Genomic DNA, 72,089 nt, shown 5'->3' on the forward strand with positions numbered 1-72,089 from the left:
GCCGTAGGCTTCATTTGTGTTTCCCTTTAAAAAATCACAAGAAGTGTTTGGCTACCTAACAAGGTGTTGTCTGCAGTAAAGTTAATAAAAGCAGGACTATCATTTACAATATGTAACAGAAGATGATAAATAAACATACTTGTAGATGCATAGTGTAGGATTTCTGGCACCATAGCTATCATATGCCCCTGGAGCTACTGATGTAATATTTTTGTGTATACAAGCTAATGCCAAAATGCAGGCTAAGTTTATAACTGCACTCTTAATATATCAGTTAACATGGGGTATTTGTTGGCAGAGAAAGACTGTGAAACATGCTAACAGGGTAATGATTGTACTGACACTAGTCCCTTTTCCTGTCTGTAAATTAGAGCCGTACAGACGCATTCCTAAAGCCAAACTGTTTATGTGACATAGTGGAATTGTCTGCCTCATTTTACAATAAGTTAAAAGTAGAAGCTTTCGGAGCACCCAGGCCCATTCATCACCTGACGAAGGGCCCTGGGTGCTCTGAAAGTTTGCAATTTTTACTTATTCAGTTAGCTAATAAAAGGTATCACCAAACTTTAAATTTTCTGCATGTTTTCAATGGCTAACACTGTACAACATCGTAAATCATTGCACAATACAGAGCCATCAAGTAGTTTCCAGACTAATACCACACTTCTCTTTTTTGTGGCGTAAAATGGTTCCATAAAATTTCATAAAATATTTTTGTGTAATGGCTTTGTGCACACAGAAAGCCATATCTTAAACTCAAATAATAATCAAAGTTTTTAAGACCAATGACATGATTTTTTGTTAGGCTCTGTACAATAATAATTACCTGTATATTGCTACGGCCTCTTTCACTAACAGCAATGTCTCCTTTACCATAACAGAATGAATGAAAAGGGTACAAGCGAGATGCATGCCTTTAAATAGCCACAGCGTATGCAAGAATTGATTACCTTAGGTTTGTACATTCAAAATCATATTTGTCAGATATATAGAAAATGTACCAAGTATAGAAGATATTTTTTCCTTAGTTTTTTTTTACAAATAATGAAAGCCAATAAGTGTTAAGTCCTGTAATTTATATATAAACAATACTCAATGCAATGTTAAAATACAACACACGTTCTAACTTGAAGCATGCAGTGAGAACATGTTACATGCATACATTACCTGTACAACTGCACAGCAGGGATCTTTTACAACACAGGACTATACTAAACAATTACGTTTTATGAAAAAGAAAACAAATATCCAAACAAATACACAAAAAAACAATGTAATCTCAAGGGGGGAAAAAAAGCACAGAAATATGTTTCTGCTGGTTGCAAAACACTGAAGATTAGTTTGAATGTCCAATAAAGTCTGCTTTATGAAATGTTTGAATTGCATTAACATGGCTGCTGAGTATGCTACATGTGTTGGAAAGTGTCATAACTTGGTTGATTCTTCTACATCCTCAAGCTAAAATACCTTTCTTTGAACAGTAATACTCAAACAATGGCCTTCAGTTTCAGTCCGCTTTTCTGAAGCCTAGAATATTTAATGATGTATACTAATTAAGAGCCATTAATCTTATTGCATAGTATTGTCCAGAATATCTTTACTTTGAGACATTGGCCGTTTCTTCCATTTCAAAAGGGTGGGTACCATCGTCATGTACTTTTATTTCATGAGTTTTCAGAAGATTCCTCACACATCCCTAGCCCCTGCATTTCAGCACATTATTAAATTGCTGTTCTCCTTATAGCGGGGGGCATGGAGGGAGATCTTCCAGATGCCCATCTGGAAGGTGGTCTTCTGTTAGCTGGTCGTGCAGGGCGTGAAAATCCTTTCCCATTTGAAGATGTCCCCAACAATGAAATCTAGGACATAAATAAACGTGATTACAACTGAGCAGTGACCAGCACCGTCATAAAAATGTTTGATTACACTAAATTAAAGTTAATGAAAATTAAAGATAATGAAGTGCTTGTTTACAGGGGATTTAAATGGAAAAGTTCATCAAATTAAACATATGTTAAATATGGGTGTATATTGCACCTTTAAAGCTTAAAGGAGGACTAAACCCTAAAAATGAATATGACTAAAATGCCATTTTTATATGCAGAATTTATTGCACCATCATAACGTTTCAGCTTCTGAATAGCAGCAATGATCCAGGAATTCAAACTTGTCACAGGGGATCACCAACTTGGAAAATGTCTGTGACACTCACATGCTCAGTGGGCTCTGAGAAGCTGTTGAGTAGTTAAGATTTGTGGACGTCGCAAATTATCAAACAGAAAATGAGGTTTGTCTGTAATATAAGTTGATGCTACAGGGCTAATTATTAAAATTCTGATGCTAGTTGCACTGGTTTCTGTGCTGCCATGTAGTAATTATCTGTATTAAGTATTAATCACCCTTATAGTGTGACATTTCTATTCTGCATATACAGTATATTTTGAGCCAGTCCCTAAAATCAGTAACTGAATCGCAGAAAAAAAGACGGGGAGCCACTGGGGCATCTTCAGAGGCACAGATCTTTACTGCTAAAGGGCTGTGGTTGCATTGGGCTGGTAAAGAAGCCCAACGCATAATGTATAACAGTTTTAGCTACTTCTTTAGTTAAGCTTTAGTTCTACTTTAAGGACACTGGATGTGTTGTATAAGTTATCTGTAATGTCACAGCCTATACATGGCAGATCTGCCCCTACAGATGTAGTGATTAGCCTTTGGTTAACAGTAAAAAAATCTCTATAAAACTGCTAATAAGAGGGCTTGCTGTTGCTAACATATTTTTCGGTACAACACAGACGCATTTACATATGGAGTCAGAGAATTTAGCTGGTTTTAACCTTACTACAACTGCTGGGGTCACATTGTGCTGCAGTCACATCAGATATCTGACCAGACTTAAAAATTCCATTTGCTGATACTGTACTTCATCTTAGCATTTGGATGAGGCATCATTGGATATAGAAGTGGAATGGGACTTAACATACTCTATTCTGTTCAGATTCACTTGTTTTGGCCATCAGCAAAATCCATGCTGTTTGGACATCTGTGTCTATTTGACACTTTGGCCAATTAATTTGGCTATGCACAAAGTCCTATGGAATTCAAACACCCTCTAATGAAGTGCAAAGGTCAAATCTCTGTAGCTCTAAGAACTGTGACTTAGCAGCTTTTAGCTACAGGGGTCACATTCCGACTGCCTAAAGCATGCTTATATGTTATGCCTATTACCACATCAGCAGATCTGTGATGGGTGGACAGTAGCAATAGTAAGCTCCTCTAACAGCAACTACATTAGGAATTATAGAAAAACAAAGTGTTCATCAAGACACTGCAAAATCAAAAAATGCTTATTTGTGGCATTATAAAGTTGCAAACTTTCTAAGTGTGTCCATTTCAAAATTGTTCACATGTTTTCATAACCTTCATTATATATTTATCCAGTCAGTAGCGCAATTCATTACTGCACACTTACATGCCTTTGGAAAGTATCCTTAGACATTAGTTTGGAAATGTAATAAAAGGTGATAAGTTTGCCACTGGTCAAGTCACCTATAGTAACCAATTACCAGAAAGCATTAACTGGTCACCTGCTTAAAAGCAAACACCTTAATGGTTATTATAGCCAACTGCACCTGGGCAAGTATTATGCCTTTAATTACATATGGGTGTTGGAGTTAACAATGATAGTGAAACCATATGCTTATTATTTACTGTGTAAGTTCGCATTGATTCTTTAGATTTGAATACTGACATTTAACAGCATTAATGTGTAAAAATCATAATATAGTAAACGAAACTTGAATATGGGTAACTCATGAATAACAATATTTAATGGTCTATATTAAAGAACTGATGAAGTCAGTACCTAAAGAAGAAACTGTGTTGACAAACCAAACACCATTACTGTGAAAGTCATACATTTACCTCTGGTAGCTTAATGCATTCAGGGGTTTCCCGTAGATGCCGGTGAGTAGGCACGTCATTATTAAAGCTTGTGGTTACTTGGTCAATCTGGAGCATTTCTAAGCACCGAGTCAATTTTTCAGAGTTAGCATCTGTCAGAAGGAAATCTGAATTTGTCCTCTTCCTTAAAACATGTTTAGAATTATGATTTGGAGCCTTGTTCTCATAGCTCTTTAAAAGCTTTTCGACAACACCATAGTTGGACCTAGAATCTGCAGATCGCGGTCTCCCTGACAAGTTGCTTGGTGTCCAATTGTGCTCTAGCAGCATGTTTTGGTAGCTGCTTCTGCTGTGAGATCCATTTGCTTGCCACTTTTGGACTTTAGATTTTACACTCTGTATTGTACTGTTTTCATAGGATTCCACAGTCATTTCAGCCTCATTATCTGGTTCAGCATTGGTCTGAGCAGTGGCCAAACTGTCACCCAGCAAGTGAATGCAAGGCTCCTGCTTTGCAGGATGACACATGTCAAATAAGGGCTCATGAAAAACTTTGCTTCCTTTTTCTGTCTTAAAAACCATTCTGTTGAATTCATCAATCTTTGCTGCTAGCTTTCCATTCGTTGCCATTTCAGGTCTGAATTCGGAGGCATTAGGATAGTGTTCTGACATGATTTCATCAGAACAGAAGTTAGAGCAGGGCAACCTGGAAATTGACATGGTGGAATTCCATGCATCAGTTTCAAAAACTAAACTGTCATAATCTGCAATGTTGTCCAGGAAAGATTTTACTGGGTTTGATTTGTCAAGTGTTCCAATGTCATATAAACAGCTTACATGGCATAGTCCATTGTCATTTTTTCCCACAGCATCACTGTGGCTAGTCACCACATGATAACTGTTTACATTAGAGCACACAGAAGAACAGCCTTCATAAGTATCATATGACTCATTTGCAGAGGACAACTGACTTGCAATGTTGCTCGAGAAATATGAAGGTGGAAACGATGACTCGTGAGAAACCAAGGATGTGCCACCTATTTCTGATTGCTGACTGAGAGAATTCAATATCACAGGGTTGTTGACATAATTCTCGGTGGACCTCTCATTGGTTTTTGATACTTTAGAAGATGGCATGTTCTTGTCTATTTTGAAATCTTTAGCGCCGGCATCATAGTTCCCACAAGCAGCTAAATTGGTACCCATCCTGTTCCAAGGAAAATAAAGAACAGACGAAAATACATTTGTTAATGAATATGTTAATGAGACAAAGCTACTGTTCTTTAGTCTTTGTATTGCTCATCAACTAGGACCATGTTGGCACACCTATTCTATAGCATTTAAAAATAATGTATTGTTATATATTTATATAAAGGTGCTCCATAGTCTTAATTCAGGTGTCTATAATTATTTCCTAAAACCATTGGATGCATATTAGTTAGTGTATCCACCATCTATATTACGAATAAGTTGCCAGCATGGTGGCTCAGTGAGTATCACTTCTGCCTCATAGCACTGAGATACAGAGTTTGATTTCAGCTTGAGCACTATCTGCAGGGAGTTTGTATGTTCTCCTTTGTTTGCATGTTTCCTCCCACACTTCAGAAACACAAAGGTAGGTTAATTGGCTTCTCAAAAAACTGAGCTCCACAGGGGCAGGGAATGATGTACAATCTCTATACAGCTCTGTGGAAAATGTTGGTGCTACATAAATAACTGATAATACGTATGATACATAAAAAGGGAGCTATAAACTTTTTAGATTTAAGTCATCTTTTAAGAAAGGAATGCATGGGACATTAAATTGCTTTCTGTTCTTAATGCAGTTGTTATATGGATTCAGTAGAACACTGTGATCCATTTGCCATCAGCTGATGCTGAAACCTAATTAGTGTGGTTCCCGAGTATATAACCGGCATTTAATCCACCCACAAATCAGCTTTTGCATATCTAGCCTACAACACAGCCATGTTGTGTCTATTCTTGTTTATTGCTAAAGCAAAGAAAAATAAAAGTATAATGTTGACCTTATTTACTCTATGAAATCTATTAAAGGATGGATATTGATAATTTTTTTAAAGATATTTTTGTTTGAATTTAGTTATGAGAAAAACAAACTTTTAACTTGTTTTTTTTCTAAATACAGTGCAAAGGCTCTTTTTCTAAATGCTGACTGCAAATCAGGCCAAGTATTCTCTTTCTTAATGTAAAAATTAAGGGTAAGAAAATATTTGGTAACGTTCGGCCTCTTGGGAAAACTGGGGCTTGTGATTTATACCCAAGATCGTTTGTTAAATGCATCTCTTGAACATCTTGGAATCCTGTTGTTTCAAAGATAATAATGTTCTGTTTTCACTTGACCTTATCTGTATAAAAATAAAAAGTCTAACATCTGGCCATGAAGTTCTGTTGCCTGCTCAGATTTGTATGCAATGTCTCAAGCATTATTTTATACAGGAACTTTGCATTATTAAAAGTAATATGCAACAACCACAGGCCATGAATAATTACAGGTATGGGACCTGTTATCCAGAAACCCATTATCAAGAAAGCTCAGAATTATGGAAAGGCCTTCTCCCATAATCTACATTTTTCTCTGTAATAATAAAGCAGTATCTTGTACTTGTAAAAATATAATTACTCCTTACTGGAAGCAAAACCAGCCTATTGGGTTTATTTAATGTTTACATGATTTTCTGTTAGATTTAAGGTATGAAGATCCAAATTACAAAAAGATCCATTATCCGGAAACTCCCAGGTCCCGAGCATTCTGGATAAGAGGTCCCATACCTACACTCAGTTTAATTATAAAATAAAAAAGTCTACATAAAGGTCATTATCAATGGACAAGTGTAGATGCCTTTATACACTAATGTGAATGAATTTATACACTAATTAAATAGGTAAGAGGAAACTAGTTACTGGAGCTTCTTTCTATATTCACTCCAAAGCTGCGGTCATATTCCTTGCTGACTTCTGCAGAACTTGTTTGTTCAAAGTAGATACAGGGCAGGTAAGGTAAATTGAGCCCACCCTTTAAGCTCATATTGAATATCTGTACATTTTAGTAATACCTAAAATATATACTGAGAAATACTGCAAACCTGCTGCTACTTTTCAGGATGCACCCAGCACCCACAACTGTGAGAAATAAAATTGTTATCTGCTGTTAGCACGCTGTTCATAATTTAACCTGATACTGTTAAAGTTGAGGATTTTTGACCCTGATTAAAATTTAAAGATGAACTAATCTGGCTGAATGTAAGGGTCTTCCGTGAAAAGCCTGCAATGTAATTGGTGCATGCTGCAACCATTATTAGGTCTCAGGACAAGCCTGACTCACATAGTTATTTCATATCCTCCTGGCTAGAAGTTTCCCAGAAATGTATAATACATTTAAAATAAGAAGTAAAAATGGCTTATAGGGGTTTGCTATATTATTAAACAGTTACAAGCATATGGAGCATATTGTTCCTACCCCCAGACATTAGTATATACTGATTTACAGAAAAATGAATATCCATTGTACATAAAATGTCTTATAGCAGCCAGACCACAACAATCATTACACAGCATACCAACCATCGTTACCAGCATACTGTACACCCACCCAGAAACATGGTTTCAGACAGTGTAGTATGAGTTACTGTGAGCAGATTAAAAGGGACTAGTCCATCCATTGCCAGTTTGAGCTGAATATATCGCAAATCTCATAGTGTTGCTGGAACCAGAAATTTACATTGGATTTTACTTAGCATTCAGTGCAGTTCAGTAATAATTGACTGTAGTATGGCAGTAACACCTGTCTTCTTCCTTTTACTTCCATTATACTTGCACATCTGTCTTCTGGCTGATGCCAGATATCTGTAGTGTAAAGATTTCAATAAACCAAATAATCTGAGGCTTGTTGGTTCCATGACCCAGAACTGGATTGGATTGTATGCTTAGGGCCTCCTTAGCATATACATTTTGTATAATATATTGCCATAACAATTCATCTTAATGTAGTTCCAGGGGTATCCAGGGCAGAAAACAACCATTCATGCTAAATTATTTTTTTTTTTCACATAAGTCTGGACCCTCTATGAAACCCCTAGAAGTAGCTACATGGAAGTGCCCAATGAATTCCTTTATTATTTACGTAGTCATGCTCTCTTCAGTTCTGTTACTTAAGCTTGATAATAACAGTAGGTTCATAATTAGTGGTTGTCAAGACTTAAAGCAAAAATACCTCAATGAACAATTCAACACTTTGCCTTCAAAGATATCCTAAACACATGACTGGAACATGGCACAGAATGTGCTTTAGTTAATATTTTTATTAAGCACAGGCACATTAAGTAACGTGTCCAAGGTCACAGCAGCAATGCTACTGACTAGTGTATTATACACTTTGGTACTTCTTATAAAGGACATTTCATAGACAGTGTTTAAAAGATTAACTATGATGAATGATATATCAAATGACTTAAGGAGACTGGAGTAGGTAATTATTCAGGCAGAGGCCACACTGGTAGACCAGGCCATTTGATGAAGTATCAGAAGGCTTACAACATAATTGGTTGTAAACTATTATGGGTTTTGTGTGTCCATAAATGTTATTAAGACAGCAAATTGAACACCCATCAATTTCAACTGTACTAAAGGCATATTCTACAGTTTCTTCTAGGGCACAACATTTACACTCTGTGGCATAATGCGAGCCAACTTCATGCACTTTCACTGCCAACATTTTATACAACTTGTTTACCTTTTACAGTTGGATCTCCCACGAATTTCATCTTGAAATTTACACAGTTCCTCACTGACTCGGGCAATCTCTCTCAGGGCCTGCAGTGAAATAAGCATTCTCATTTAGCTTACTAGCATGAAGTATGCCATTGTTTGGTAAACTGATGACCACAAATTAACTTACATCATTTAGTGCATCGTTCTCCGGTTTGGACATTTTTGTAGAAAGGTACTTTTCAGGTTCCAGTTTCAGAACATTGTGCTGTGGATGTGAGGATTCTAGTGTGTGTGGTTTCTTCTCCTTTGGCTTTGGACTGTTTTTAGGAACTGCTATGCTACTAACATCCATCTTTTTATCTGTGCTTTGCAACATGTGTCTTGCCTTGTCACTGGAATTTCTAGGTTCAGAATTGTATATAGGCACTGATAACTGCAGGGATTTAGCAGTGAGACCTTCTTCATAACCATTCAGTTTATTTTCCCTCCTCAGTTTCACTTCCTGGTAAAGCTGAAAAGATAAAACATTCAGTGATTCTGCCAATTTATTTGTACGGAGTACATAATGCATAGTACAAAATATGCAGTTTGGATTTGGCCATTTGGCTTAAAGGGGATGTTCAACTTTAAAGGGGACCCATCACCCAAAAAATGTATTCCAAATACTATTTTATCATGTTAGTCAAAGAAAATTAACTTTAATTACACTGTATAAATTATCTGAATCTTGTTTCCATCAGTCTCATAATTATAGCAAGCAGGCAGGAGCCATTTTTTGGACACTGTTATTAAGGCAAGCCTTGCATCATTTCAGAATCTTGTTTTTGCACCAGAATGGGGGACCTAATGTCCATTCCCATGCACTGGCTACACAATTAAATGGTAAAGAGAACTGGGGGAATCTGGGGAGAGCAGTGACACCTATGAAGTGCTAAATGGAAAGTAAAAGTAATTGCTTGCTCCGCCTCTATGCCTAAGGCATATAGGAGGGGCAGGCAATATTTGATTGACAGCTGAGATTTTAAAATGAGTTTACAACAGCTATGAACGCTTTAATAAAAAAAAGAATTCGGATTTCATGTTTAATTTAAAAAGGACTTTTATTATACAGCTTTTTATGTCGGGGTGACAGGTCCACTTTAGAGGCACATTTATGGGAGTTTTTTAAAACTCCCATAAACCAACATAAATTCGAAATTTGATCAATCAAAAATTGAAATTTCACAGCTCGGGCATATTTAATCCACACGACAACTCAATTTGAATTTAATTTGAATTAGAAAAACTCGAATCTAATTTAAAAAACTCGATTCGAGTTTCTCAAATGTCCGGAAGGCTGCAAACATCACCAAATTGATCCCTGGACCTCTCATACAGCTATTTGCTAGGCTGCAAATAGTCGAATTTGAGTTCTTAAAGGGCCAAAGTATGATAAATCTCGAAATTCAAATTCAATTTAAAACTCAAGTTTGGATAATTCACAATTTGAATTTGAGAGTTTTGACCAAAAAAAAAATAGAAAATTCACTAAAGACTTAGGGGCAAATTCACTAAGGTGCGAAGTGCCGAACGCTAGCGTTAATTCGCTAGCGTTTGGCATTTTCGCTACTGCGCAAATTCACTAACGAACGCTGGCGTAGTTTAGCTAGTGTTACTTCGCAACCTTACGCCAGGTGAATCTTCGCTAGCGACAAAACTACGCAAATTCACTAACTTGCGCAGTGTACTGAACGCTACCTTTTACGCTAGACCTCCTTCGCCACCTCAGACCTGGCTAAGCGCAATAGAGTAGATAGGGATTGTTTAAAAAAAAGTCAATTTTTTTTCTAAGTCCCAAAAAACGCTGGCGTGTTTTCTACATGATGGCTGATAGGCTGAAAAAGATCGAAAAATTTTTGGGGCTCCCCTTCCTCCCCCCTACATTTCCTGACTCATGGCAACTTACCTAGACAGTGGGCACATGTGTAGGGCAAAATAAAATTTTTATTTGCTGATTTGAAGGTTTTCTAGGCATTTGTAGTGCAGATACGTGTTCCTCCATTGAAATTTGAATTTCGCGCCGTATGCAAATTAGCCTTCGCTAGCGCAACTTCGCTTTATATAGCGAATCAACGCTAGCGCAACTTCGCAACCTTACGCTACCCCTGTGCGCAACTTCGGATTTTAGTGAATTTGCGGAGCCCTGGCGAAACTACGCCTGGCGAACTTCGCATCTTAGTGAATTTGCCCCTTAAGCACTGTGCAATCCCAGTCTATAGTCAAATGCAATCAATACATTGGATGACTTGAAAGACCAAAAGGTTTTAAAAATGAATCTTAAAACACAAAAAAGGCCTTTTATTATTCATAAGGTTCTTTTTTTATTGCCAATATATCCTACAGAAAGCAAAGGTACCTCCTCAATCTTCTTCTGCATAATTTTCCACTGACTTTCCCATTCTTTCCTTTCACTATCAAATCGTTCCAATAATTCCATCTTTTCTACTTTCCAGTGTCTTTCATTATTCTCTAAAGGCCTCCTCAATTCCATAGCAGCAGTCTGAGTATCTTTTAGCGTGTGCTTCAGGTCCTTTCTTTCTGAAGATTTAGAAGTACGTGTCCTTGTTGCATTAGCCTGCAGATCTAAGCATCAGGGAATCGGATAAAAGCTCTGTAGTTCTCAAGCTTTAGAAGAAGAGAAGTAGAGAAGCTTAACTAAACAACTAACAGTTTTCCAAGCTACATGCTTTCTTATGAAACTTTACTTTTTAGAATTATGACATTTATATAATGTATATAATAAAAGATATATGCAACCCTAAAATGTCATTTACTGGACAGGAAAATAATGTTTTCACTGACCTCTGTGTGTAATGCAATAACATCTAACCTATAACACAGTAACATCGGACTAGTCTCTGGATCAACTTGTACTATGAGCTATCTTCCATTACCCTGTATTCCCTCACTTGCTAAAAAGCCATCCAACCCCTTCTTAATGTATCAGCCAGTACGACTGATTCAGGGAGAGAATGCCACATCTTCCAATGCAATGGACTATGTCACTGTTATGTGTCTGTGAAACATTTTCATATTATCTAGAAAATGTACCTATGCTATTAAATATTATTAGTATGCTACTTGCTTAAACAGTCTAAAACAGTAACTTCTTAATAGTAATATTAATGTCCTACTTAAATACATAAGTTTATGCATTTACATTTCTATATGGAACTCCTTATTAACATCTGATACAGTAAATTACTACAGACAGTAGAATATCCACTCTATTTCACTGGATAAATATATAATGTATTCATAATGTATTCCGTATATAAATTGTACACAGTGCATTCTGAAAAGCATATAAAAATGAAAAGATATATAGATATATATTATATAGTATATATCAGGCATAAGTTAATAGTCTACAATAAACACACCAAAAAGAAAAAGAAACCAGCATATGTTTGATAAAAATTGTTCTTTATATTTTCTGACAGCATTACCTCCATGAAAAAAAAAAAGTTTTGTGATAATTAATCCCTTTTACAGTTTCAAATTATTGACCCTTCTGCCTCTAATGTTTTGGTTCTAAGGAGTATAGAGTAAGATCCAGTGTGTGGTTCCTAATTTGCACAGCCCACTGTATATGTCCTGAGAATAGAAGCAGACTTGCAACACTGCTCATTTTCTTCAATTCATCATGAGCTTTGTGCAGATGTCTCCTCTGACATTATTTCTCCAGATAACATTACACATAGGAAAGCTCAATTCATCCCAACATGTCATATCCAGAAGCTGTCACCATATCTAGAGGCAATGCTGGCTTCTTGCCTCCAAATATATCTCCCCGCCATTTTATGGATGCCTTTGTATCCTATTTGAGTACAAATAGGATGTAGCCAGATGAAATAAAAACTATATCTAAATACCTGACACTTCTTTGACAAAGAAGGGCTCATTTAATTTTTGCTAGGCTCTAAAATGGGTGCATAACTTCATCCACTGGATGCCTACTTATACCAGTGAATAGCACCACTGAACCTATTGCTCCTTTTGTTGTGCATAAATGAAAAGGCACACACTTAGATTCAAGAAAGCTCTTTACCAGGTGTGAAGTAAATGGCACCCTTTAAACACTGTGACAAGTCATATTCTTCACTCTGTTCACACTGCCCACAATTGAAAAGTGTGTTACTTCACAACTACAGTACGTCTTGTCCACATGCTGCCACTTAAACGGTGCCCAAATGTGTCCAATGCACTAACTATAAATTCTGCCAAATCATTGTAATGTGGGTAAAGAATTTGGAGGATTGAGCTGAAATGCCGTACTTCCAAAATATTTATTTAAAGACTAATGGTTTCCCATGATGTGTTTTGTGTAATTATTTTTCCATATTAATGTTTATGTGTACTTAAATTAATAGAACAAACAATTCTTAGTTTGTATCTGTGTACATTTATTTTATGCATGTCCATTACTAGATGGGTGCCCACATGTCATCTGGAAGCATCAGAACAGTTTCAAATCCAGCCAATCTTAAGAAATCAGCAGGAAACATGCCCACACTGTTAAACCACTCGTAGTCCTTCTTTGGTTAAGCAGATCTTCGGTGCTTCAGGGTTCAAAAGCACCCTCATTTTTGCACTTTCTCAGTTGCCCTGCAGTCTACACTCTGAGGTGCAGCTCTGTGTGTTCCTGCATTCAAGCCTTGTATGAATATAGCCTGGCAGTATTGTAATCATGTCATTCAGATAGGCAAGCCGGGGAGTGACAGGGGCTGCAAAACACCTACCTTTTGTAAGCATTTAGTACAGGGCTGCCATTCACCCAACAGTGTTCTGCTTTGCACCCTGGACTGGATTTATAATGCATAGCAAGGTATAGAGTACAGACATTGCCACTAATGCAAGCTTCTTTGCACTTGCATAAATGGATATATGGTTCAGTGAATACTTCATAACAACCAGTATTTGGGAAAAGCTAAACATTTCAACACTGTAAAGCTAGTGGGCTAGAAAACTTGCTGCCACATTCTACCTTCCTTCACCTTGGCACGCTCAGCAGCATGAGCAACATGCATAGAACATTATGTTAATACTCACATACACACTAGGTACCTATTCTGTTCTATTCATTTCCCGTGCATCATTTATCACAAACAAAGGTCAGGATACATAAAAAGCAAAGTGTATTCCCTCTTCTTAATCTTGACCACTAAGGGAATTATGAGCCAGGAAAAATGTTCAGCTTAGGTGCCCAGAATGTGAATCGGATACATGTCTCTTGTTCCTTTTCACAGGGGAGGGTTAATGAAAAATGAGAAGAAAGCTGGTTGACTTTTCTTTGCCACCACAGATCTACAATTGTAATCAAATCAAAATGTATAACTGGGTGAAAATAAATGATTGGTGGTAAAATGTCCATGTAAGTAATGGAGAACACTCATGTTTGAAAGCAAACATAACCAACAGAAAGCCTAAAACGTAACCGATATACAGTACTGTTCTTTGCTGTCTATTCACAGGAAATGATAGGAACACACCATACATACTGTATAAATAAAGTATGTTTTACCTTTCTTTGGCATACACACAAACTACTACTACTGAGCAATTTGGCTGCAAGTGTCATCCTGGTCAGACTTATTGTTCTACAGGAGAGATCAGTTTTCTGTGAAGAAATGCATTCCCAACTGCCATGATGGTCACTGATAAAAATGTTTTTTTATATTTAACAGCTATGGTATTCTTTCATCAGCGTTAGAACTCATTCAAGGGCCCCACACATAGAACTATGGCCATTCAGTTCAAAGGCCATTGGCCAAATTGGGAAACCATATAACCTAGCAAATGTGCCCCGTATCCTGACAAAGAGAGGTGGAGACCCAAATGAAATGTTGAATTGGTTGTGACTTAATAAAAGGGATAAGCACCCACAACAATAATTGGTGTGTGCAGCTTCCATTTGTATTATTGATTTTCATTATTAAAAGTGCATCTGACCATTCTTAGCCAAGCTGAATAGGTGGCAGTTTATATCTGTAACGGCAAATCTTGCCACTTGGTAGATAGGGATGAATTTATTTGTTGATCACTATACGTAAAGTAAGTTCTGCCCATAAAAGAGCTAGACATTGTGATTGGCTAATGTATTTATAAAGAAATTGTTGGAGATGGGTTTCAGTTTACATTAGATGCATAAAATATGTATTTCAGAATATTGGTTTCAAAGGCTAGCACAGTAATACACTGAATGTTTCATATATGAATTGGGACAATACTCTATTTATAATACCTGGGAGATCACTTCTGTCCTCTTTGTTCAGTTCCCATCCAGGTCTATGATGAACCAGCAAGTCAGCCCGTTTTCTTTTATCTGCTTTCTGTGAATCACTTTTCAAAGAGCCTTGACATCAATCAAAATCCCTCTGGTTTCACCTGCCAACAATAAGCAAAGTACTGCTATTATTGAATATCATCATAAGGCAAAACTCAGTCTCACATTCCTAAGAAAAAAATAAAACTTTTAGTACATTAAGATTTGCAGAGTTCTTGGCATTTATGTAGAAAATGTACGCCAAGGCAGTATCAGAACAATGTGCCACTCTTTCTCTTTCCCCTCTAAATTCTTTTATTCAAATAAAAAAAGACATTGCATTGCCTCAAGTGTTTTAAATTAACTCAAGTGCAGAGTGAGAAATGCTTGTTGTCTCTAAAGACTGCTGTGGCAACAGGGTCGGATTAGGACCCAGTGGGGTGGGCCTAGTCTATAGCAACAAAGCCAACTTCTGGGCAGAGAATGTAATAGTTCTAGAATTCTAGCTTCAGATGGGGCCCCTTGGCCAGAAAACACACAGAAACATTACATATGATTACACTGTATAATAAATGTTTGAGTAGAAATGTCCAACCATTAGTCCTGCAAATTCCAGCACCCCAGCTACACTACAGATCCCATTATGCCATCAAGAGCCAAAAGGAGCCTGAACAGCTGGAAGTCCACATAAAATTTTCTTGATTTAGAATAATATACCAGCAGAAAAGCATCATAACACCAACACAATAGAATCTATGTTCCAGGGTTTCTCTTTGATCTATGCTGTACCATGTGTATGTATGAATACAAATAAACTGTAACACAAAGATAAATGTTCTTTTAGCATTTGCCTTAGAATTCTCTTTCCCCTCTATATGCACAGAGTGAAAAAAGCTTTGTACTCTATCTTCTGGCAATAACAAATGTAATTCTTTAGTTCTCAGAGGGTTAGATACTGTTCCAGAATTGCAGGGTGGAGCTCAACACTCACATCTGCCAATGATTCATTTGGTCATTTTTGGAAAGTAATTTCTACTTTCTATGCCAAATGGAAATAACTGTTCTAAGACCATTTGTCTGCCTGCAGTAAAATGTAACAGCATTCAATTTTTTTGTTTTGTGCTTAGTTAAGTAAAGAGCATCACCGATTATGAAAATTCCACTTTGTGTTTATTTACTTGCTTGCCTTTCTTTAGATGAACATTCTAACATGGTCCCTTGCAAATTCAACATGATGGCACAATGGAGTTAAGATAAGATGCCTCTTCCTAAGCCTTTAATACTGCCCATTGTTACCTACAGGAGCAGCCACCTGGGTAAACTTGCTATTGAATGCTGCAGTTATCGCTTATTGAAAAAACTGCTTACCAAAACTGCAGTAGCATCCATGTGGCAGCACTGAAAATAAACCACCAAATAAGTAGGTTGCAGGTGCAACATATCACTTTAATAGGACATCACAAAGTATTTTCAACCCTTGCACCTAGGGGCTCTCCAAGAGCTGTTCCATTGTAGTTTGCTCCAAAAATGACCATGCTGTATTACTGTCACAAAAGGTAACTTAGTTGTCCAGTACAGAACTCTTAACATCAACAACCATTGAGCTTAGTCTTTTTAAGCTTCCATTGATTTCCCTTGGATAATGATATATAAAGGCAATGTATATTATTTGCAAAGAATGTGTCTACTCAAAACATTAACAATACATGCTTAAGAGATACCATACTATTGCTTTGGAATGAGAATTCTTTATTATTCAGGGTGCTTATAAAAATAAATGCTGCAGAGTGAGGCAAAACAAACACCCTACCAGATGTACCAATGTAAAAGTCCCCAGTGGTTAGTCATGCTTTATAAGGAGAATCCTATTAAGCAAAACAGACACATGCTATGTTTTTTTTAGTTGTCAAGTACAGTTACATAACAGAGGTTTGACTTTAGTTTGGCAAAAGTAATGATTTTCCTTACTTTGTAACCACATTTTTGACTGTACATCCCTATATAATGCCATTGTTTTAACAAGTCATTTCATACCCTAAACCAAAAGTATGCCATTAATTTATTAGTATACTCTGTGCTCTATGACACTCATTGTTTTAGTATAATTGTTTATGCTCTGCTACAGGAGCGTGATTGTGTGCCAGACAGTCATTCTTTTTTTTTTTTTTTTTGCATTTGATGGGTGCTTAGAGATGTCTGGAACTGGGGATATATTGTACATTAAAACTACATGATGCTAGGCAGACTCCCAGCTCAAATTTTGTGTGCAGTACTTTTAGACTATAAGCTCTTTTGGGCAGGGCCCTCTCTCTACCCTCTTGTATCGTTTATTGTTTTTTTTGTTTTTTTTATGTGCCTGTGTACCACAGCCCTTACAAATTGTGTTCCACAATAAAACTATAGATGTTTACAACTATAACTCTGTCATTAGTCCTAAAATGAATGCAATTAACAAATATTGATTTATGCAAAGCTTTCTGTATCCTGCACTGTTAATATGGCTAGCTAATTAAAGAACTCTGCTTCAGATATCTTCAGGCACTTGTGAAATATGAATGCATGGCAATTAATTATCAAACACAAAATATGGAAGGATCCCTAATAGCTAATATTCTGTATATATATATATATATATATATATATATATATATATATATATATATATATATATATATATATATATATATATATATATATATATACATACAGTATATAATACAACTTTTCTTGGTCCAGTAATGTTGTTTATACCCTGTAGGGACGAAAACCTTTAATCCTTGGTGTCTTTCTAAAGAGTCTTATACCAGTCATGGCAGGAAAAACAATCTAAAATGTTTTTGCACCATCTGATATAATTCACTTCTGTGTGATAGCAATTGAATTGAGTCATGGTATAAACAACTTCCCTTATTCCTATGAAGAAAATCAACAAGAAGTCCTTTCATTTCTGTATTTAATAAGCCTTATATATTGAATGCATAACTTGTGCTATTTCACAAAGTCCCTGTTATTAGGTATTGCTATGACATCCCTTACAATCTGGGCACATGTAAAACACAGCATCAGGGCTGATTTAACTATACAAGTGACAGACAAATAAAAAAATAAGCCAACACAGTTTGTAGAATGTGTCTGCATATGAAATAAAACTACTGCAGTATGTGAGATGAGGTGGCAAGCCCTTGTTTTAAAGCATACACACAAACAAATTAACAGAAAAAGAGTGCAAATATAAATATAGTATATATTAATATATATATAATACATATAAATTATAAATCTACAAACGTATGTTTTTAGAGCATTATGATTTTAAAAAAACGTGAAGTTCAATAATTGCCATTAAAGCATACATGCAAAATGCAGTGCATTTACTTCTCTCATTTCCTTTGGAAAGAACGTCTTCCAGAACCTATTCAGTTACTCAGATGTCTTCTTTAGGTTCTATAAATTAAGCTTATTCCGGCTGCTCCATGTTGTCTATTCCAACTGCTTCAAAGGTTAATAATTCTGGCTCTTTGCCCTGTTGTTTACCTTACTTGCTGCCAGCAGATGGAACATTTACATGCTCCCTCCCTCTTGTTGCCTTTAAACCAGCTCTAAATGTAAACATCAATGGTGCCAGGTATCATTTCCTTTTGGATCATGGATCACTGTCATCAATACTCTTAAGGCATCTGCCTTTCCTTGTGCCCTTCATAAGGTCACCTGGACACCTCCTTCCGTCTTCACAACACAACATTTTGAGTTACTTTGGTGACAAATGTTTTTGCAAGGTACAGTATATGCCTTCAATCTTATATTACTTCTGTTGGCTGTGAATGCAACTGAGCCGTTTGAAGAACACTTCAGGAGACCTTATTTATTGTCTAAATCCAATCTGCCGTTTATGATGACATATCTTGTGCTCTTTTTACAATGTAGACTTTGTAGTTTGTAGTTCTATATATTACAATATAATATCACTGATGACACTATCTGTTCGTTTATTCAATGATAAGGAGGCAGGTAATCAAATGTATTCATGTTCACCATAAGTTTAATGTAAATATACATGTTGCACTGGTACAGTCAGATAGTGGTGTATTACTTGCAAAAACACTTGTCGTTAAACTTTAAAAAAAACAAAAAACTCTTGTCGCATAAGGCTTGTTTATAAATCACTGTCTTACACGCTCCAAGAACAGCTGAAATGCTTACAGGGATCACAGCCTGTGTCCTGCAAAGCACAAGATCACATCTCAGCCCTTACAAAGCCAAATACACAATGTTTAATTCAGCATTGTTCTTGCATTTTAGGCAGTATATTTTATAACATCTGTAAGTACTTACCTTTTGGGAATAGCCGACATCGCCAGTGATGCGTGTTGCATTTCTAATTTTCTCTGTAGCACATCAGGCAGCTGGGAAGGAGAGAAGCGACCTAGCAATGCAGACTGTGTAAAGCTCTTCCAACTAGAGAGGGAAAAAATCAAGGCAGGAGCTTAAGCAGATATGTCCAGGGAAAGCCGTTTGAAAAATGTGCAACATTCAAATGTTTAAAACTAGTCCAGATTAACATGACAGAGGAAGATGAGCCCCCGGTGACGTAAGCTTAGGAGTGGATGGTTTTGAAACGTTCAACTTCCAGCCCCCATCCCAGTAACTTTAGATGTGCTGGTATTCTGTGTAAACAATTTCATGTCCAAGACAATTTTAGCCTTTATAGTGTAGCTCAGTATTTCCTTAAACTAAAAGTGAGCCGACGTGAATTCACATTGGATTTACATCACATGCCAATTTTAGTCTCCAGTTATGTAAGACAAGCTTTGTTTATTCTTGCTCCTGTGAAATAAACCCACAAAGAATTAGGATTGCCAAAACAGTCCTTATACACAGTGAGATTTAGCCAAGCTAGCTGATACAGTAAAGGTTGTTTAATTAGTCTAGGCAAACATACTGCCTGACCAAGATGATAAAGTGGCTTTGTTTAATGCAACTGATGCTTTTGATACAGATTATAGGGGGAAAACCCCAGATCTGTCCCTGCTGTCAGCTGCCTGTAATCAAATCTTGGGCATTTTATGTAGGAGTTAAACAGCCTCTGTATTTTGGCTCCTGCAGGTCAGAAATTGCTCTGGGCCCACTCTGAGGTCTTCTGCCCACATTGTTTTAATCAGATGATCAGAAAGCAAGGCTGCCTGCCAACATTTAGTATTTCTCATCTTAAAGGAAGAAGACTGTATTTACACTGCTTACTGCTGTTACATGGAACTGGACACAGCACAATTAATTTCACTCATTCTTTCGTGCCCTCCTGCCCAACATTCAGTGAAATTGGTCATAATGGGTGGTTAGGGACAAGTGAAACTCACAAATTGAGAGTTGGGGACAGATTATGGTATGTACCACACTTTTTGTTACAAGGTCACCAATTTAGCATTATTTGAGCTCTCCACACATATTTCTGATACAGTGTCATTTTTGCCTAGAATACCTAACATTAGTTCAAAGTAAATATGAATGGGTTTAATTCTTCCCTCTCGTATAAGCTCTGTAAGCTAGGCTGCGGACCTTCCAAACTGTTCAAATGACTGTAGTTGTACTTGACACCTTTCTCAGCAGCTTCAGAGAAATACAAGCAACTTATGAGTCATTTGTAACAGCCCTGTGACAGACTTTAGTAAAGCTCAGAGAGCATGCACATCAGGGGCTGAAACTGCTGAGAAATGTATCACCTAATGTATCATATAACACATTAGAATGCAGGCTTGCAGAGCTACTGATGGGAACTATTACAAAAGGAAAAATCAAAATTTCCTTTTTCTAATTCTAGTAAAACAAAGAGTCATTTTGTTGCATTTACTATTTAAACAACTTTTTTTCCCCTTTAAAGGAGACATTTTGTGTAAAAAAAATAAGAACGTACCCGTGCGTTATATATAGAAGAATTGTGCTTAAAAAAGTTGTGTATCAGGATGATTTATTGAATATTTCAGTAAAAACCCTAATAATCCCTCCCTTCTCTTCCACTTCCTGCTCTCTGAATTCCCAGGCTGTGCAGGGGAGCCAGCGGCACTCCGCACACTGCACTGTAGGACAGGAACCAATCAGCAGCTAGCAGGACCTCATAGGGAACTGAAGCATGCCTTTGCTTGTGTGACTGCAGGGCTGTGATTGGCTGTCCCCCTCCAACTGTGCTTCTGGCAGGGACCGTTAGGACACACCCAACCCTCAATTGAAACAGGGACAGGGACCAGTGAACATCTATAGGGAGCTCTAATAAAGGGGCTATTTTTAAAGATAATATAAATTTTTAGCGCCATGTAAAAGCAACACCATATATTACTCATAATTGCCTACAAAATTAGGGGTTTTTCATTCATCCTTTATGTCTCCTTTAAGTTTCAAGGCCATATCAGCATAACCTACTATACAGGAAATCCTGTAATTACCATCTCACAGAAAATTAAGGGTACATGCAGCAGTGCTATGCATGCTTTGCATCTGTAATAAATCACCCCAGTATGCTACACAAAGAAGCATTTTTTTCTTGGTATGCCAGACTTCGTGCCTACAGGAGCAGCTGTACTGAAAGGATACTGTATACTTGGCAGAAACCTCTATAAAGCTGATGGGCGGAAAATGAAGCAGCTGTTGTTCTATACACTTCATGAGACTCAAATACTCAAAGCTGTTTGTGGGATTTATGCTAGGCACAAAAATATGTGCATTAAAACCATACACAAAACATCTGCACCTAGTTTTATATTGCACCAATCGAGTAGAAAATCAGGGAACTATACTTAAGCAACTTGAGCTATAAGTATTTAAAGGATATAAGTATAGAAGTCAGTATTTGGAATACTTAATGTTACTGACACTACGGGGCAGATTTACATAGGGTCGAATATCGAGGGTTAATTAACCCTCAATATTCGACCATCGAAGTTAAATCCTTCGACTTCGAATACCGAAGTCGAAGGATTTAGCCAGGCTGGAGGAGGTGGGCCAGGCTGGCTGGGCGCCCTAGGCAACCCAGCTGGCCAGCTCGCCCCCTCCTTCCCCTGCTCGTTCGCAGATGTGTGGTGATGCTAGCGCACACAGATGTGTGCTGACGCTGGCGAGTGCACGCGTGTGGCGACGCTGGTGCACGCATGCGCGCTGGTGTTGGTGTACGCATGCGTGACAACGCCGCATAAGTGTTGTTAGAGGAGCGCAGCCAGGTCTAGGGGAAGGCAGAAGAGGTAGCTGCCCAGCGCCCCTCGTTGCGACCTAGGCAGCTGCCTCTTCTGCCTACCCCTAGTTCCGGCCCTGGATTTAGCGCAAATAGTTAGAACGAAAGATCGAACGAAGGATTTTAATCCATCGATTGAATGATTTTTCTTAGACCCAAAAAAGCTACCAAAGCCTATGTGGACCTTCCCCATAGGGTAACATTGACTTCGGTAGCTTTTAAGTGGCGAACTAGGGGGTCAAACTTTTTTCTTAAAGAGACAGTACTTCGACTATCGAATGGTTCGAATCGAAGGTCGAAGGTTGAAGTAGCCCATTCGATGGTCGAAGTAGCCAAAAAAACCATTAGAAATTCGAAGTTTTTTTCCTCTATTCCTTCACTGGAGCTAAGTAAATGGGCCAGTAAAAATTTTCTTTTCAAAATATTAATCCAAATGTTACATATAGGTCACGTTGATCGTTTTTTGCTGATAGTTCGGCATTTATAATTAATTATTTCTTGAAGTTCCTAAACCTGACCTGACTGTCCCATCTCAGTCAGAGATTCTAATGCTAACCGACTACTGCTGAACAAATATGGCAGCCCCCTCATAGAGGAACATGGCGGTGTAAAAGCATCAAGCAAATACTTTTATGGCAAAATTATAAATAGCATTCAAAGACAATGTTATGATAGATATAAAAAAAGGTTATTTTCTGGTGTCAGTATCTCTTTAATGACAAAGTTTATGCAGTAAAGCATTAATGTTACACAGGGAGGCAGATTTATTAATCTTCTTTAGAAAATCATGAAAAAAAAAATCACAATTTTTCAGTTGCATCAATTTATGAAAAAAATATTGATTACAAATGAAAATTAAATTTTTCATTAATTTTTAGTGACTATAAAATCGCCACTGTCTTCAAAACCTCTAACATCTACTTGCTTTAATGCTGAAAATACAGCTCCTTTTGACTTTTACCCCTCCTTTTGACTTTCACAGCATCTGGGCAGGTTTTAGAAGTGGAGTTTTTCCTTCAAAATTTTAAATATAAATAAATATATCCTTCTAAACAATGTTTATTATCTTGTCATATCTTTCCCTCCAGTTAGTCTTATTTAATTTCTCCATCACAAGCAGCTAAACTGCAGCTCTTTTAGCTACTTCCTTGTCTAGCATGAAGCTCCGCCCCCCTGAGCTCTCCTCTCTCCTACTAGGAAGGCCTCAAAGAGGTGCCTACTGCGCATGTCTGATTGACTTTAATTGGAGCAGAGCCAGTGAGTATGCCCAGAAGGCACCTCTTAGTTTGCTTTTGAATCTGAGTGCTAAAAATCAAAAGAAAACTTTCTGAACAGTTAGTTTGCACAGCCTATATATATTTACCCAGTTTTATTTTTACACTGAACTGTTCCTTTAACTATTTTTGCTTTTCCTATGTTGAACAGATAAAATTGTCCAGAATCAGGTTTTCGGGATGGAAGAATTATATTCTCTTTGCCGAGTATGTAGCAATGAGCATGTAGCAGAAGGAACAGACTTAACATATTCCCTGGCACTAAAAACACCAGAGATGGCTACAGGATGGCATTTTGCCAACCCTTAATTTCTACAATCACAAGCATAATATTCTGCTTATGTAACAGCATTACCACCCAACTACAAGTAACAGATTCAGCAGACCATACATGGTATACAGAATTCCCAACAGATTATGTTTAGAAGGGGGGGGGCAATATTACTGTGCCCTGTATCTTGGCAAGGACTTCAGTGCAGATTCTGTTATTAAGTGATTCTTACTTTTGGGAGGCAGGACCTACTAAGATAAAGCCGTTTCTGGATGGGTGCGGCTGAAAGCAAACTGTCCAGTCATGGGGAATCTAGGGACATGCCTTGGCATGAATTCTTCTATCCATCTTTTCTTACAATTAAAGTGTTTCTCCTGCTGTGAGCCCTTGCAGTTTAATCCCAGCAACTGATTTTATCAACTAATGGCTTTTATGAAGGATAAAAATTGTTTGGAAAATCATCCTTTGTTTGTGCATATGAAGCTGGCTTTCATTTGAGTCTTATAGGTAGCAAGGTTTATCATTCACCATTCATATTATGGTATAAAGAGGAAGTATTAACCCATTTTATGCATGATTTCTGAGCCAATAATCCCCTTTTCCTTGCTGTGGGATGATTAGCTGTAATAACCACATGTTCACAGGGTGGATCATGTTTAAAATATGACCTAGAAATCCATAAAACTGACCAGATGGAGTGGGTGTGACAACCCAGCCTAAATATTCTTATAGAAAATGTATCTTCTACAATAAAATGCATGTAGAAGATTAAAGGGATCCTGTCATCGGAAAACATGTTTTTTTCAAAACGCACCAGGTAATAGTGCTACTCCAGCAGACTTCTGCACTGAAATCCATTTCTCAAACGAGCAAACAGATTTTTTCATATTCAATTTTGAAATCTGACATGGGGCTAGACATATTGTCAGTTTCCCAGCTGCCCCCAGTCATGTGACTTGTGCCTGCACTTTAGGAGAGAAAAGCTTTCTGGCAGGCTGCTGTTTTTCCTTCTCAATGTAACTGAAGGAGTCTCAGTGGGACATGGGTTGTTCTTAGATCTACCAGGGAGCTGTTATCTTGTGTTAGGGAGCTGCTATCTGGTTACCTTCCCATTGTTCTTTTGTTTGGCTGCTGGGGGGGGAAAGGGAGGGGGGCGATATCACTCCAACTTGCAGTACAGCAGTAAAGAGTAATTGAAGTTTATCAGAGCACAAGTCACATGACTTGGGGCAGCTGGGAAATTGACAATATGTCTAGCCCCATGTCAGATTTCAAAATTGAATATAAAAAAATCTGTTTGCTCTTTTGAGAAATGGATTTCAGTGCAGAATTCTGCTGTAGCAGCACTATTAACTGATTCATTTTGAAAAAATTTTTTTTTCCCATGACAGTATCCCTTTAAGCATGCTTTGCAACATCTGGGATCCATTCAACCAAAGTACAACCTGTGAAGGTAGAAGAAATAGTTTGTGGAATTATATCATTATTTCTCCAGTATAGATTCACTGGGGACAAGGCAAATTAACCTAAAAATAGTAAAATGTAAACAGTCCTCAGATTTATCTGTTTGCATTTTTAAAATATTCTGTATCGCATGACTATGCAGCTGTAATTAAGCAGATTTTTCCCCAGAGAAAATGCTTTGTTTATCAGCAAATTAATTTAAACAGTACCTATCTTTATACCTACACAGATGACAAGTAATTGGTTTATTTACTTTCCCAAGCGATTAAGTGCTTAAGCAATAGTGCTAAATTTGTGCAAGGTCACCCTACGTGCACCCATCCACCCCTTATCGATAAAGTTCTCACTAATGCTCTCAGCATTAGCAGTGACAGGTCTAGCAGTGGCCAGTCTCTGTGCTTTATGCTGCAATACAGAAAGAGCACAAGGCAATGTGCAGGTCAAGAACACAGAGGCCCAAACAATGTATATGGCATTGTACAGCAGCCCCTCAGTTTGGGCCTGGTAGTGTGCAATGTATTTATGTCTGCATCATGTGTGAAATATGTTGGTGCTATATAAATACATGTTAATAAGGACAGAAAGATATGAGAAGTGCGGGAATGGGACAAGGATAAGATAGGGAGAGAAGGGAGTATGTAATGAGAAGAGAAAAAGTATCAAATCGAACACAGAGAACAAAGAAATGTGACAAAGAATGGGTTTATGATCGGTGCTATTCTTGTGCATCCCAGGCTGTATTTTTGCAAGATTTCCAACCAGGAGGACCAATTCTTTAAAAGACATTTTTAAAGGGGAAATACAAGCTATTAATTAATGGGATTAATTTTGCCTATGATTCTATTGTTGTTTAGTATATTAGGGCTATATTCTTTCCAAAGACTCTTAGTATAAGCAGATTTATGTTTATCTACTGAGGTGAGGCAAAATACCATTTCTGTATATCAGTTCTCCCATGAGAACCAGTACAGTATAAGTGCTTCACTTTATCATGCAAGCATTTTTAAAATATCTGTCAAATATAAAAAGATTCATGTAATATTTTAAAACATGGGTCATACATACATACATACATTTTCCTTATACATCATCATTATACCGACTGTCTAATAGTAATGCTTTTGCAAACTCTACTTCTAGATTTGTCTACCTGTTTAAATGTTATTGTTTTTTTTCCCAACCATACTATACCGTTTCTTTTCTTCTTCTAGTGTACTAATATCAGTCAGGCATGATATAGTGACCAATTCTATATAAAACAATATCTGACTAAGGCATTCCTCTGTACTAAGCACAAATCAGCAACAAAGAGTCATTTTTATAGCCTTTAAAAGCACTATATGCAATATATAGATTATGTATTCTTTGTTGGTTCCTAGCTTTCTAGACCCTGTCATAAATTAGAATTAGAAGGAGGAAATAAGGAGAAATAAATCATCTGATTCACGTCAGATAGATTTTGTAGGTTAAGTGAATAAAACTATATGAAGAAGATTACATTTTGTGCATATATTAAATACTTCAGTCAATGCTGCTAACAATCTTTTATTGCCTTGACATTGTTATAGACAGAAGTAAGCTATCATCTTCTGTGTGCCCTTTTAATACTGTACTTATAGCAGTGCCTTATTAGGAGCTTGGAGATGTACATTTTCAATGGGCCTTTCACCAGAGACCACACCACTGCCAATTAAATATGTTTACTCTGTACAGTCAGCATCATAAAATATTACACAATAAAGTGACTCCCAGTGGCACGGCGGATAACCCAGCATTAGGTGGCACAGTGTATAACCCTGGATTAGGTGGTACAGTGTATAACCCAGCATTAGGAGGCACAGTGTATAACCCAGAATTAGGTGACACAATGTATAACCAAGATTAAGGTGGCACGGTGTATAACCCAGCTTTAGGTAACATAATGTATAACCCAGCAATAGGTGGCACGGTGTATAAAAAACATGAGGCGGCACAATGTATAACCCAGCATTAGTTGGCACAGTGTATAACCCAGCAATAGGTGGCACTGTGTATAAAAAGCATAAGGTGGCACAACATATAACCCAGCTTTAGGTGGCACAGTGTATAACCCAGCACTAGGTGGCCTGGTGCATATCCAGCATGAGGTGGCACAATGTATAACCCAGCATTAGGTGGCACAGTGTATAACCCAGCTTTAGATGGCACAGTGTACAACCCAGCATGAGGTGACACAGTTATCCCTTGTATTAGGTGACAGTGTATCCTACCAGCAGTGACAGAGTATCTCCATTATTAATAAAATAGATATATTTTATAATATACATATGTTGTATGATTTCCTACAGTATTAAGTGAACCACCATTTCCTTCAAAATGAAATTGAGCTCCATCCTCCTTCACCTGTGCAAACATGATAACCTCTGCTACCACAACCCATGTTGCAGCTTACGCCAAACTGCACCATCAGGCTTCATGCTTCTCTGCCTGGGCTCATTACAGGTTGCAGTTATGATATCTGGTCCTGCAAAAGCATTTGTGATATGTTTATTGTCCAGACACCATGCAGAAGACAGGCACTTAAATGCTTCTCAACACACCAACTGTGGCCAGGATGGTTACTGGTGTGCCTGTTTGAATCTTACAATTTTAGTATTTTATTCAGTTGAAGAAGCCACTCAGATGAGTGGTGAATTGTTTTCAAGATTCCACTTGATTTACACTTATCTCTACTAAATACTATGCAATTTAAATTTTTAATTTAACATTTTTTCTTATAATAAATGGTGGTACATATAATGAATTCTGATTTCCAGACTAGGGGGTGCATAACAATTTGGGACCCTCAGTCTACTTTTCCTTGTCCATTAAATCAACTAAAAACCCCAACATGTTATATAAAAGAAGCAAATATAACAACATAACACAAACAGCATTTAGTGAAAGGTTGTCATATAAATATTATGGTGTATTATAAAGATTATGGTGTACTAAGCTTGAACGCTAAACATATTTACGTTTGAGAACTGATCAATTTTACAGACTTATTTCTTTGAATTTTCTTGGTGTGTCACAGATATGTTTATCAATAGTTGCCCCATGTTAAATTCTGCGGACTAAAATAACTTTGATTTTGAATGAAAACTTGTCTTTCCTTTAATAAAAGACACATACTTTGTCCAGGCCTACTAACCCATATGAACCGATCAGAAATTTTCTTTTATTAAGTTTTTGATATAATTTCAGGGATCCATTTTAAATGTTATTTTAAGTATTCTGTCTGTTCTCATTGAATAACATTTTTGAATCATATCGTATTACGCATATTAAATGTGGAGAGCTGTGTCCATGTGTTTTGTGACCTTTTTATCAGCCCCCCTTTCAAAAAAAAAATAAAAAATAATTATTTTTATCTTGCGGTCAGGGGAGGAGGGGTCATTGATAAACTGACACACTCCTGGTTTTGGAAGAAAAGTTCTGCATATTTAACTGTAGATATGTTCACAAAAGCCAAATTTGTTTTCTATTGAAATATGCGTTATGATTATGCTGTGACCAAGAAACATTAAAAACAACCAACTTACTTGTTAAAGCTGTAGGATGAATCTTTCGAGTTGAACAAATTAGTCTTCAGTGTTTTTTTCTGTAGCAACCATCAGGCAGAAACTATATTCCTTTTACTTCTTTTTTATAAGGTGAGTGGACAAAATAAACAAAACTGGAAAAAAATAAGAACTACACAAAACATAAAATGGTATAATGGTTACAGGACAAAAAATAGGGTGAAAAGGAAGACAAGCTTAAATATAGTGGTGTAAGAAAGGGAAGAAAATAATACAAGGATGAGGATAAGCAAAATGATAGGCTGGAACATCTGGGAAGGTAAATACAGAGACAGAAAAAGAGATTCACTCATAGTTATGCCAAGCAAAGAACTATACACACTTAACAAGGATAAGTAAGGAAGTAAGATAGCATTGAAGATCAACAGGAGAGATCAGAAGCAGATGTACTGTACAGCCCAGCAACCTCTCAGTATGTGGCAGGGTTATGACTCCTTGAATAATAAATGCATTGTTTGAAGTTTATGTATATTTTCTCATTGCACAATTTCCAAAGTGAAACTGCACAAACAGATCCATTTGTTTTAGATTTCTCAGAATTAACTCCTCATTTATTTTACATTGTTCAATTTTGGCTGGATATTTTAACGCATAGACTGTAAAATCAAATCCCTCAAAAAAGGAGGAAAAAAAAAACTGTATGCTGCAGAATTCTACTAGCTGATAAAGGGGGGGAGGCGGTTGTCCTTTCTGTTGTACAATCAAAGTAATTTTCCAGCTGAAATAACATTTGATTGAAACACTTTGATTGAAACACTTGCCTGAAATTACAGACCCCTAAGGGTTGCGCAAGTAGATGCTCATGTCCAACATTTATGCTGCCCCTTACATGGCAGGCACAACTTATACCCACTCAAGCAGGCCTACATTTTTCCACTTTGCCCTTTATTTTCATGGGTAAGTAATTCTCCTTAAAAACAAAATAAAGCTGGACACCTGAATGTATCTATGTATTCTATGCACAACAATCAAACAAGTAACAATATAACCAACAGACTCTACTGCTGTCTTGAGGTATGGTAATACAAAGTTTCTGGGGGGGCATGAATGTTTTTTTGTTGCAATTTATCCAATTTAATTGGATTACTAATATGTAGCTCAAGTCCATCTGATTCTGTGTTTAAACCCTACACATGGCAATGTATTTCTCTCTTGTCTGGTCAGCTGGTTTCTGCATCTGAGTGTTCAAACCACTGGCTAAAGGCAGCCACACACTAACCAATGTTCTTCCCCTGCAAATATCTTGTTTTAATTTTCAAAAGTTTTGGAAATGTAGCCAAAATTATAAAACCTAAAATGAATATAAAAAATTATAAATAGAAATAAAGGTCTTTCAGTGTTTTCTAGATTTCCTTGTAATGATATAATGCATTTTTCATCACTGCTTCATAAATGTATGCATCAGACAAAATTCTATGCAAAACATATATTGCAAAACATCTACTATACTATACATCATACTAGTTTCACATAATAGTGATGTGTGGGTTGACATATAGTTGACCTACATCTGACCCTAACCCACCCTCACCTAACCCGGACATTGTGCCCTCATTACCTGCACCCGACATCCATATCGCTGTTGTCATAAGAGGAAATGGGGTTAGGCACCACCTGTTTACAACCCACTAGAAAAGTACCATCCTTAACCAGTTCAACCTGTGGGTTTCAAGCCAGTGCATGCAACAGTATCACATAAGTATATACAAACCTCTTCTACATGTGCATACCTGGCTTACTGAAAGAGGATCATCTGCACCTCTGTCTTCTGAGGACTTTGGAACCTCTAATCTGTCAATGAATGTCTGAAGTTCTTTTCTGAAAGTCTTCATCTGTGCATTGATTCTATAAAGAAGCTCATGTTCCCTGATTCTGCTTCCATCATCTTCCTCATCCATAAGTCCAAAGAGATCACCATTGGCCACATAAATTCTAGCTTCTGTAATAATGGTACTTGTGTCTGATATAAGACGGTCAATTGTCTTCCCAAGTCGCTCAGCTTCAGCACGAATATCTTTCACTTGTTGTCTTTCAGCAAAGTTCTTCTGCCAAACACTTGCTGATGGATAAAAAGATCTGGTTGGAGTAAGGCAGCGAATATTGCGGACTTCTTCAGAATCACTTTCTCCTCCTATAGGTCCTTCCCGTTTTCTGTGAGGGGGGCGGGAATCATCGTCACTTTCTTTCTTTCCTGCATCACTCTCAGCATCACTGTCTCTGGGACTACCTCTGATACCTAGATGAGAGGCCAGGTCATAGCGCTGCATATTAGACATAAGAACTTTATTTTCATACTGAAGTTGCATGACTTTCCCACTTAATTCATTTATCTGCAATCGAGCAGTTTTCAACTCCTCTTGCAAAGCTTCAGTCTTGACACTATCATTATGCCTAGAGCTTTCATGGGTTCCAGATTTAAATTTATATTTATTCATTTCTGCAGTGACGCGCTTGTTTTGTTCTTCCAGGTCAGCAAGGTTCCTTCTTAACAGCTCTGCCTCATCTTCAACCAATTGCAAATGTTGTCTCAGTTCTGAGACTGATTCACTCTGCTCCCTCATGAGAGGGTTTGAAGCTCCTGAGTAGTCATCTCCCCTCAGGTCATCCAGTTCAGCCTTCAGACCTCTATTTTCCACCTCAAGCTCTACTATCTTCCTACCAAGTATGTTAGCTTCTTCTTCGACCAGACGAAGTCGCAGCTTGAGCTCTGACTCTCTTGTTGTTGGAGGTCCACTTGCCTCCCCTTTTGGTAAAGGACTATCAAGATCCCCATAAAATGAACGGTACTTTTGCAATTCATGTTCAAAGCGGTCCTTATCTTTATCAATCTTTGCCATTTTCTTCCTCATCAACATTGCTTCTTCTTTCACAAACTGTAGTTGACACTTTAAATCTTCACTGTCCTCCTCATCGCAAAAATAAATAAATTGAAGGAATGTTAATATACATGTAAATGCATTTCTCATTAAATATTTCACAGTTAAAACTAACAAATATAATAGCTTCAGTTCTCTCCATTAACACTATGCTGTAAGCAATGCAAGTTTTTATAATGTATTTATGAACTAGACATTAGTTAATAAGGAGTAAATGATTAAATAGCATATTTTTGTACAGTGAGTCCTATGAAACAGAACATATTGTTTTTATTTTAATTAATATTTTAAATAAATAGTAAATGAAGGCTTACTCCACCCTACATTTACTGGTCTGGTTGAGGAAATTTGGACCCCCATACTATACAAGGACCTTTCCTTTATTTGTTGTGCATCTTTACACACTGTGTATGAATACACCAAGAACGGACCATCAATTACCAATATCTTTATATATCATGTCTCTTTAATAAAGAATGTTTTGCAAACAGAACTTCTTTGTACTGTGTATTCAAGATGATCTCTTGCTTTGTACAATGAATTGGATATTTGATTTCTGTGCTTTGTAAAGGTAGCCAGACATGTAAAGATCTTGACTTGAGGTGGGCTTTATCAGGCTGCTATAATAATTTGGCACTGTGCCAATAATGAAACTGGTTCATTATTGCCACCAATGCTGGCTGTCAGGGACTACAGGCAATAATCTGCTGACTCAGTCCAGATGTTGGAAGCTTTAATCAGTCCATTAACTCAATCGTGAGTTAAAAAACCAACACATGCCTAGCTTCAGTCAGATGATTCTCATTGTACTGAAGGGGAAATGGTTGACCTGTGGTACAGAGCACTTGCCAGTAAGCTGTTATACCTATGAAATGTAGATGTCAGAGCTCAAGAGCAATAACACATATAAGGGATGTGGTAAGCACAGAAAATCTTTTTCAATAAAACTCTCTCCATGATGGCTGTAGCAATCAGAAACTCCTGTGCAACATAACCCTTTCACTCCAATAGAGCATTTTTTATTTGCATTAGGTTAAATCCAGAGGAATCCAGGCAATGCTTTACTGTCTTACTTATTATTTTTGCCTGATTTTAAGAGATTGTTTTATGGTTTTAGTGTACTTCACACTGCAACAGTAACATATTTTGGTTTCCAGGTAATAATGCCTCATCTGTTTTTTGTCACAGATTGTTAAAATAACTATACTTTATGGTAGATGATAACATATGCCAGAGAAAATGACATTTTACATTTCTGATAGAAAACACAAGTGCATATGTAGAAGTTTATTGCTGCTTAGTGTTGACATTTAGGTTCAGATAACATCCAACACCCTGTAAATGTCACCTCAGTACAAATATAAATGAATACTCCAGACGCAATGCAACAAAAAAGGCATTTTTCTTGTATTGAAATTTTCAGTACTTTACCAATTGTCCAAAGTCTCTCAGTTATTCAGACATTCAATTGTTAAAAGTTTTGATAGAACCTTGGCAACATTTTATCCCTGCAACTGCGGGTGTTTGCCAGTGATTGCCATACAAATTCATTTTGAGTGATTTTTCTCTACCACAGAGCTTTTAATTCCCCAAGTGCCACTGCCCTTATGATGATTTTACTCCCAATGCTTCAAAACATTGGACCAAGGTAATGCTTTGGGGTCAGTATAATGGGCTCCAAGAGAGTTTCTTACCATTAAACAAATGTTTCTTAGGGGCACTTAAGTGCAGTAAGTGCCATTTATCATTTTATTATTAGTACAGATATTGAAGCAGAATACTAATATAAATGTTGCTCACAGTACAAGGTATTGGTAAGCACCCCATTTCCTAAAACTTTTAAATAAATGTAAGGAAAGAAAAATATATTTTTTTACATACCTCTGTGGGAGTCTGTATAGTCTTTTTTTCTGACTTTTGAGCATCTTTGCTTCCTCTTCTTTTTAGTGATAACTAGAAAAATATGTAATAAAAACCATAATAATACACACCTGGTTGTTCATTTTCATATGCTCTTCTTCGTCAACCCTTACTTGCTAGGAGCTGCTGTGTGCAGCTGTGCATTACTGACAGCTACACATCAGATGGGAAATACTTGGGTACTGAGCTAATATATGAGAACAATTGCACATGAGCTGTATAATAGATAGGGGCTGTACCCTCATGGCATTTTTAGAGTTGTTATAAAAAATTAGGATTAGGTTCAATAGGAAGTAACTGATCAAAATCAAGGTTTCAGCAACACAACTAACAGGGATAGTAGGAGTTCCTATAGACCATAGACTAAAAAGCGGACTCCCTAGTTGCTTATTAATCCTGGCTGCTGCAGAATTGGTGAACATATTGCCATTCATATGATTTCAGAATGAAATGCCTGATTTCAGTTATTTGTCCACTGTATTTGCTGTACTAAATCTCGCTATTTTCTCAGATACAGTATGCTTGAACTATACATATATACTGTAAGTGGAGATCAGTTATTGGATTGCTGTGTAAAAAAACAACACCAGGCACACAATTTTTTGAATCACATTTAGCAGAGACTGTCTGTCATGAAATGCTGGGAGGCCGCATACTGTCTGTAATAATATGCTTAGCTGGGGAACTACTGCCTATCATGAAATGCTTGGAAGTACTGTGTCTACAATAAATTGCAGAGGGGCCACGAGTGTCATAAAATGCTGTGAGGGTCACACTACACCTGTTTTGGGGTGCTGGACTCTCAATCTTGAAGGAAGATGGCCACTCAGCCAAGCATGGATCTTTTGAAAAGTACATAGAAGTACAGCATTATATGACACTCTGTAAGTGGCTAATTTAAATCCCTATTTACACAGTTTTCTGCCTTACCATTCAATCCTTTTTAATTGAAAGTATTGTTCTTCCTTCTACTTTTCATCTTGAATCTGAATACCATTTTAAGCACATTACTAGCAACACTAGTAGTCATTGGGTGATAATGTATGCACACAGACATATGGACATAAGGAACGCCTGCACCAAGTGAAAGGAAATCTAGAGGGACTGGAGGGTGAGTGTGTGTTTTAATCAAATAAACTCAGATGGCACTGTAATTCAAAAGGTGAGATTCCGCGGCAGATTTATCGGTTAAGGTGGTCATACACATTAAGTTCTGCTCATTTGTCAATCTTTGCGCAATATGGCCACCTTGTGCTGGATGGGATCATAGAAGGTACCAATGCAGGCAATTGGGAGAGGACCACATCAATAAGCCAATGCAGTCCTGTGCCTGATGGGATTTTAAACTTGCCCCTATAGCTATCTAGCAGAAAATCATCAGCTGTCTGACAGGGCACATACATGGGCAGTTAAGCTGCCAGCTTAGTCTGAAAGGGTTAAAATGTGCATGTATGTGGTCAACAACTGCAGAAAAATCAAGTGATATCCTGAACTTACTCAGTTTTTCTGCACTTGATTACTCAAGCTTGCTCGATAATGACATCTAAAAGCTTGCAAGGTTTTAGGTAAGTTTTTTATTTTTGTCAATAACCCACTCATCAGGGAAAAAAATCACAAATTTTTCTTAAATGCCATTCCTCAGCAAGCCAGAGTAAGCAATAAAACTGACCATGGACGAGTACATTTGGTATATCTGCCTTTAAGAGTGTGCAAAGATATTGCATTAATGAAAACGAAAAGTGACACAACAGACACAACCGGTGAGATACATTCCAAGACAAAATGACAGTATGTAACAAATGTTTGTCTTTATACTGTTAGGAATGCCATAAATCATAAAAGATGATCTTTGCATCCAAAAATAAAATACAGAAGAGCTTACATAATGGAATTAAGTCTGCAGCAGAGCAGACCTTGGAAAATAAACTGCTTCCTTGTACTCACTTCTTTGAGCTTCTCCAGTTCACTCTGCAAAACTTGCTTGGCCGTGTCAACTTCAATAAGCTGTTGCCGCAGCTTTTCATTCTCCTCCTCTGTTTTTGTACGTTTTTCTTCAACATTTTCCAGTTCATGGTGAAGCCTTACAGATACATCTTTGGCTACCTGAAAGGAAACATGGTACAATATTTGTTTATATATATATATATATATATATATATATATATATATATATATATATATATATATATATATATATATATATATATATGCACTGATAATAAACGTTTAAATTTAAAGATTACTTTGTTTGTATTTCACTACTACTATAAAAAGCAGACTGGTTATCATTATAAATACTGAGTAATTTTTTTTTATCAGTATATATATCTCCAATGCTTGTTTTAAACTAACATTTCATTTGAAGAAAAAAAGTATTTGCCTGGCAGAAAATAGTTGAAGAGCAAATTCCTGTATAGACATTTGTCTATAGCTAGTGCCCTTGTCATGAGGGCAAGTATCGCTGCACACGAATCTACAGATACCTCCATTCAAAGCTCTGCTCAAAAGTTACATAAAGCTGCCTTCAGCATAAAATGAGCTACATATAAGTATGTTAAAGTGTTGTGAGTTTTAAATATACAATCTATTACAATGTAGATGAATGTAGAGAGCCAGAAAAGGTCTAAATTAAGGAGGAATTACAGGAGCCCAGCATGTACAAAAATAACATTATCAAAAGTAATAGCTTACCAATAAACCTTAACTGAAATGAAAAAAATATATATATTTTTAATTTACAAGTAGGTGAGGCTGAAATGCTCATCCCAAAAAAGATAACATAAAAATATAAAAAGTTAATGTAATGAAATAAAAGGTAAAGAGAATAAAGTGAACAGGTTTTTATACTAAAATGGGGTATGTCATGTGTGAAAGCAAGAAAGGGACTTGTGGCTATCACAGCCTACAATATTTGACTGTTCTGGGAAACGGATAAATGGAGCAGGAGAGTCCCCTGATGGCTGGATGGCATTTAACTTGCAAAACTTAATCTGCACAGCAGCATGGTCAGGATTTCTAAATGTAGTCATGTAAATTAGGACATCTAACCATTTATTGTGAATATCAGTTATAATGTGTGGACATTTACATAAAACTTTTTATAGCCTGCACACTACAATTCACATCCTATATATATATATATATGGACTTGTTCTGGAAACTGTTTATTGAAAATGCTTTCAGTAATTAGGAGGTGTTTAAATGTAAACAATAATCTGACTAGAACAATGCATGGTACTTTCAAAGCCACTAAAAATCACTGAATGAATCAATGCAAAATTCATCTGTGACCCTGTGGTTTAAATGAAAAAACGGAACACCTTCCATCCAACACCCTGCCTGAATAAACTTAAAGAACCAGAGCCTGACGAGCGTTTTACTCGCCTCTATGCGAGCTTTATCGATATCGAAATGCGTCAGTAGCTGATTCTTATAGTTTATTCAAGCAGGACATTGGGACTTAGTTTAAATTTAGTTTAGTTAGTTTACATTTTCCTGCTGACCACGCTGAAAGTTGGGAGAACATCGGCAGATGGTGAGGGTTCAATACAGTAGCCACTCAGTGCGGCAGTAGAAGTTTCGGATCTTTTATATTACTTAGGCAGTGCTACAAAATCAATTTACTCATCACCAGGCAGAAACTCTGGAGAATACAGGCGGGTGGTGGGGGCAGGTATCGATCGGGTGACCGAACATCGCTGCAGATACTCTCACCAACCTGCAGCATAGGCATAGCAGTCCAGCCCTATTGGACAACGAATCGGAACACACATTTAAACCCTGGGTTTGTGGTAGTCACACGCTAGAGGTATCTCAGCAAATGAGGGAAGTAGGTTCCAGGCCAGCAACAGTTATCCTTTTTAGACGCTGAGAAGTGTCCAGGCTTGCTAATTAACTTCTAAACTGTGAAATACTTTTACAATAGTGAACAATCATTTTTATATGCCTAAGTATACCGTGAATTAACTTAGCACAAATTTTCAGGGCTGGATACTAATGATTTGTTTGAATCTGACTCTTGCAAAAAAATGCTGTGATCCATCTGCATCCAAAACCAATGCTAGTTGGGTTCATACTTACAAGAATTAAAATACAGACATGAACCATGTCCATGTAGTAAGTCATTCTATATTGAAAGTTGCCCCAATATGCCCTGAATACTTCGCTATACATAAATAGGTAAACATGTATAAGAGATGTCTGATATAGACAAAAGCACTGCATTTAATAAACTTCTAATCTGATTCCCCAAAATTTTGCCTTTCGGTTCTTCCCTTATAAGTTTACCTTCAGATCTTGCTCCAAGCTGCGTAGAAGCTCTCCATCTATCTCTCCAGTCTGTGCATATCGGAGTCTCTTGCGTTCTGCCTTCCGGAGGCGGTACTGCAGGATTCTGCAGTTTTTGTTGGCTCTTTCCAACTCGTGACGCATTTCCTGCAGCTGGCAAGCATCTTCTTCAAAGAAGCTGTCTCTCATCTCATCCATCTCTGTCCTCATCTCTTCTATTTCATTCTTCACACACCACAATGAAGAAAGAGAATGTATATTAAAGTGAAAAAAAGCTTGTGATATTAGTGTCTGCAATCTTAAAACAGACATTTCCTTGTGTATGACATAGTTAACCACCTTGGACTTATCAATTCTGTTAATGCAACAAAGTTAAATTACTGACTAGCTTAGTTTACCTCACCCTGAAACAATCTTTTTTCTCTTCTAAAATGTGTTTTGCCTTTATTTTACTATGTGTATTTCTAGGTTAATTTTTTACTTGTGATTTCCAACAAATCCTAGTATCCCACAACAGAGTTGATTTGTTGCTAGGTACCATATGTCATAATTGAGCAAAAGCTGAATGGCTATAAACTGAACCTTCCTGTGCTGAACACTAATTTAGAGCAACATTCAGAAGATACAGGGATGCTGTAGGTGTTGTAGGGCAGCAACAGCTGGAAGGCAACCAATTTGACATAATTTTGTAGATTTATAAATGAATAAAGAAATGCTAATTTCTAAGATCTATAAAAGTGGGGGTGTAGATACTATGTGTTATACAGAGGGCCTTAAATGCAATGCTACAATGACACTTTCTGTGCTCAGGTGACAAATACACAAAGCATGTTTGATGATGATGAGCTTGTTTGTCTTTGCAGCAGGCCAGAATGTTGTGCAGACTGTTCTGATGCTAAGGGTGATTTCTCTCACCTTTAGGCTTTCGTTCTCATCTCGTAGCTTCTCCATTTCATCGTGCATAGCCTGCACGCTCATGGCACCTACGAGGGCCCCATCCTCCTCCTCCTGGTCCTGGATGGTCTCAGATCCATTGCCTTTATCTTGGATATTGGAGCCTGCAGCAGCAAGTCCCTTCTTCAAATGAAACTGCATCAATTCAGACTGCAGACATCCCTCCTTCCAATACCCTCCTCCGCTGCTTTGCTTCTTGGGGCTTTTCCCAACTGAAGCAGTGGATAGGGGTTGGGAAGCCAGCACTCCCTCTCCTCCTTTTGGGGGAGATTTGCCCTTAACCTTAGAGGCCTTAGGGGATACCTCCCCTACCTGATCAGGGGAGGCCACCCTGGCAGTTTCCATCCTTGCAGAGGTGGGTTCGGTAAACTCTCTGTCCTCAAGCTCTACCCCTGTCCCGGCCTCAACCCTTAATGAAGAAATTTCAGCACTGCCCGGCTGGACAGTTCCCTGTTTTTCAGCTTTGAGGCTGCTCTGCCCTGGGGAGCTCTTGGCTTTCTGCACCTGCTTGTTGGTGGTACTTCCTTTGGCACCACCCAGGGATCTGCCTCGAATGTCTCTGGGTCTGGCTGGTGATGACACTCGCTGCTGGTTTTTGCTGCTGCCCTCTGGATGTAGGCGAGGTTCAGTAGGAGAAGCAGCAGTGCCACCAAATGGCTGGCTCATTTTGAGATCTGGTCCTGAGCTGTAGAAAGAGAGAGAAAGAGAGGTTGAGCCTGAGAGAAATCAATCACAAATGTCAAACCCGACCCAAACATCTGAAACAGAGGGAGGACCCAAAATTCTTTTGTTAACAGTGTTATTTGTTTTGATTGAAATATGCATTTTCATGGCATAATGCATGATCCATAATCCATTTTTTTGTTTAGAAACATGTAATTTTGTCTAATGGGTAGGACTCCCTTTGTTACTAGGTTACATTGAGAAGATGATATATATTGCTTGTGATCGTTTAAGATTTGAAATATACACAAATCTACCCACCCATTTCTCCTTCAGTTCCTGAACACTGTACCAGATGTCCTTTATCCACTGCTGAAAATAATGGGTCAGTCTTCCTGTGTAGCCATAAACAGCAATAGCAATAGTGGGTGTATATGGTCAGTAAAAAGTTAGTGGTTAGTGAGACAGCATGCCCTGAACTCCTGCCCTGAGAAAGCAATCTGCAGATTCTGGCAAATGCTAGATGCTAGAGGGGTCTGCTGTAAGGTGCCATAGAAAGTCACTATTTAGTGGGGGGCTGTTTGGACCTCTCTGTACTTGGAATGCCAGGGTCTATTTAGACTCACAGTCTAGAGCTGACTCAAACTGTAATATGAAGCTGCCAATGAGCTGCTGGTAGCTGCCCAGCTCTTTCTTTACAACTAATGTATCACATGCCCTAGCGAGTTTTCTGCTGCAGCGATACCAACTTTGCGATGTCTACAACTGAACCGGATCTACGCCTGCTTGAGTATGCATCTGCCCATGCAGGCAGTGGGTGAGCAAATTTTCTGTAAGTAGAGTGGCTATAGAGGAAGCTGAGCCCAGGATCCAGCCCCCCTGTCCCCCCAGGATCTGCTTCCTGTATAGTTCCATCTATATCACTGGCTTGTGGTGTTGTTTTGTGGTCAACACTAAAAGCATTTGTTGGCAATGTGTATAGTTCTTACACAGGAAGATAAATAAAGGGCATGAAACATGACAGAAATAGTTTTGTGTAGTTAGAAAACAGGATGATAATTCTAGAGAAAAAAAAACGGTATTTGCATATTTACTCCAGGTTTTTATATTTATGGAATGGCTCTATATTTTCACACACAAACAAGGGTGTCCAATAAACAAAGCAGCAAACAAATAAAGGCCCTAGGGTCAAATGATTGGATTACAACAGGAATATAGGCCATCTGGGGGGAGGACCTCATCAAAGATTTGGTGCAGCCCTCGATCAATGGGAAAATCAAACCAGCCATACACAGGCACAAAAGCTGCTGAATTGGTCTGAAGAGTCCAGATGGGAAACTCAAATCTGCCTGTATATGGCGCCTTAAGACGATATTTGACTGATTTTGCCAAGTCAAGCCAGTCAGCCAGATAAAATAATTTGGCCTAGCTGGCAAAGACCAGATCATACCTCAGACCTATCAACCCTCCTGAATATTATAGATGTGCCCAGATCTATTGGGGCTCTATATTGGGATAAGGAAGAGCTGGCAACTTGGTTGGGAATAACAGGGCATGTTCAAAAACCTCTGGGAAATCACATCCAGGAGGTTAGGAGAAGGCCACTTACATCAAACAAGACTCGTGGTCCTCAAAGGTTTTCCTAGCTTGCCTGATCCATATCTAAATAAACACTAATACTTATACATCTATTCAGAACTATCCATGGTCCCAAGAGGTAACCATAGAGGCATACTATCAACAGAATAATAAGTGCTTACTATTTCATGGTGCTCACGTGACTATTTCTATTTCCTTTCTGGCACACAGAAGCTTCCTTATGGCACTGATTCTAGATCAGCATTTCTTAACCTTTTCTACAAGTAAACAGAGTATTATTCCCTCTGGAAACCTGTGGTGAGCTCTGTGTCCTATGAATCAGCCACTACACCAAAAATTGGTGTAGAACCCGTTTCAGACTTTATTTGCTCACAGTGCAATGTACACAGTGTAATTTTGTAAGGAAAATGATGCCTCCAAATTCTAACTGGAATCTTATATATCTCTAAAAGACAAGACAGCAGGACACACACACAGAACTGTTTATAATGGGAATGCTAACAGGAGTCCAGCCATACAGCTGTTGTTATGCTACAACTTCCAACACTTACTTATAGGTTCCAAGCTTGGACAGTTTTACTTTAACCCTCTTGGATTCTGCTGTGCTGTGTGTTGCTCATAAGCAAGCAGTGCAGCACAAGTCAATTTTACAGCATTTGCAGTTAGGTTCCTTACAGCTGTGTGTTCAGCCCAACATGTACACAGTTGCCTAGTGGGGTTTCACCTCATTGATGGCAGAGGCAGCTCTCCACTGGATCAAATGTCTAATTTTAACCAAGGGCTAAAATGGAGATAAGTGCTAAACAATATTGGTCAATGCCATTTTGTACATGAAACCATCTCTAGCACAATTCTCCCATTAAAATTCTGTTATAAGGCCCTAACCAGCTTTACAGACAAAGCTTTCTCTCCCATCAGTGATCTTATTGTGAGAACAACTTTTAGAGAAAGAAGTGTATTCCATATATTTTCTAGATATTGCATTACAACCAGGAGAAGACGGAGGGGTCTCAGGGATATATTTGAATGATTTATACATATAAAGAAACCAAAGACTGACAGAGGTAGAGATGGGACCAGATAAACAGAACATGAAACTGTAATAAGCATGAATTAAAGTAAAATAAACCACAGTGTCTAAACCATAAGTTGTTCTACTTGACATACTGTGCTAAAGAGAGAAACAAAAGAAAAGTCACAAAAATTACTAGTGATATTACTATTGTACAGGTTATTTATGAATGATAAATATACAAACAGAAAAACACAACAGAAAGCTAATTTACAAATTATATTCAAGCTTCACTTTAAAGGCAAGAAAAAGTTAGACTTAACTTCATGCACAGTAAACATTTCATTATGTATACCCCAGCTTACGTCTGCACTAGGGACACCTGGAAGAGTTAAGATAGTGGCACTGTACTGCTTTTTCCACTAGGTTGGTGCATTTGTTCACTTAAAGGAGACCAGCCCAGGTAATATAGCTAAGTGACTGAATTCACGCTAACTTATTGGCACCTCAGTGAAATTTGCCTGTGCTCATTCTTTAAAAGTACAAAGAGGTGCAAGTGATATTCATTTCCATTTGCTTGTTTACTGTTCTAACACATTTAGCACATTTTTGGGCTACTTTAGTGAATTTCTGCTGGTGCTTCAGTGTGGAAGCTCAGCAATTCAAGTTTACAAATGCTGCTACATTTGTTGATATGTTTCTCAGCAGCATCTGAGCAATATTAGCAGCTACTGTATCAATGCTGACCAAGATACATGGTCAGTAGGGCCAAATATAAGAAATGTATCAATTCATGTATTGAATTAGAACAGCAGATTCTGTGACCAGAGAATATGTAATATGAAACAAACTTCAATATTACAAATATGATCACAAATTAAAATAAAGAAATAAAAACAAAGCTGAAACTGAAATAAACATTTTGACATTGAAAAACATAACCACTTTAAAGGGGTAGTTCACCCTTTAAATTAATGCAGACAGTGATATTCTCAGACAATTTGGATTTTTTTAAATGATTTAGCTTTTTACATTAGCAGCTATCTGGTTGCTATGGTTCAATTTACACTAGCAACCAGCAGTGGTTTGAATGAGAGACAAAAGATTTAAAAAACAATAAAAAATGAAGACCAATTGAAAAGTTGCTAAGAATAAGAATTTAACATACTAAAAGTTAACTTAAAGTTGAACTACCTGTTTAAAGTATCAAACTTTAACTGTTTTGTACTTTTTATTAACAATAACATAAAACTTAGTTCTACAAAGGATTTCTTCAATAAAATTAAATGACTGATCAAGGTTCTGAATAATTTTGCAAGACACTATCAAGCCATGAATATGCTCTACAGGTAAGGGATTTGTAATTCAGAATGCTCGAGACCTGGGGGTTTCTTGATAAGGTGCTATTTAGACCTCCATATTTTACGTCTACTGAGAAAGCTTTTCAAAATAAATAAACCCAATGGGATTATTTTGCCACCAATAAGGATGAATTATTTCTTAGTTAGGATCAAGTACAAGGTACTGTCTTATTACAAAGACAGACATAATATCAAAGGCTATTGTGATACTAAGCTCCATAGTTAGTATAGGTATGGGTATATAGAATTTAATTAAAAGTAGGGAGGAGTGTGTGTATGGATGCTGGGTTTTCATTTGGAGGGGTTGAACTTGATGGACTTTGTCATTTTTCAACCCAATTTAACTATGTAACTATGTAACTATTCATATCCATGGTTAATTTCCCTGTAATGGGAACACGTGAACAACAGACAAATATACACATTCAAAACAATTAAGATTTCTAGACTTATTACTCCCAATAAGCTCTGCATATTTAGTACCTGTGACAATACAGAAAATGATACAAATAGCAAGGCTTTATAATATTGGAGTGCTATTTAAGAGCAATGCTCCAGTCTGGATGTCCAGACAATGACAGGATGAGATTGCATATAATCAAATGCATCCAGTAAAGAATAAATGCTGAAGTAAATATAAAGGTTAACAGAAAAGACTGCCAATCTCTGGCATGATGCCAAAGCACAGAGAATTACAGAGATTACACACACAACATGGCCCCAGTACAGGCTAAAGTATAAGGAAGCACATTAACACTGAGAAGCAATGTTTGCTAAGCATTCTAACCCCAAATGCCCAACTCTTCTCTCTCCAGCACAAAGAACTCACTGAGAAAGTAGCATATGCCACTGCTGTCCAACACACTGTCTTCACCTAAAAAAAACAAAAAAACTCCCCCCTATATACAGTGCTGAGTTTGGCAGTGCTGTATTCATGAGAAGCAGGCAAAGGGGTAACATAGGCATCCCCCTTCAGGCCATAACAAAACCCTGCACTTAGCCTCTGTCCTTTTATACTTATGGTCTGGGGTCTTTATAAATGACCTGGAATGTGGGAAATTGTGGGGACACATTTCAAAATGAAAAAAAAAGCATCCAATATGATTCAGTTATACCCACCAAATTTATCACCTAACTAACATATTGATTAATCAGTTTTTCATTCACCATGAGCACTGTAACCCACTATGAAATATTTGCACCCCAGTCTTAATACTCTCCCACTGTAGAGCTCAGGGTGGATAGCAGCAACCAGTTAGAAGTAGGGTGCTTTACAGGTCCTCATTAGAGGGGTCATGACTTTCATTCTGATTTGGGATCCAGTCGCACACCTTGTTCCATATTTTGCCTGCTTATAAGACTAAGGGGTGGCTGGTGTTAGACTTTTAGGTTAATTTAGAGTTCAAATAGTGTATATTTGGAGCGTGAGTGAAAGGTGGAGTGCCTGGAGGAAATGCATGCAGCCATGGGGAGAACATTCCTTCATCAAACCCAGGACACCAGCACCACTAATCCCTGTGACACCACCTTATATTTAAAAACAACAAAATTAAATAGTGAAGGATAAAAGTGCCCTACAAGCTTAACTGCTAGTCCTACCTGACATGGGCAAGTTGCTGGGAGTTGTGATGTTGTGAGAACTGGAGTACACAAAGGATCTATAGATGTGATACAGCATGTTTTAGTGAGAAGTGCCTGTCACATGACATCACCAGGTGATTAGGGGCTATTCTTATTCAAAGTGAATATTGTGAGCATTTCATTTTGTCACCCTCTATTACAAAACACCTGAATGCTACCTGTGCTCCATTATCCTTGCAACTTCTAATAAAGTGCCCAAATAAGTTTGATATGCCCAGACACACCAGCGCAATGACGAGCCAAAAATTAACAATACAAAGGACACAAGGTGACAGAAAGAAGGTTACCCTGTTTTTTGGGGCACCAGTACAGGCAGTTACAACAATGCTGGTTGTCATTTTACCCTCCCTAAAAAAACACGTATGCAAGTGCACACAATATTGTTATATAGGAGCAAATGACATTTGGCAGCTCCCACTCAAACATACAGTAACTGCATAATATACATAAAAAAAAATCATAAAAAAAAAACCTGAAAGATGGCAGCTTAGCATTTATTATTATTACAATGCACAGGAATGGAAAATGTCCATGCAGTCAGAAGCCAGTTCTGCATTTATGTTTTTTTAGGAAAAAATAGGAAATGCATTTAACAAGTGACAAATGCTAATATTTATTTTAAGTTAATAAAAAAAACCTGCATGATGACACTCCAGGGCAGATTTATCAAAATGTGAGTTTAGAGCTTAATAAATAAAAACTCACCCACATTCTATTCATTCCTATGGGATTTTTAGACCCTTATTTATGAAATGGTGAGTTACGATGTTCACTCATTGAATAACAGAATTCTAAAAATCACATAGGAATGAATAGAATGTGGGCGAGTGTTTATTTTAATTATTAAGCTCTAAACTCACATTTTGATAAATCTGCCCCTCCATGTTAATAATCTTAGGGCCACATGGAAGTAACATGCATTCGACAAATGGCACAAAGCATTTGGATACATGCAGCCCACCGTTCCCATGAACCTGTCCTGCCTGCAGAAAGAGCAGTGACCAAAACTGATTTCCAACTACAGCAAAAACACCCAACCTGTAATCCACTCCTCTGGTTTAATTACACTCGCATATACCCACCAGAACTATTGGGTGTCTCTGAGCCTAGGCAATGTGCTGCCATACTCCAATGGTGTAAAAGAAATCAGTGGATCCGAAAAGAACAGATTTGGGCATTTAGGATCATTTAAAAAAAAAGATGTGTTCCTTAGAAACCAATAGGTTATTAAAGCTGAAAGGAAAGCTTGGCATGCATTTGTCCAAATAATTGAATGATTATTATCCTTGTTAGCTACCCAATACAGAAGTTTTATTTTACATTTCAAGAATGTTACCCTCTAACCTGAGAGCCCCCCCAACATAACACACACCTCCAAAGCTGTCTGTGTCATTAGAATTGTGCTTCAGCTGATAAGGGTTGCTATTAAAAGTGATACAAAACACACCCAGCAGCTTCCCTGCAGGCACCTCCATCCAAATGTTCCTTCTCTCTGGAGGGAGGGGAGTGAGAATTAAAAGCCCCAGGTACAGATTTCAGAGGCCTAGTCATGTCACAAAGATGTAATTGTTCTGCAGCACCTGCACATCCTCTAGCGCATCCTCATCATCCCCACACCCTATTTACCCAGAATTCCCCCTGCCTATAACTAGGATTCCGTCACTCTCCATCCTCCCTACCTCTCTGCACCACTGCCTTTCAGAGAAGTTGGGTTTCTGCTCCCCTCCAGCCCACAACTGCTAATGCTTGGCCAGCATTTTATAAAACATTTAATTAAAACCCATTGTTGGAGAGATCAGGCCTGTCCAACCCACTACCCTCCAGCAGCCCATGGCTGGTCCTACCTGCTGCGGCCCTCCAGCTGAACAGCCCTGGGAACCATCATGTGCCTGGGTGATGCCATTGCAGTTTAGCAAGAATAGCACAGTTATAGATTCATATCGGTACCCTCTTACTACAGTACAGTACCCCACCCCTAAATGTGAGCCTAAGCTCCACCCCTAGCCGGGTCTCTGGCACACTATCCAGGGCCCATAAACCTAGGGCACTACATTTCCCAGCATCCCATGTGAGGAGCCGATGGGAGATGGAGAGCAGAAGCTTTGCACAAAGAGACCGATATACGAATGAATGGAAAGGACAGCATTGCACTCACCATCGCTCCGCTTGATCTCCACATAAATTCCTATGTGGATTTTGCCAAAGCTGTCTGCCTTGCCTCCCCCTCCCTGTGATGGTTGCTCCTCGCCGCCCGCAATAGCCCGTTCCTCTGTAAGCTCACAGTCAGTTATTGTTCTAATAAAATGGAGCAGCTGAGGAGGCGATGCCGGGGAAACAAGAGAAGAAGGAGGGGCCTCTGCCGGTGTCACTGACAGCACCACACACAGGGATGAGCAGAACGTCATTGAAAGGGGCGGGCCATAAGGAACGGTGTGGCCCGTGATGCTGCAGGCTGACTGTCTGGACAGAAGGAGCAGGCGCAGTTAGCTGGGCGTGCAGTCATTGCTCGGGGTAGGGGTGAGTGATGTCAGATGGGCTTTGGCGCAGAGGATGGAGGGGTGGGGAAAAGACCAGTGGGAACTTTGGTACCCAATAACTCGCTGGTACAGCTGCAGAGAACAGTGTTCGATGGTTGAGTGTGCGTACAGTATGGCTCCCTGCGCTATCAGACGTGCACGGCTGGATTTACATAATGAGTGACCCTAGGCCCACTGCCGTTCGTCGCCCCTGTCCCCTCCCCTTTAATTGTGCAAATTTTCATCATCTGGACCCGAGCAATGGGGATTTAAAAAATGATTGTATCTCCAGTGCATCCCCAGTGTTTTTGAACCAATGTGGGTGTGGTTGGGCAGCATGCCGCCCCCCTAAAATCCTGGTGGCCTTTCCACAAATCCGGCCCTGGTTAAAAGTTCTGTTGAGGGGAGGGGTTTGGCCGGCGCACAATTATACCGCTGACCCTCAGATTTACCTTTAGCCTTTAAGCTGCTGCGGATGTTGTGTAGGGAGAAGGTTTGGCAAAGGCTTAGGGGAGAAATATGGGATGCTCTAAGGGCCTTTAAAGCGACGCAGAGGGGAGAAAAATAAGAGACAAACTGGTAATGAAGAGAAGGGGGTAATATAATGGGGAGTGCAGACAGCAAATAAAGTGAAATGGTGGGAGGGTACACTGAGGGAAGATGAAAAGATAGAGGAAAGCACAGGAGAGTGAAGAGGGAGGAAAGATTTGATATTGGGGAACAGAAGTCACCTCCCTGTAGATTTTACACTTTTAAAGGTGACCCGACACCCAAAAAAATTATTCAAAATCCCATTTTATCACATAAGTCAAGCAAAATGAACTTTAATTACACAATATAAATTATTTGAATCTTGTTGCCTTCAGTCTGGGATTACTTAATTATAGCAAGCAGGCAGGAGCCATTTTGTGGACACTGTTATTAAGGCAAGCCTTGTATCATCTCAGAATCTTGTTTGAGCACCAGAATAGGGGACCCGATGTCCATCCCCATGCCCTGACTACACAATTAAATGGTTTACAGAATGGGGGAATGTTGGGAGAGCAGTGACATCTAGGAAATGCTGAATGGAAAGTGAAAGTAATTGACTGGCCCGCCTTTATGCCTAAGGCATAGAGGAGGGGCAGACAATATTTGATTGACAGCTGAGATTTTTAAATCAGCTTACGAACAGCTATGAATGCTTTAATAAAAAATAGAAATTGGATTTCATGTTTTATTTGAAAAGGACTTGTATTGTACAGATTTTTGTGTCTGGGTGAACAGCGGCAATAGAAAAGGAGGATGGGTATGTCTGTTTGTTAGACAGATGGAGATGATGAAAATGAGGGAGCTGAAGCCTTATGAATGGAGCTCTTCACTGACTGTAAAGAGTCCAACAAATTAATTGTAGGAGCTTGCTGTAGACTCCCTAATATCAGGTCAAAAGTCAAGAGGAGGAGGCTAAGCTCCTGATGTAAATAGAAATGGCTGCTAGTAGAAAGTAATGATAATGAGGGATTTTAATTACCCAGATACTGACTGGAGCAAAGGTACTGCCAGGACAGTTAATATGAACAAGTTAATAAACTAGTTGCATGACAATTATATGGCACAGGTTGTTGAAAAGCAAATTTTAGCTCCTTAAAGGAGAACTAAACCCCCCTAAAGCTAAAAGCCCCCATTGCCTTCTCCACTGACCCCCCCCCCCTCTGCTTCCATCCTGCATAGTGTAAAGCAAGAACAAGTGTCCCATCCAGCTACACTGACCTGAACACTGTGTGCGGGGAGGAAGCAGAGAAGGGGACCAGCGAAGAAGGTAGGGGCTTTTAGCTGGAGGGGGTTTTGTTCTCCTTTAGGGGCTGCCCTTCAGAGCATATATTGGGGAATTATGTTTTCTGCTAACAACACAAAACAGCAATGGTTGTCATTTAAAATTATATTAAATTGTTACTGTTCTCAATGTATTCCTTTAAAGGAAAAGCTCCAATGTGCTCTGCTTTGCAATGAGGGGTAATTACCAGCTTAGGGGCATTTACTTGTGTGAACACCTGTGCGGAGGGGGAGCAGAGAGGGGGGACTATGGAGGGTAGGGTTTTTTATTAACAAGGGGGTTTAGTTCACCTTTAAGAAGTAAGCGTAGAAGCACCAATAAACACCTATGTGGCTTAATACAGAAGTAAATAAGTTAATATGAAAGAAGAGAAATTACTTGTGGTGGGCTTTATGACGGATAGGTCATGTCAGTCAAATTTTATTTCCTTTTATGATGAGGTAAGTAAAATGCTGGATAGCGGGGGGGCAGTAGATGTGATCTATTTGGATTTTGCCAAAGCGTTTGATACAGTGCCCCACAAACAACTGCTTACTAAACTTAGGTATGTTGGGCTTAATACATACATTTGCACATGGATAGGAAACTGGATACAGGATCGGGTACAGAGGGTGGTTGTTAATGGTACATTGTCTACTTGGAGTAAGCTTCTTAGTGGGGTCCCTCAGGGCTCTGTATTGGGTCTACTTTTATTTAACTTGTTCATTAATGACCATGGGGAGGGTATTGTAAGTAATGTATCAGTATTTGCAGATGGCACAAAATGATGCAACTCAATTGATTCCATCCAGGATGCGGCATCATTGCAGCAGGATCTTGACAAACTGGCAATTTGGGCAGCTAAGTGGCAAATGAGAATCAATGTTGATAAATTTAAAGTCATGCACCTGGGATGTAAACATATTCAAGCCACTTATACCCTTAATGGGACTGAACTAAGCAAATCCGTAATGGAAAAGGACCATAAGGGTATACACTATTTATCAAAGAGTGAAGTTAGAGATCGTCACAGTCCACTAAAGTGAAATTCCACCATTCTACATTCATTTCTGGGATTTTGAAAGGCGTATTTATCAAAGAATGAACTTTCACCCACTAATAAATACTTTTTTAAAAATCCAATAGAAATGAATGGAGAGTGGCAGAATTTCACTCTAGAGGACTGTGGTGATCTCTAACTTCATTCTATGATAAATATGCCCCTTAGTGTCCTTGTACATAATAAACTTGGCAGTAGCAAGCAATGCCAGTCAGCAGCTTCAAGGGCAAACAAGGACTTGAGCTGTAATAAAAGGTGCATAGATTGGTGGGCGGAGGGGGATAGCAGTGGTAAGGCCCTATCTAGAATATGCGATACAGCTTTGGTCTCCAGTGCTGAAATGGGATATTATTGCATTAGAGTGGGTCCAGAAAGGGCAACTAAGTTGGTAATAGGAATGAAAAATCTCAGCTTTGAAGATAGACTGGCCAAGTTGGCATTGTCCACTCTGGAGAAAATGTGCTTAAGGGATGATATAACTATGTTTAAATATATAAGGGCATCATATGATAATCTCCCAGTAGGTTCTTCCAGCTGACAAGAGGGCATGCATTCCGTTTGGAAGAAAGGAGGTTCTGACTAAATATTCGGAAGGGGTTTTTTACAGTGAGAGCTGTGTAGATGTGGAATTCTCTCCCTGAATCAGTCGTACTGGTTGATACATTAGATAACTTTAAGAAGGGGTTGGAGAGCTTTTTAGCAAGTGAGGGAAAACAGGGTTAAGGAAGATAGCTCCTAGTACAAGTTGATCCAGGGACTGGTCCGATTGCCATCTTGAAGTCAGGAAGGCTTTTTTCCCCCTCTGAGGCAAATTGGAGTGTCTTCAAACTGTTTTTTTTTTTGCCTTCCTCTTGACTGGATCACTCAATGTGTGTCTTTTTTAAACGTAACTTACTATGTTACCATGAGCCCTGCGTTGACTAATTGAGTAAAAGAACGGTGCAGCTAAGCTGGCAAAGTTTGCTCCAAACATAAAAAAATATAGTTTAATCAAATAAAAGGATATAATTTAAAAGGCCTTTTTATACCTTTTGTATTTGTATAATATTTGGCCCCTGATGAAGGCCACCTATGTGGTCGAAACACGTAGGGCGACCTGCTACTATGTAAGTGTTTAGTAAAATAATTTTTGTATCTTCATTTAAGACTGAGTGTGCAATCCTCATTTTTTTTGAGTTTGTAAATGTTAGGAGGCTTCTTTTGGGCAGCCCCCTCAGGCATTAGCACCTCAGCATTTCTTTTTGGGTGTGTGCTTTCCAAACTGTATTTTGTTGTGAAGCCTGATGTAAACGTTAGGCTTTTGACAAAAAACAAGAGTAAAGTTAGTTTGCAAAATTAATTATTTCGAATCCAGTGCTCAAAGAGGATTATTGAATTAGAGAGAGCCAAAAGAAGAGCAACTAAGCAGGTAAAGGTTATGTAAACTTTCAATTATGAGGAAAGACCAACTGAGTTTAAGCTGTTTACACTAGAGAAGAGGCACTTAAGGGGGATATGATATCTATGTATACATATATAAGGGGATCATATAATAAACTCTCAAATGCTTTATTTATCAGTAAGTCCTTCCAGCAGACAAAAGGTCATCCATTACAATTAGAAGAAAGGCTTTTCCATCTTAATATTCAGAAAAGGCATTTATAACGTAAGAGCTGTAATAAGTTGTACTGTCAGATACATGAGATAGCTTCCAGAAAGGGTTGGATGGTTGGATGCAGGGTTATTGAAATTAGCTGTCAGTAGAAAAATGTGGTCCGTTTCTCATCCTGGAGTCAGTAAGGGTTTTTTCCCCATCTGAGGATGAAGAGATTTTTTCCGTGCTCTGGATCAACTAGCAGCTGGCAGGTTAGTGTATACATAAAAAGTTGAACTAGCGGGACATGTATTTTTTCAACCTATGCTAGTATGTTGAAATTTGAAATAAAGATAAACCAAAGTGGAACGTTAAAAGGAAAGCCATAGCTGAATATTGGTCAGGGTAGACAACAGTAATTGAGGGAGCCAAGAGGTCAGCATAGGAAATACCAAGGCTCAAAACCAGGACAAAAGTAGAAGCAGGAAAGGGGCAATAACTCACATTCATCACTCATACAGATTCTGGAGTAAGGATGCAGGTTTAGAAACGCAGGGCTCTCAAGCACAGAATACTGGAACTTTACAGGGGCTAGGCCAGAGGAGAGAAGAAGAAAACAAAAAGATTTAGGGGCCAATTCAAGAATGCTCTAGCATTCAGATACTAAAACCACTCAAGAGTTCCTAAACAATTGCGTGGTTTCTTCATTCAAATAAAAAAAAATGTAGGGCACACTTCATTCAAATACCTCAACTTCCTACTAAGCGGGGGTTTTTAAAAAATAATAAAAAGCTTGGCATCAAAGCTTTTTACTTTTTTGTTGGGGGATAAAGAAACAATCTACAGGAAGCCCATGTATTGGAATGAAAAAAACATGCAAGAAGTTAGGAACTCTCATGTGTTTTCAGTATGTGAAGACTCAAGCTTTCTTAAATCAGTCTCAAAATAATCCAGCACAGGAAGAACAGAAAGGCAGACTTAAATAGTTCATTCACCTGCAGCTGTAAGCAATGGGTAACAGGTGAAGCAGTCAACAACGTTAATTACAAAGCTGCACCCTTACAGGATACTGTCACTCAACCAGTAAGAGCAGTAGCCAGTAAACATAAGGTCTACATACATAATTAGAGGGAGGCTAGATACATAGGAGATTGGCTGCTTTGATGAGGATCCTAATGGACTGGCTACACGGCTCCTCTGGTTGCTCAAGTTTTCCTCACTGTCCACCCAGTTTACTTTTTGCACAAGGAATGTACAGTATGGCAAACATGACGCATCATACATAAACAAGTTGGTTTAAATAGTTACAACTCCCCTCACCTCCCATTGATATAAAATGAAGAATTCCAAGACGGCTCTGCTACAAACTTTTTCACTTTTAGTGAAAGAGTGGTATCATGGAACTAAGACATCTCATGAATGATAAAATAAAAAAAAATTAACATTTGTGCAGGCTAAAGAAAAATACACAGTGACGTGTAATTACTTGCTTTCCTTCAGGCCCAAAGCTATACTAGTAAAATTTTAAAACTGCTGTCTGGTTTGGACTATGAGAATGTCTTAGATGTTTATTTCATTTATCCCCCTCTAGGAGGCTTTATCAGTAGGCTACAAGTAACTATTTGAGCCAATAACTTCTCTGAAATCGTTGAGCATTGCAGTATGTATATAAATGTCTTTTGATATTGTCATACAAGTAATGCATTAAAAAAAATAATAATCGATCAGCAGATCAATTTTACTGTTTTTGGGCATGTCCAAACATAAATAGTTCTTGCTATCAAGACCACAATATGCCACAGAAATTTTTTGAGGTTGTGAAAAAAAAAATGTGATCGAGAAAAAAAATAAACACACAAAATTGTGCACAGGATTTTTCTTCTCGTGTTTCTTTATCCCCTGAATGGGCAATTTTTGGCATCTCTTCATTTTACCTTAGCAAATACTAGATTTACATGAGGGAGAAGAAAATTTTTTTTTTTTCTTTACATGTTTCTTCACCCCCTGAATGGGCAATTTTTGGCACGTGAGGGAGAAGAAAATTATTTATTATATCTGCAGCCATTCATTAATCCATTTTACAGGTATTGAGAAGCAATCCCCCTCATTGCCTCTTTTTAAAAGTAAGCTCTTTCCCATGGACAGGTTGGAAGCCTCACTCGAGGAAAAAAAGGAAAAACACACATAACTTTTTTTTGAAGTGTCTGAGAGTTTTATTGATAAATTAGACCAAAATTGTTATAATATAATATCTACATATTACACTGTAATTAGCTGATTTACTGTACAGATAACTCAGTTGTCAAATACCAGTGTTGTTATATTTGTTTCCAAGCATCAATTTTGAAAAATCCATTGAAGGGCCACATCTAGCCCACAGGCTTCCTGTTGGACAGTCCTGGCAAATGAAGACAAAAAGTACTCTGAGCTCTTTTAGCTGATATACTCAAGTGTAATTAAATGTCTACATTTCCCCTTAAATAAAGTAGTTTTGTTTTATAGCTGTTATTCGAGCTGCGAAAAGAAAATTTAAAGCTTTACAGATCTTGCAAGTACTATGCTAAACTCATTTATAGCACAGCAGAATTTTAGGTAATTAGCAGAGCTTTAAATATACATGACTTTTTTGAATCTGACTCAATCACAATCCTTCTGCATCCCAAACTGAATGTCAGTTGGGTGTATCCTTACAAGAATTAGAATACCGACATGCACATTCTTTCTGTAGTAACAGTCGTTTTATATTAAAAGTTTCCCCAATTTCACTTGAATACTTTGGGGCAAATTTACTTACCTTCGAAGCTGCACCAGTGTTGGCTTTGCCGCACTTCGCCAGGGCTGCGCAAATTCATGAAGATCCGAAGTTGAGCACAAGTTACAGATCGTTTGCGAAGTTGCACTATCGATGTTACGATCAGCGGTTTGAAGTTACGCTAGCAAAGGCAAATTTGCATATGGCGTTAAATTATGCAGTTAAACTACAATGGCCGTATATGCAGCAGCAAACACATTACACTACACAAGGCCAGGGAACCTTAATAAATGTATTCTAATGCCCTACACATGTGCCCACAGTATAGTTTAGGTTCAACTTGATAAAGGGCCATGCGGCTTGAAACATTGTTGCGATTGTTCAGATGATAAAGCCATGAAGTTACAATAAAGGCTTTTTTAAACAATCTTCAAGACTGGTGCTGTCTACTGTGATTTTAGGTTATCAAATGTAGGGGGGAAGGAGTGTACCCTAAAAAAAAGATTTCAATCTTTTTCAGCCTATCACCCTATAAAAAGTAAAAAACGCCAGCGTTTTTTTGGGACTTAGAAAAAATTTCAACTTTTTTTGGACCATCCCTATCTACTCTATTGCACTTCACCTGGTCTGAGGTGGCGAAGTAAAGTCTGGCGCAAGAGGTAACGTTCACGTCCCTTCACCAGAACGCAACTTCGCCTGGCGTAAGGGTGCGAAGTAGCGCTAGAGTAGGTCCACTTCGCTAGCAAATTTACGCCAGCACCCATTAGTAAATTCGCCCTTTAGTAAATTTGCCCCTTTATGTGTATACACATGCATTAGAGAAGACTGACATAGACAAGAGAACTACATTTAATAAACTTCTAACATAATCCAAAAATGTAATTATTTCCTAAATGTTCCTAAATCTATAGAGAATGTTAATAGATATATAAATATGTAATTATTCTGATTAAAAGCAAGCCTAGAAAGTTCTATAGGGAATTTAAAGGGATTCTGTCATGTTTGTTAAGGTGTCATTTTTATTTCTAAATTACATTTTGTTTGTATTATAAATAATTCACTGTACTATATAAAATGTTATTCCTGAACCAACAAGTGTATCTTTTTTTAGTTGTAATATTGGTGTGTAGGCAGCCATCTCAGGTAATTGTGCCTGATCCTGAGCCAGCACTTTACAATGGAGCTGCTTTCAGATTAAACTGTTTTTTCTCCTACAAAGTCTAACTGAAGGACTTGTAGTGGGACTTGGATTTTTACTATTGAGTGCTGTTCTTATATCTACCAGGCAGCTATTATCTTGTTACATTCCCATTGTTTGACTGATAGGCTGCTGGGGGTTGACATAACTCCAACATGTAGGGGCACATTTACTAAGCTCGAGTGAAGGATTCAAAGTAAAAAAACTTCAAATTTCGAAAAAAAATTTTTGGGTACTTCGACCATCGAATAGGCTACTTCGACTACGACTTCGAATCGAACGATTCGAACTAAAAATCATTCCACCATTCAATAGTCAAAGTACTGTCTCTTTAAGAAAACACTTCAACTACCTACTTCGGCACTTTAAACCTTCTGAGCTACAATGTTAGCCTATGGGGACCTTCCCCATAAGCTTTCTAAGCTTTTTTTGATCAAAGGAAAATCGTTAGATCGATTTGACTATCGAATGGTCGAGCGATTTTTCGTTCGAAACGTTCGATTCGAAGTCATAGTCGAAGTAGCCTATTCGATGGTCGAAGTACCCAAAAAAAAAACTTTGAGATTCGAAGTTTTTTTACTTTGAATCCTTCACTCGAGCTTAGTAAATGTGCCCCTACATGTTGGAGTGATATGTCATGTTTTATTTTTTAGTATGCCCGAGTTATGGTCCCCGGTTATAGTCCCTTGTGTAGTCACAGGAAAGTTTTGAGGGAACACGGTTAGTAAGCGGTGAGGAGTCGCCATTGCATCACGGGTTGCGGGTAAGAGTGACCTGGGTAGTTGCTATACATTGTAATGAAGATTGGTTTCGGGCTACAGGGGAGGCTCATTTCTTGCTTTCACTCTAGGAACTTCCTCAAACTAAGATACTTAGTAACACTTAGGATAATATCAACTTGATAAAACAAATGTGTTACATTCTTGCTTTGTTTTTAAACTTTTTAACTTTTTTAAGATCATGATAATGATTAACTGTGAAGTGTGATATAGGGGTATAGGTAATTGATGGTTTAATTTCTAGTGTGGGTAATATACATAGTAAACAGCTAATGTGATTTATGTTAATGATAGTCACTGGGCATTGACGTAAATTATACGTCATTAAGGGCTGTCTTTTCCCGCCGTTACATATTTTAAAAAGCACGTATTTTACCATTTTTCTGTACCTTGAGAAAGGCCTTGGAGGAGGCCGAAACGTTAGTCATATACTATTAATAAATCAATATTTTATTTTTTAAGTCCTGAGAGTGCGGCTCATCATCTGTTTTCTATGTGGATTCTCTGACTCTGCACCCAGGCACATTAAACGCTGTTGTCGAGAGTGCCGGCGTCTTGGCGCATTGGATATATATATATATATATACTGTATGTTAGTAAGTGTAAGTAAATAATAACCTCGTAGGAAGGGTTTACTTACTTTTTTTAATTTATTTTGTCTAGGTTATAACCCAAACTTCAGTAACCAATAAACAGTGCACTCTGTTTAAATTAATTTACAAGAAAATCATGTTATATACTTGTTATATACTGTGTAAAGAGTACAACCATTAGCTGAATATCATTACATTTAGTATACTGAGCACAGCTATAAAGTAATTATAAATGAATATAATAATCAGAAAATGACACATATGCTGTAGACCAGAATGGAGTTTACGAGCACAGTAAAAAGAGCTGGACAAATATGGTACACTACCACCTTAGTATGGTACCTGGGAAATCAAAAATTCTATATCATTTCTATAATATGCCGCCTCATAATTTGATTAGGGCATTGCATGTTCTTGCATGCGGCTAAGGCATTTAAGTAAGCATTTACTCTCAACAGGACTAAAAATGAATATTATCTTTAAAAATAAATCCTTTATTGGAGCTCCTGTAGATGTTCTCTGGTCCCTCTCCGTGTTTTAAATAAGGGGTGGTCGTGTCCTATCGGTCCCTGCCAGAAGCCAGTAGGAGGGGGACAGCCAATCACAGCCCTGCAGTCACACAAGCAAAGATAGGCTTCAGTTCCCTATCAGGTCCTGATAGCGCCTACAGTGCAGTGAGCTGAGAACTGTCGGCTCCCCTGCTCAGCCTGGGAATTCAGGCAGCAGGAAGTGGAAGAGAAGGGAGGGATTAGTAGGGTTTTTGCAGAAATATTCAATAAATCAGCCTGAAACACTACTTTTTAAAGCACAATTCTTCTATATCTAAATGAGTATAAGGCACTGGTACATTCTTATTTTTTAAACAAAATGTCTCCTTTAATAAATATCTCCCTTTCACAGCTTTTCCCTTAAGTCACAATTTTATGACATTATGGGGCTGATTTACTAAAACTTGAATTTATCTAAATTTTTTTTAAAAAACAAATCCGACCAAACTCCCATACACCAATTGATTATCCAGCGCAGATCACTATGTCAAAGGGACATCTGCCATTGACTTCTACATGACCTCAACATGTTTGAGATGGTGTTTTTTTATATTCAGATTTTCTCTTGCCTAGATTGGGGGACACAGGCACCATGGGGATGAACATCCTGTTGCTTGGAGAAAGGACACTAAAAGGTTAAAGTTGCTTCTCCTCCTCCTGCTCTGGGCTTCATCCCTGCTTACCTCCTCAATCCTCAGTTTTCTTTTAGTTTTCTTTTAGTGTCCTCAGAAGGAGTACGGACACTTCGTGGCTAGGAGCAATGGTACAGATTTCAGTATCATGCCACTACTGGGGGTCAGTTTTTCTCTTCCAGAACCCCTCCAGCCATGGACTTCTGATCTGAAGATGCTCTGTAGCTGCAGGCTGGGGTGCTTCCCCCACACTACCCTGGGCAACTGGTTCCCTCTCCCTGGAGGCTGCACCAGTAGCCACAATGGAGGGTATGAATTTTATTGAGCATTCCTGGCTGGCACAAGGAGGTAAGTCAATTCCCTCCTCCCTCCCCCCATTACTTGCTGCATGTCAGCTCTGCAGAAAGGCATTTAGTTTCACTTTCACTGCTATACTGTGACAGAGATTTCCCTAGGCATTTAGTTTCACTTTCACTTCCATTCTTTGACAGAGATTTCCCTACAGGAGGACATAGGACACAGCTTCTTCTATCCCTCTTGCACCTGTAACCGCATTTTTGCCTTTCTTCCCGGGTTCCCAGCGCCATTTCCCACCAACCTTTTGTGCTACTATCTGGGTCTGCGCCTATGTCATTGCACAGGCATCACTGCGCACGCGCCTCACGGGCGCCATCTTACTAATGTACTTTACCAAAGCTCAGGAAACCTCTCTGGCGGCCATTTAAGATCTGCATCTCTCTCCAGCACTGAGCGTTTCCAGCCTCACTGTCTCTCACAGGGAAGATCAAGGCACAATTCCTTTCTACCTTGGTGAACAGGTGGTTACACTTCCCTTATCTCTCTCTCTCTAGGGGATTAACACTTCCCTCTCTCTCTATGGGACCTACTGTGGGTTTTTTTCACTACTTCCATCTGTCTCCACAGATCACACTCTAAGGGAGAGGTGGTTCACTCCTCTGGACTCTCCTAATATTCCCCAATATCCTTAACTTACTGAGTGGCATTACATAGTATAGCCATTATGGGCAGGGCAGATGAGCAGTCTCTTCCCAAGCAGGCAACTACACATACCACCAATGAAATTTCATTTTTGGCATGTGCTACTTGCAAACCTAAATTTGCTAGCATTTTGGCTGAGACAATATGTGAAGCATGTAAGCCTGCAGTTGATCATTTGCCACTTAATTGCCCAGATTGCCAGTTTGTCAAGATCATGTTGCAAGGATGCCACATCCTGGATGGAATTAATTGGGCTGGATAATTTTGTGTCATGTGCAAACACTTATACATTACTTACAACACCATCCCCTAAGTCATTAATGAACAAGTTAAATAAAAGTGGACCCAATACTGAGCCCTGGGGGACCCCACTAAGAACCTTACTCCAAGTAGAGAATGTCCCATTAACAACCACTCTCTGTACCCGATCCTGTAGCCAATTTCCTATCCACGTGCAAACGACTTCATTAAGCCCTTAGTTTAGAAAGCTGTCGTTTGTGGGGCACAGTATCAAACGCTTTGGCAAAATCCAAATAGATCACATCTACTGCCCCCCCACTGTCCAGAATCTTACTTACCACATCATAAAATGCAATCAAATTCGTCTGACATGACCTATCCTTCATAAAGCCATGCTGATTGTTGCTCATAATGCCATTCATTAGGACAAAATTTTGAATGTGATCACTTAACAAGCCTTCAAATAATTTGCCCACCACAGATGTCAAGCTTACTGGCCTATAATTGCCAGACTGAGATCGTAATCCCTTTTTAAATATTGGAATAACATCATCTTTTCTCCAATCCATAGGCACCATACCAAATGACAGTGAATCTGAGAAAATCAGAAATAAGGGCTAGTCTAAAACTGAACTAAGCTCTCTTAGAACCCGGGGGTGTATGCCATCAGGCCCTGGAGCCTTGTTTACATTAATTTGTATTAAAGCTTTTTGAATCATATCCTGAGTCAGCCACTGACTAGATTGAGCTGAACCATTCGTACAGTTATAAAGTGAGCCTGTGAACCCAGACTCCTCTATTGTATACACTGAAGAAAAGAACTGATTTATCACATTTGCCTTTTCTCTATCTATTTTACAGTTTTTCTATTAGCCATCACTTCGGCTAGACGAGTTTCAGAACTAGCAGCTCTATCCTGTCGTCCACCATCTTTGATTTTTCACAAGGTCAAGGCGGTAATGAGACCTACCCGGTGGTGTCAAAATTCCATCTTAACCAGGACCTGGAGGTTCCTTCATTTTGTCCTGAATCAAAGACAAAGTTGGAACAGAAGTTACACAACCTAGATGTGGTTTGGTTCTCTCCGAACATACACCAGGGCTACCAAGAGCATAAGGAAGGTGGACAACCTCTTTTCTTACCAGAAGGACCACGAAAAAGCCTTAAGGCATCTCAGGCCACCATTGCCAAGATGGATTAGGTCAGCAATCTTGAAGGCCTGTGAGGTACGATGTAAGGCCACACCCTTCCGGGTTCAGCTCATTCTACTTGTTCGCTCAGCACTTCTTGGGCAGTTCACCACAGGCTTCCAAATTCTACAAGGTGCATATATTCACCTCAGCCGAAGCGAGCTTTGGGAGGAAAGTGTTGCAAGCGGTTATTCCCTAAACACTAGGGGTAAAAAGTCCTGCCCTTATGGGTAGCTTTGGGACATCCCTATGGTGCATGTGTCCCTCAATCTAGGCAAGAGAAAATAGATTTTTGTACTTACCGTTAAATCCTTTTCGCTTGTCCTATATTGGGGGACACAGGCCTTCCCTCCCTGTATTAGTTCAAGTTAACGTTGATCTGTTAATATATCATATATAATTGTTATTGTTCAAATACCAACAAGTTCAAACAGCAGGTGGTTCATACCGTGTTTCACTTGCATTAGGGAGGTGCTTCTTCTCTTCACATGGGCAATTGGTAGGGTTTGTCATCTCTTCTTTGCTCAGAAAACTGAGGATTGAGGAGGTAGGCGGGGATGAAGTCCAGAGTAGGAGGAGGAGGAGACACTTTAACCTTTTAGTGTCCTTTCTCCAAGCAACAGGATCTTCATCCCCCAATGTGGGACAAGAGAAAAGGATTTAAGTGTGGGACAAGAGAAAAGGATTTTAAGTTCACCATGGAGGGGGAGGAGCCGAGCATGGAGCATGGCGGACTGAGCTCGGAGTGAGCTCAGAGTCTGGGGCATACTACCCAACCACGCCGGTTAAATAAATAAAAAATACCCGGTAAAAGAAGCGAGGGAACACACCTCTAACCGCGGGACGAGCAGTGGCTTTGCCATCGGCGGGTGCCGTTTGCGACTCGGCGCGCCGCTCAAGCGCACCGTTCTGGCTGCAGCTGGAGGCGGAAGGTGCGGCGAGTGCAGTGGGAGCCGTGAGGACGCGGCCGAGGCACATCTCCGGGTCGGAGTGACCGGGGCGGCTGGGCATAGGCTCGCAGGAGAGCCACGAGGTGAGGAGACCCTGCAGAGCAGGAGAGGCGGCCTAGATAAATCGGAGCGGTGGAGGACGGCCTGGAGGGGGAAAGGAACAAGAATTAACAGGAATTAACCCCCCTATTGCTGGCTGAGAGGTGGCGGCAGCTGGGACTGTGGGGTAGAAAAAGCTTGTGATATTAAGTTGTGGAGGAGAAAAGTGCTCAAGAGTGGGACTGTTTTGCATATGTCACAGCTCTAAACGCAGATCTGGTGCACAAAACAGCAGGAGCTGGGCATCAGCAACAAATTTAGATACGAACAATTAAAAATAAGCACCAGCACAGGACATTTTATACTTATACTTATATTGCTCATACTTGCCCCTAACCTCCAGACCTACTATTTTATATATCTAACAGCACACCGCCAATACTCTCCTACCTGCCTGAGGCAATAGAGATTTGGATATTGCCCTGATAACTCCAGTTCCTTTATATACCGCCAATACTGCGTTACCGGTCTGAGGCAATAGATATCTAGTTATTGCCACTAATTGGGAGCCGCATCCCCTAGAGTGAGAGTCATGGGGAGATCTCAGAAAAGTGGTAATGAGACGGTTACAAAAGAGAAAATAAAAGACAGAACCAAAGATAAAGAGAACCCTACCTCGCGCAACATACAGTCAACCCCACGGGATATTGCTCCAATGTTTCGCCGAAATAGTACTGGCAGAGAGGAAGTGTCTAAGAAACTGGTGGGAAGAGGGGCGAGAAGGGAGACACTGGAAAGAGAATCTGAGGATTCAGAAAGCGAGGGAGAAGGAGGGGAGAACGCTGATCTTTATGCACACCTAGCAAAACTACCCTCAAAATTGGAAATAAAAGAAATGTTACAAGAAGTAACAACATCTATAAGAGAAGACATTCAAGGTTTAAAAAAAGAGTTTGCAGATATGGTGGTTCGAACGGAGGAAGTGGAGCGACAAACAATTAATCTACAACAAAATCAAAAAGTTCTGCATGGGAAGTTGCAGCAACAGGAAAATATGATCTCAGATTTAAGGAGGCAGATGGAGGATCAAGAGAATCGCAGCAGAAGGAAAAATATAAGAATTAGAGGAGTCCCAGAGACTATACTAAAAGAAGATATAAATACTTTCCTGCAACAAATATTTAATAATATTCTAAATAAAGAAAAAGGGAAAGAGAAGATGATTGATATACAAATTGAAAGAGCACATAGGCTACAGAAGCCAAAGATGGTACCCCCAGAGGCACCCAGAGATATTTTGTGTCGACTACAAAGCTATGCTGTTAAAGAGGAGATACTGCAAAAAGCTAAAGAAGTGGACAACATAATATATGAGGATAATACACTAATCTTCTTTCAGGACTTGTCAAGATCCACTCTGAGGAAAAGGAAAGCACTGAGACCAGTGACGGACATGCTGAGAGAGAAGAAGATTCTATATAGATGGGGCTTTCCATTTTCATTATCTGTACATAAAGAAGGAACATCTGCAATATTCCGAACTGAGAAAGACCTAGAAAACTTCTTAAAGAAGCTACACCTACCAATGATAGAGATACCGGATTAGCCAGAAGAGTATCGAACAAATGCGGATTCAATGTTGGAGCTAGAACAAGAGTGGATAGAGAGTGGAGCTACAAAAAACGCCATGGCGAAGAAAGGGAAAGCAAAGGCGAACTAAAGAAAGGAATTGAGCCACTAGGAAGATATAGGAGGCAAGAAGGACTAATAGCCAGATAAGAGTTTTCGGGGACATTTGTTGACAGAAGCATGGAAAAGGGGACATTAACCCAAGGATGGGTAACGTATAAATATGATTTATGGCTTAAGTAAAGCTTTTTGTATAATCAAAAGTTTTTTTGTTTTTTTTCTTTTTTTTTCTTGATAAAATTAAGAAAATATATATCTAATATTAGAGAATATAGGAGGAGAACGGGAAAGAGGTTAAAAAAAAAAAGGGGGGAAAAAGAAGGAGAAAGGAAAAAAAAAAAAAAAAGGGGATCGAGTTTAATTTAAGGGTTGGGAGGCCCCAGAAGTAGCTCAAAAGAAGACCTGAGAAACCCGTCCTGCCCACACTGACTTCATACCCCCAAAACAGGAGGCTGGGCTGGGACGGCTGTTATCTCTTTGTATTTTTTCTTTTTTGTTGATGTTATTTGTCTTTGACACGGAGTGTGTATTATATGCAGTCTGTGTTACCTTGTTGTTTTTTCTTTTTTTTAATATTTATTGTTTAAGTTTATCTGTTCAAGATAAGGGTGAAATTAAAGAATGGACTATACAAGGGGTCCACGTATATATATATTGTATTAATGCGGAAGCCAAAGTCAACAGAATGCTACTAAGGGAAATAGATATAAAATAAATATGGAGTGTAATATACTATCATTTAATGTAAACGGGATCAATGAGCCAGTAAAAAGAGCGAAAGTATTTTATGAATGTAAGAAAAATAAAGCGCAAATAGTTATGCTACAAGAGACACACTTTAAACAAAATCATGTATCAAAAGGTATCAAAAAGAATTATCATTGGTGTATGCTATAAACCACCTCGTATAAGTGTCGAGTATGAAGCCCAGCTACTCTTGCAGATACAAGCGGCTTCACAGCTGGGTCAAGTTGTTGCTATGGGTGACTTCAATTATCCAGACATTGACTGGGGTAATGGGGTTGCTAAGACAGAAAAAGCTAGTAGGTTTGTAAATATGCTGAATGACAACTTTTTATTCCAGCTCGTTCAAGAACCTACTAGGAATAACTCTCTTTTGGACCTTGTAATAACTAACAATACTGAACTCATCTCTAACATTTGTGTGGGTGAGCATTTAGGGAATAGTGATCATAACATGGTCTCCTTTGAGATTCTGTTGCAGAAGCAATTCTATAAGGGAGTAACTAAAACACTAAATTTCAGACGTGCAAACTTTGACAGTATAAGGGCATCTCTGCAACATATTAAGTGGGAAATGCTTTTCACAGGGTTAAACACAGAACAAAAATGGGAAGTCTTTAAAATGCTGCTTAATAAATATACTTGTCAGTATATTCCACTTGTAAGCAAGGAACGTCGTTGCAAAGCAAAACCTTTTTGGTTCAATAGAAGCGTTGGTGTTGAGGTGGGTAAGAAAAGACGTGCTTTTAAGGCTTTCAAGTTAGCTGGTACAGCCGAAACATTTATAAGGTACAAGGAGGCCAATAAATCATGCAAAGAAGCTATAAGGCAAGCTAAAATTGCTATAGAAAAGGATATTGCAGCAAGCAGTAAAAAAAATCCCAAATTATTTTTTAAATATGTCAATAGTAAAAAAATGAAGCAGGAAGGGGTGGGACCCTTACTATCAGAGGGGGATCAGCTGGTTGATGAAAACAAAATAAAAGCGCAGATTCTGAACTCGTATTTTTCATCTGTTTACACAAATGAAGAACCAGTAAGTGAAGGTTTCCTTCTTAACACTCCCAATTCTAGTAATACAACTAATGATGCATGGTTCACACAAGAAGAAATTCAAAAGAGACTTGAACAGGTTAAGATTAACAAAGGTCCAGGGCCAGATGGTATTCATCCCAGGGTAATTAGCGAGCTTAAAGCTCTGTGATTGCCAAACCTCTTTACTTAATTTTTCAGGATTCATTGAGATCTGGTATTGTGCCAAGAGACTGGCGAATTGCTAATGTGGTGCCTCTATTCAAAAAAGGATCCCGTTCTCAGCCTCAAAACTATAGGCCAGTTAGTCTGACGTCAGTATTAGGAAAGCTTTTCGAAGGGTTATTAAAGGATAAGATACTGGACTTCATAGCAAATCATAATACTATGAGTTTGTGCCAGCATGGTTTTATGCGTAATAGATCTTGCCAGACTAACTTAATTTCTTTTTACGAGAATGTAAGTAGAGACCTCGATTCTGGGATGGCAGTGGATGTGATTTACTTAGACTTTGCTAAAGCATTTGATACAGTGCCACACAAAAGGTTACTGGTTAAATTAAGGAATGTTGGCCTGGAACATAGTATTTGTACCTGGATAGCGAACTGGCTAAAAGATAGACTACAAAGAGTGGTGGTAAATGGAACATTTTCTAATTGGACCAGTGTTGTTAGTGGAGTACCGCAGGGCTCTGTACTAGGTCCCTTGCTTTTCAACTTGTTTATTAATGACCTGGAGGTGGGCATTGAAAGTACTGTTTCTATTTTTGCAGATGATACTAAATTGTGCAGAACTATAGGTTCCATGCAGGATGCTGCCACTTTGCAAAGTGATCTGTCTAAACTGGAAAACTGGGCAGCAAACTGGAAAATGAGGTTCAATGTTGATAAATGCAAGGTTATGCACTTTGGCAAAAATAATATAAATGCAAGTTATACACTAAATGGCAATGTGTTGGGAGTTTCCTTAAATGAAAAGGATCTAGGGGTCTTTGTAGATAACACGTTGTCTAATTCTGGGCAGTGTCATTCTGTGGCTACTAAAGCAAATAAAGTTCTGTCTTGCATAAAAAAGGGCATTAACTCAAGGGATGAAAACATAATTATGCCTCTTTATAGGTCCCTGGTAAGGCCTCATCTGGAGTATGCAGTTCAGTTTTGGACTCCAGTCCTTAAGAGGGATATAAATGAGCTGGAGAGAGTGCAGAGACGTGCAACTAAATTGGTTAGAGGGACGGAAGACTTAAATTATGAGGGTAGACTGTCAAGGTTGGGGTTGTTTTCTCTGGAAAAAAGGCGCTTGCGAGGGGACATGATTACACTTTACAAGTACATTAGAGGACATTATAGACAAATGGCAGGGGACCTTTTTACCCATAAAGTGGATCACCGTACCAGAGGCCACCCCTTTAGACTAGAAGAAAAGAACTTTCATTTGAAGCAACGTAGAGGGTTCTTCACAGTCAGGACAGTGAGGTTGTGGAATGCACTGCCGGGTGATGTTGTGATGGCTGATTCAGTTAATGCCTTTAAGAATGGCTTGGATGATTTTTTGGACAGACATAATATTAAAGGCTATTGTGATACTAAACTCTATAGTTAATATAGGTATGGGTATATAGAATTTTAATTAAAAGTAGGGATGGGTGTGTGTATGGATGCTGGGTTTTCATTTGGAGGGGTTGAACTTGATGGACTTTGTCTTTTTTCAACCCAATTTAACTATGTAACTATGTAACTATGTTCCTAGCCTAAAGGTTAAAGACTACTCTCAAGTATTTATGAGTAACAACCCAGTTAAGAAAGCAACAGGAGTAATGACTTTAATCCATAAAGACTTACCATTTGATTTGGTGGATTGTAAGATAGACAAAGAGGGACGATATTTACTAGTGAAAGGTAAAATAGCCAACCAGGTATGCACAATTGCGAACGTATATGCCCCCAATATAAATCAGAATAAATTTATCCAACAATTTTTAAACGAGTTAGAATTATACAGCGGAGGCTTAACAATAGTGGGCGGAGACTTCAATGTTACATTAAATCCATTAATAGATTCATCTACAGGGAGAACATATGTGTCTTATAGGAATCTGAAAGGCATAAAAAGAAACTTGGCAGAAGCCCATATGGTAGATATTTGGAGGGCCCTGAACCCGGAGAAAAAAGATTTCACACACTTTTCTGAACAATATCAGGTTTATTCAAGAATAGATTACATAATGATTTCACAACAGTGGGCACATGTATTTCAACAGGCAAACATAGGCACAATAACTGTATCAGACCACGCACCAGTAACTACGAAATATTTAATTCCAGGAGTAAGCAAAATGCAATTCAATTGGCGGTTGAATGAATACTTGTTACACAGGGGGGAAAATATAGATATGATAAGGGAGTGGATAATACAAATAATAAAGGAGAACAACACGACAGATATTGCACCGAAAACACTCTGGGAGACGCTTAAATGTGTATTGAGAGGAAGGCTAGTAGCTCTGGGTTCGAGTCTAAAAAAAAGGAGAGAAAAGGAAATTAACAATTTATTGAAAGATATTGCACATTTAGAACAGACACATAAAGAAACATTGGCTATAGAAACTTTTCAAGTACTGGAAAATAAGAGGGAACAGCTAAAGAAAGTATTAGATCATAAAATACACAAAGCATATCTTAGAACTAAACAGAATGCTTACGAACTAGGGGATAAGGGAAATAAATATTTCGCGAGGTTACTAAAAAAGATCCAAGGTCAAAATAATGTCATTGCAATTAAAAACGGCCAAAATGAAATTCATTATGACATCAAAGGGATAGCTGAAGTTTTTAAAGATTATTATCAATCGCTATATAAAATACAAAAAGATAAACCATTGCATCAAAAAGAAGCATTAATAGAGCAATTTATAAAAGAGGCTAAAGTGAACCCATTTACCGAAGAACAAGCACAAGAGATGGAATTAGCATTCTCAGTAAAAGAAATAGAGGAAGGGATAGAGGATCTCAAACTGGGGAAAAGCCCAGGTCCAGACGGATACACAGCTGCATTTTATAAAACATTTAAAGCTGAACTAGTCTCGATTTTGCTTATGTACTATAGCAATATATCAGATAAAGATGGATTCTATAAGCAGGCACAAGAAGCACATATCACTATAATTCCAAAAGCAGATAAGGACCCAACCTTATGTGCAAGCTATAGACCAATATCACTAATAAATATCGATGTGAAAATATATGCAAATATATTAGGGAAAAGAATTAAGAAATACCTACCTTACCTTATTCATGAAGACCAAACAGGGTTTGTCCGTAAAAGAGAAGCAAAAGATAATATCGCTAAAACAATCTCAGTAATACAATATGCACATAAACTACAATACCCTACCTGTTTGATAACGACGGATGCTGAAAAAGCATTCGATAGTATTTCATGGCCCTTTCTAGACAAGACATTAACAAACTTTGGGATGAAAGATAAAATGAAGGCGAGCATACTCGCTCTGTAAACCACACCGACGGCGAAAATTAAAATCAATGGCACACTCTCACAAAGCGTTCAGATATCTAATGGGACTAGACAGGGGTGCCCACTGTCCCCAACGCTATTCTTGTTAGTTATGGAAATATTACTCTCACATATAAGAAATAATCCGGATATAAATGGGATAAAAATAATGGGTAATGAATATAAATGCGCGGCTTTTGCTGATGATATTTTAATGTATGTAACAAACCCACTAATTACACTCAAAAATCTGATGAAACTATTAAAAATATTTGGGGAACTTTCAAATTTTAAGATAAACTATACAAAATCTGAGATACTTAATATTAATTTAGATGAAAAAACAACACAACAGATTAAGCAAAATTTCCCTTTTAAGTGGGCCAGATCAACAATTAAATATTTGGGAGTCAATTTAAGTGGCGAGGTACATAGAGCATATGCAGATAACTATATACCCTTATTAACAACTCTACAAAAAACAATAGATAATTGGAAAAAAACTAAAATCTCCTGGTTTGGTAGAATACAAGCAATAAAAATGGTGTTACTGCCGAAGGCTCTTTACTTGCTGCAGGTATTACCGGTAGAAACCCCAACTTCCTTTTTTAGATCAATTAAGTCAATGATCTCTAAGTTTATTTGGAATGGCAAGAACCCGAGGATAAAATATAACTCACTAATGGCCCCGAAAGAAAAAGGAGGGCTGAGAGTACCAGACCCATACCTGTATTATGTAGGGTACATTTGGTGAGGATACTATGCTGGGTAAGGAAAGGTAGAAAAAAAGACTGGTGCAACCTAGAAGAGGGATGGGGCAAGTATCCATTAGAATGTGCACTTTGGGAAGAAAAAGGGGCAAGGAAGCAGAAAGAACAGGATTCACATATATTAATTACACCCACTCTTAAAACATGGTACAAAAATAAAAATTTTATGAAGATGACAGAAACACCATACGTTCTACAACCACTTTTATATAATCAGAACTGCCCTCCTAGTATGGAAAGAGGAGCCTTTGAGAGGTGGGGTAGGAGTGACAACAAAATGACTAGAATGAGGGAATTTACTATTGCGGGTAAAATGATCCCTCTGGCAGAGATCCAAGAAAGGTGGGGAACTCATAGTGGAGACCAATGGAGATATAATCAACTGTCAAATTATTTAAGTAGGTCAGACAAGAATAACTTGGAAAGACCTTTAACTCAATGGGAACAGGTTATGGAGATGGAAGGGGGGATTGAAAACCCTCTCTCAAAATTTACAACCTGTTAATAACCAGAGAAGAACATACATTCTCTCCCTTTGGGCGTGAATGGGAGAAGGAATTGGGTATAAATTTTTCCGATCAGGAATGGGCTAAGATATTTAAATATAACAACAAGATGACCAAGGTTTCAAAAACGAAAGAAGCCATGTATAAACTGATAACGAAATGGCATTATACCCCAAGTAAACTTAAGAGAATGTTCCCACAAACACCAAATAAATGTTGGAGATGTAAAACAGGGGAGGGGAATCATACACATATTTGGATATCATGTCCGCTCTTAGATGGTTATTGGAGCCAGATATTAGAGTGTATACATAAAATCTCCGGGATAAGAATTCAGAGGGAGGATTTCGCTTTGATACTATTTAATATCAACAAAGATAAACAAAGTATGCTTGAAGATCCCCTTACCTTTCAGTTAATACAGACAGCGAAATCTTTAATACCGAGGAATTGGAAATCCGAAAAACCTCCGACTTATGGGGAATGGATTAAGGCTGTGAAGGAAATAAACTTATTAGAAGAGCTAACTCATTTATATCATAGTACTAGTAATAAATATTGGAGAATTTGGCTTCCTTGGCATAAATACTTGGAGGACCTTTTAAGGAAAGATTAAAAGGCAAACAAAAGGAGGGGAATTAATTTTGGCAATATATATAATACATGCGTGTAAATGTAAAGCATTTCACCCTTGTACTTTCCCTTGTACTTTCCCTTTTTACTTTTTGTACCCTTGTCGAAAAACTGAAAATAAAGAAATTTTAAAAAAAGAAAAGGATTTAACGGTACCGGTAAGTACAAAAATCTATTTTTTAGCAGCTTTGGGGCATGATAAAAATAACTTTATATTTTAACAAAAAAGTCTTCCCCCTTAAAACCTCCACCAGAAAAAATTGAGGTTAAATAAATGGGTATGTTCTAACTATAATTGCAGAGTGCCCCAGAGAGCCAAGAAATTATTTTGTATTCAAAATGGTAATGTCTCACAATTAGTTTAACCAACATCACATTGAATTAGAAAATATATTTTTTATAAAAATGTATTATTTATATTAAGTAGTATTTTAAATTTTCAGAGAAGGTTGCAGTATTTAAGGATATATTTTCCCTTTATGTAAAATAAGGCCCTTACACTAGATGGGTCCCCCGCCTCCTACTCTCACAAAATGGATTAAACTAATTGACTCCCTGCTGGAACTCTTTAGGCAAATATGGAATCCCTGGTTTAACTCACCACCAACCACGGTCCTGTAACGTTATATATATGCACACTCCAACTCACCCCCTTTCCCTCTTCCTTTCTATTTTGTCTCTTACTATATGTTTACTTTAACTGTTTGTTGAAACAGTAAAAATTACTATTAAAAAAATAAAATAATGCCCTTAAATGAACAGTTTACAATCAACTTAGTAAAAGAGAGAATAAACAAGTAAAATAAAAGGAAATTTGAAATTAAAGGTGCAAGTGAACATTGATAGAAAGCATGCCTGGAACAAGAAAAAGCATCCACAGTTGATGACACTTGGCCCAAGAAGGATGACCTATGAGTACGTGTGGCATCACAAGAAACGTGTTAGGGAAAATGTTTGGAAAATAAATCTGTTTTACTTCACCACTGTCTGCTGATCTGTTGAGTGCATGCCACAAGGGTATCGTGTAGATTGTGAAAGTCTCCCAAAGCTGCGGGTTCGGGGCGGCACACCCGGGCTAGAGACCAGGAGCAGTGAGTGACCGTTATACCATGAATTCATATTTAATTATCCTGATTTAAGCGAGAGCTTCGGGGCGTTTGCACCCGGACCCACCTGGTGCAAGGGCAGAGCAGGCATAGAAAAGGAGCAGGCTGGATAGGACAGGACGGAGCAGGCATAGAACAAAAGACAGACTGTATAGGACAAGAC

General features: G+C 38.4%; 2 protein-coding genes across 4 annotated transcripts; both read right to left on the minus strand.

The window, feature by feature from the left end:
- Positions 1 to 3,909: 3,909 nt before the first annotated feature.
- LOC108716141 (uncharacterized protein KIAA0408) lies at positions 3,910 to 19,284 on the minus strand. The gene is made up of 6 exons (XM_041563743.1): positions 19,265 to 19,284; positions 19,105 to 19,151; positions 11,024 to 11,250; positions 8,816 to 9,139; positions 8,651 to 8,730; positions 3,910 to 5,107 (listed from the first exon to the last, which is right to left on the minus strand). The coding sequence occupies exons 1-6, from the start codon at positions 19,282 to 19,284 to the stop codon at positions 3,910 to 3,912; spliced, it is 1,896 nt and encodes a 631-aa protein (XP_041419677.1).
- Positions 11,148 to 47,408, minus strand: soga3.L (SOGA family member 3 L homeolog). Of its 3 annotated transcripts, none has more exons than XM_041562913.1 (10): positions 47,228 to 47,407; positions 38,758 to 39,481; positions 37,843 to 38,067; positions 35,500 to 35,658; positions 33,517 to 33,588; positions 30,490 to 31,665; positions 28,721 to 29,010; positions 19,265 to 19,387; positions 14,912 to 15,054; positions 11,148 to 11,250 (listed from the first exon to the last, which is right to left on the minus strand). In XM_041562913.1, the coding sequence occupies exons 2-7, from the start codon at positions 39,460 to 39,462 to the stop codon at positions 28,900 to 28,902; spliced, it is 2,448 nt and encodes an 815-aa protein (XP_041418847.1). In that variant the 5' UTR covers positions 39,463 to 39,481; positions 47,228 to 47,407; the 3' UTR covers positions 11,148 to 11,250; positions 14,912 to 15,054; positions 19,265 to 19,387; positions 28,721 to 28,899. The 3 variants fall into 3 exon arrangements, with proteins under 3 accessions (XP_041418847.1, XP_041418848.1, XP_041418846.1); XM_041562914.1 differs by having other exon boundaries at positions 11,156 to 11,292; positions 30,490 to 31,662; positions 47,228 to 47,408; XM_041562912.1 differs by having other exon boundaries at positions 11,156 to 11,292.
- Between the last annotated feature and the right edge of the window lie 24,681 nt (positions 47,409 to 72,089).

The sequence above is a fragment of the Xenopus laevis genome, chromosome 5L (genome assembly GCF_017654675.1).
Source record: "Xenopus laevis strain J_2021 chromosome 5L, Xenopus_laevis_v10.1, whole genome shotgun sequence".
Lineage (NCBI taxonomy): Eukaryota > Metazoa > Chordata > Amphibia > Anura > Pipidae > Xenopus > Xenopus laevis.

Excerpts from the sequence above, each read along its gene's own strand:
- LOC108716141 (XM_041563743.1), bottom strand. The coding sequence starts at position 19,284 with ATGTCGGCTATTCCCAAAAG. Across the intron at positions 11,251-19,104 it reads TTCAGCTGTTCTTGGAGCGT|ATCTGCAGGCTAATGCAACA; the intron begins GTAAGACAGTGA and ends CCTGATGCTTAG. Across the intron at positions 9,140-11,023 it reads TGCAGAAGAAGATTGAGGAG|CTTTACCAGGAAGTGAAACT; the intron begins GTACCTTTGCTT and ends TTATCTTTTCAG.
- soga3.L (XM_041562913.1), bottom strand. The coding sequence starts at position 39,462 with ATGAGCCAGCCATTTGGTGGCACTGCTGCTTCTCCTACTGAACCTCGC. Across the intron at positions 33,589-35,499 it reads AACTGGAGAAGCTCAAAGAA|TTATCACTAAAAAGAAGAGG; the intron begins GTGAGTACAAGG and ends ATATTTTTCTAG. Across the intron at positions 29,011-30,489 it reads ATCCTCTTTCAGTAAGCCAG|ATGTTCCAGCCTATCATTTT; the intron begins GTATGCACATGT and ends TTACCTTCCCAG.